This window comes from Heterodontus francisci, unplaced genomic scaffold (assembly GCF_036365525.1).
Source record: "Heterodontus francisci isolate sHetFra1 unplaced genomic scaffold, sHetFra1.hap1 HAP1_SCAFFOLD_148, whole genome shotgun sequence".
NCBI classification, from domain to species: Eukaryota; Metazoa; Chordata; class Chondrichthyes; order Heterodontiformes; family Heterodontidae; genus Heterodontus; species Heterodontus francisci.
Window position 1 is genome coordinate 2,529,241 of NW_027142345.1, and position 72,089 is coordinate 2,601,329.

Sequence of the window (72,089 nt, forward strand, 5' to 3'; positions counted from 1 at the left end):
AGTGTAAGGAATGAAGGTCAGAGGAACAGACCAGGCTGGAAACACAGAAAGAGCGAGGAGAAGCTGGTGTGAAAAACAGAGATTAAACAACAGGCTTGTTCAGTTGGTTTGGGTCTGGTGTTCAGAATACCCGGAATCTGGGTTCACTTCCCTTCCAACTCAGCGAATTGTATCAACATTATGTTCATAAAACCATAGAATGATATCCAAAGAAGGAGACCATTTGGTCCATTGTGTCAATGCTGTCTCTTTGGTTGTGCTATCCAATTAGTTCTGATGCTCAGCTTTTTCCTGTAATCTGTACATTTTCCATCCAGTATTTATCCCTATTGCTTTTCAAAGTTACTACTGAATCTGCTTTCAAGTCCTGATCAGACAGTGCATTCCAGATCACAACACATCACTGTATAAAAAATCATTCCTCATTTCGCCTCTGGTTCTTTTCTCAATCACCTGATAAATGCATCCTCTGGTTACTGACCCTTTTGCCACTGGAAACAATTTCTCCTTATTTAACTTATTGAAAACCTTCTTGATGATGTCACATACTGGACTGCCAGTAAAACTGAAGCCCATGGAATAAAAAGGACAATGACAGCATGGATATGAAGTTTACAGACTGATAGGAACATAGGAGCAGGAGTAGGCCTTTCAGCCCATTGAGCCGACCCCGCCATTCAATATGATGATGACTGATCGTCCACTTCAATGCCTTTTTCCCACACTATCTCCATATCCCCTATGTCATTTGTATTTAGAAATCTGTCAATCTCTGCTTTAAACATACTCAATGACTGAGCTTCCACAGCCCTCTGGGGTAGAGAATTCCAAAGATTCACAACCCTCTGAGTAAAGAAATTTCTCCTCATCTTTGTCCTAAGTGACTTTCCCCTTATGTTGAAATTGTGTCCCCTGGTTCTAGATTCCTCAACCGGAGGAAATAGCTTCATCTACCCTGTCTATCCCTTTAAATACATGGTCAGTTTCAATGAGATCACCTCTCATTCTTCGAAACTCTAGAGAATACAGGCCCAGTTTCCCCAAAATCTCTTCATAGGACAGTCCCGCCACCCCGGGAACAAGTCTGGTGAACCTTCGTTGTACTCCCTCGATGGCAATGATATTCTTCCTAAGGTAAGGGGACCAAAACTGCACACAGTATTCCAAAGTGCAGTCCAACCAAGGTTATATACAATTGAAGCAAGACTTCACTACTCCTGTACTCAAATCCTCTTGCGATAGAGTCTAACATGTCATTCGCCTTCCTAATTGCTTGCTGCACCTGCATGTTAGCTTTCAGTCACTTACTGACAAGGACACCCAGGCCCCTTTGTCCATCTACACTTTCTAATCTCTTACCATTTAAGAAATAATCTGCACATCTGTTTCTCCTACCAAAGTGGACAACCTCACATCTTTTCACATGATATTCCATGTGCCACTTTCTTGTCCACTCACTAAGTCTGTCCAAATCCCATTGAAGCCGCTTTGCATCTTCCTCACAACACACATTCCCACCTAGTTTTGTGTCATCTGCAAACTTGGAAATACTACATTTGGTCCCCACATCCAAATCATGTGAACAGATGGGTCACAGTTTGGTGGTGAACAGTTGTATTTCTGTCTGGAGGAAGGTTTACAGTGGGTTCCCCATGGTTCCTCATAACCTCAGTTATGTGCAGAGACTGGAAAAGCTGGGGATGTTCTCCTTGGAGCAGAGCAAGTTCAGAACAACTTTGACAGAGTTAGAATCAAGGAATCAAATGGTTACAGTACAGAAGGAGACCATTCAGTCCATCATGTCCATGACAGCTCTTTGCAAGAGCAAATCAGCTAATTCCACTCCTCTGCCCTTTCATTGTAACCCTGCAAATGTTCTCTATTCAGGTGTTTATTCAATTCCCTTTTGAAAGCCACGATTGAATCTGCCTCCAGCACTCTCAGGCAGTGTATTCCAGATCCGAACCACTCACTCTGTCCCACACCCCTGGTACCATTGCAGAAAATCTCTTCTGTTCATTTCATCCCTCATAAATAATTGAAATGAAATGTTTATTAGGAAATGCACAACATAAAAAGGAGAGAGAAATAAATGCTGAGCAAAATAGAAGTTAATGTTTGGAAGGTAAAAAGAGCAAAAGATGTAACTTTTATTCTGGTTGAGTGAGAGGAATATATCACACTTTGGGGCTTTTGTAAGAGGATTTATTGATAAACCTGGGATTTGAGAGGAAGCTGGTTCATGGTTTACAGAAAAAATTCAGCCCCTGGGATGGAGCCAACAGCTGCACTGTCCAATAACAGACAGGACAGGGACACTGTCTCAGGCATGGTGAGCTCAGTCAATGAAAGCATGAATCTCTGAATCTCAAGTTTTTGGGTTTGAGCCCCACGGTGGGTGTCTTTTATTTCCTTTGTAGGCTGATTTTACAGGCATTCTCCATCTCTGAATTCCTCGGCAGAGAGTTCAGGGAGTGTTTGAAATGAGATTCAACAGCAGGATGAGAAAGTCTCTCCTTGATTCAGGACTCTTACCTCTCTGCAGCATCTCGCTGCTGAAGTCTGAACTTTGTCTCATTTCATTCTCAGCTCAGGGTCAGTGTGGACCAATGGGACTTCTGGCTGTCTCCCACTTCACAATCCATCAGTGCTGAGAAAGCAATGGGGAATATTACTCACATGTTGTAATGTTTTATAAATACTTGAATGTATTTCACACCGTGTCTAACAGTGTGAATCTCCCCTGGTATATCAGCTCACCAATACTTCAACAGAACATTCACATAATGTGAGCTCTGAGATCTGTTCGGATCCCATTCCCAAGACCTGGAAAGTGGGATTGGGCTGGATCACTCTTTTTCAGCTGGCACAGACACGGTTGCTAAATGGTCTCAGTCTGTGCCATAAATTTTCTCCATTTTCTTTGTTCTGTGAAGTGAGGTGTGATTGGGAGGGGCAATTCCACCAGGGTTATATTTTCTACCAAAACAATGACACAAGGGATACTTCACTTTTTTATTCATTCATTCATGCGATGTGGGCGTTGCTGGCTAGGCCAGCATTGACCGCCCATTCTTAATTGCCCTTGAAAAGGTGGTGGTGAGCTGCCTTCTTGAACCACTGCGGTCCATGTGGGGTAGGTACACCCACAGTGCTGTGAGGAAGGGAGTTCCAGGATTTTGACCCAGCGACTGTGAAGGAACGGCGATATAGTTCCAAGTCAGGATGATGTGTGGCTTGGAGGGGTACTTGAAGGTGGTGGTATCCCCTGCATTTTCTGCCTTTGCCCTTCCAGGTGGTAAAGGTCGCTGGTTTGGAAGGTGCTGTCGAAGGAGTCTTGGTGCATTGCTGCAGTGCATCTTGGAGACGGTACACACTACTGCCACTGTGCGTCGATGGTGGAGGGAGTGAATGTTTGTAGATGGGGTGCCAATCATGCGGGCTGCTTTGTCCTGGATCATGTTGAGATTCTTGAGTTGGAATTGCACCCATCCAGGCAAGTGGAGAGTATTCCATCACACTCTTGACTTGTGAATTGCAGATGGTGGACAGCCTTTGGGGAGTCAGGAGTCATGGATGAGTGAGAGGAATATATCACACTTTGGGGCTTTTGTAAGAGGATTTAATCATAAACCTGGGATTTGAGAGAAGCTGCTTCATAGTTTACAGAACAAATTCAGCCCCTGGGGTGGAGCCAACAGCTGCACTGTAATTACTCACCTCAGGATTCCAAGCCTCTGACCTGCTCTTCTAGTCACGTTATTTGTATGGCTTCCCATTGTAACCCCCATGATGTTGATAGTGGGGGATTCAGTGATTGTAATGTTATTGAATGTCAAGGGGAGATGGTTAGATTCTCTCTTGTTGGAGATGGTCATTGCCTGGCACTTGTGTGGTGCGAATGTTACTTGCCACTTATCATCCCAAGTCTGTGTGACTGAAATAGCTCAGTTGGGAGAGTGTTCGACTGAAGATCCCTGGTTCAATCTGGGGTTTTGGCAGTTCTCCTTTATTCTGCATCGCCATTTAGTTTTGACTCTCGAAGTGCACAATTTACACTGAAATTATTTACCCAACTCTGAAGGTTGGATTGGAATAGAGAGATATCAAGGATGGGAGATATTTACATTGTCTGCTTTAGCTTATTCTCTATCTCCTTGTGTCCTTTTCCCCAGTTTTTGACTCTCTCGGGGCAGGGTGAACATTTGATTTGCTGCATTTGTCCCAAACTGAAGCCTTTTCCACATCTCTGGGGGGTCAGACTCACTCTGTCTGTTTTTGCTGCTCGTGACCATGAACGAGAACAGGCCACGAGTTCAACGTTTATCAGCAAACGGAAGATAATTGGAAAGAATTCTGTGTTATTCCAGACCAGTGACAAAGATACAATGGATGTTATTCAAAATAAATTCCCTTTGACATTTTATGTAAACTTGTTTGCATCTAAAAGTTGGATTTTAAGTGTTACAAAAATGTGTCAGATTAATGACTGACCATGTGACAGCGCACATGGGGATCAAATCCACAGCCTTGTTGTTATCAACACTGCGTCCTAACCAACTGAACTAAGCGGCCTATAGACAGAGCCAGGTATGGGTTTGAGCCGCACGCTGGGCGGTTTGTGTTTTATTTCTCACACTGGGTGACAGAGCGATTGCACAAACAATGGACACATCACATCCCTGAAACATTGTTCTGATATAAAACAGTGTGAAATAAGAACTGAGCATGGAAATGGAACGGAACCAGAAATCAGGACTTTAATCTATTAAAGTTGATCTTGAAATTCAAACATTCACTGAACATTCCAATAGAACGAACTTTCTTCTGAGATAAAATCCAGGAACTTGAGATGCTGTAAAACATAACTGAGCCTGATGTGATTTGAACACACAATCTTTTGATCTGGAGTCAGACGCGCTACCGTTGCGCCACAAGCTCACAGATAAAGCAAAGGTTTCCATTCCTGACAGATTTACTTCTTGTTTACGATTCAGTGATTGAAATTAATTCAATCCTCATCTGACCTCCGCTCTGGAAAGGCCTGCGACCCGACCTGAACCCGACGGGACCCGACGACCTGTGTCGGGTTCGGGTCGTGTCGGGTCGCTCTTCCGGGCTTTCAGGTTCAGGTCAGGCTGGGTCCAGGTTAGGCTAGGTCCGGGTGTGACACACACAGTAAGTATTAAATTTTGCTCTGCTGGGAAGTTGAGTTTAATAAGTGTAAAAAGTTGAAAAGCCAACCTCAGCTGGGAGTCTGGGACGTCAAGGAGGGAAACTCTGAGTCTGCTCAGTGAGCAAGTGAGCATCTCTATGATGTCATTGCGCTCATGCTGCAGCTTCCTGTAGATTCGGAATCGGGAGGTAGGTAAAGTGAACATTCCGGTGGTCGGGTAAGGCTCGGGTTAGTTTGGGCGTGGGAATAAATGGAGATACTCGGGCCGGGTCGGGCTCGGGTCCAATGTGGTTCTGTCAGGTTCGTGTCGGGTTTTTTTCCTGACCTGAGCAGGCCTTTACCGCTCTGTCAGTTCAGTGCCTTATTTAAACTATTACTTGGAGTTCTGTTTTACAGGGTCTCGGCTGTTTAAGTGTTTCCCAGACCCACTACTCTGATTAATCAGACATTTTGCTGCTAATTGCTGCTGCTACAATTGAAATGTAAAAAAGAATTTCCAGTGACCTGCAACCAAAGGGCAAATACATTTCAGAAAGATAAAGCTCATTCACCAATCCACAAATGTGTCTTTCTGCTTCTATTTATAAACAACTCCTTCTCTCCACTATGAGAACTATACAATCACTACAGTTATTTGAAAGTTAGTATAAGATGTTCCAGTTCATCAATTTTAAAACTGCAGCAGGCATTTTCCAGAAAACTTCTCTGTTGGAACCTCAGTCCCATTTAGATTGAAAGTGGACAATTAATGTATTCACTTGTTCATTGTGGACAGGTGTCTGACTTCGAATAAATCTCATTAACTTTCAATGAGGTGGCAGGATTTCTGTGCTCCCATTTTACACAGTCTGTCCTGTTCAAGCACCATGTTTTTATTCTCCTCTCCCATTCGCCACAGGATACAGATTACAAGCATCATCAATCTAGCTGTTGAAAAGCATTGGAAGAATCTGGTCACACAGGTATTGAAACATTCATTATCTGCCATTTTACAAGTTGGTTGCTTTAAACACAATACAATGTGCAATCATCTTGAAAAGAGATTCTCTTCAATATCCAATACAAATTGAATTAAAAACCTGACAGACAAACACAGGAGAACAAGTGACGAGTGAACACAAACCTCATGGTGCTCATTTTCAGATTTATTGCAGTCATCTCACAAAACAAGTGAAAGAATATTCCTGTGAAATGATTTGGAACGTAGGTGTGACATTTGTTGGTGCCTTTCTTTGCTCTGTTGGTGAAACTTTCTTGCACCTGACTCCTGTTCATGTCTCTGTTTCCTCTATTGAATGAGGAAGGAGATATTTGATCAGAAATCAACTGGATTGTGTACCTTTGAGAGGGGATTTCTGCACCATCAGGGCTGGAAACAGGAGTGAGTGAAAGACACTGTGTGGAGTTTGATTTTGTACAGAGGCAGAGCAAATCTAACAGGGCTGTGAGATATTGGCCTGGATTTTACAGCCCCATTGGCGGCGAACACTGAGACTTTCACTGCTATTGAGGGTCTGAACAGCACTGCAACTGCCGGTGCATGCACATAGTAACACCAGCATCTGGAAGTTGTGGTGGTGCGAAATGTGCTCAGAAGGAGCCTCTGATCATAATCGCACCAGCCCACTCTTTAAAGTGACAGGGACCTGTAGTTCAGCAATTTGGGCTCATTGCCCACAATGTATCCTGATTTTTACCTTGGTTGGATTGGAGCCGGTGCCAACTGGCTCAGGGCTGCTCGGGAAGGACGTTTCTGTTGACACAACAGCTCCACTATTCCAGGAAGACACCGGCAGCAGCAGGGGTCAACTTTCAGAGGGAGTTCAGACATTTTAAATGTTGTATTTTGTTTCTTAGTTGTTTGTAACTTTTTAGCATAGCCTTATCAGAGTTCTTAAATTTATATCTGACTTTTTATTAACAAGATTGAAGTGCTTTTAAAAGATCTCTAAATGTATATGAGTTTTCATCAAAGATTTACCTGGCTTCTTTGTAAAGACTCGAGTAAGATTGAAGTGACTTTTAAAAACTACATCTTATCCTTTAAAATCCCGCTTCCATGTAGATGACATTGGAAGATGGCTTCAGAATAACTTCGACTATCTTTCTAACAGGTACTGCAACAGCTTAAGTCCTACTTTCTGCAAAAGCTGGTGAATTACGAAGAAACAATGGATTGAACATTTTATAAACTGTTGATGCAGATGGGATTCAAACTCATACATGTAAAACAGAAGGAATTAATAATCCATCATCTTAACCTCTCAAACACCTCATCACCCAGCTTTGTGCCAGTAACCCATCACATGTCTTTTTTGCCTCTATGGAAATTTGGGCAGGACGGTCACCTTCAGCTCAGATCCTGACTGTGCAGCCAGATGTGCAATGATGGAAATGTAGCTTCTGTAAGTAAATGGAATTTCCATCACATCAGGTGATGGCCTGTTGGGAATGGAGCGGTGTGAAACATTTCCAGACCATGTCCAACACGTTTCAACTCAGTGTGAAAACCCACCACTGAAAGACTGGAACATACAATCAATTCATCACATCATGATTAACATCACTCAGACACCTGAACCATGAGGTCACTGACGAAGTCATGATAACTTCTAATTTCTCATGAAATGACAGCTGAACTAACTGACTGGAAGAATTGCTTTAACTCCACGTGATCAGAGAGGCACAGCCTCAGACCGACTTGGGAGATGAATATTGATTGAATAATTTCAGTGTGAGGAATGTTCCAGCATCATAAACCAGGGGAACGTGCTGACTGAGCTGTGTCTTCATCTCTTCTGGGCAGTCGGACAGTTCACCCTTCATTCTGCTCTGATTCACTTTCCCAAAGTGGATCTACAGATTCTCAAATCTGGAGACTGGGTTTTCTTATTTTGTTCCTTTTGATTTTTCTTGCTCCTGAATGATAATATATTCTAAACCTCGGATCAACCCACCCCTTTGCGTCGTGTTATAGTCTTGGTTAAAAGAGACACAAAACGAGACAAACACTCTGAAACATACAACACGGTCACACTTTCCTTCAGTGAGATTAATGTTGAGCTGTTTTCCAGGTTAAATGCAACTGCAAACACATTGCTCTCAAAGAAATTGTAGCGGATTGAGTTGCCGTTGAAATATTAGCACCGAACATCTGTACGAGCAGGAACAGCCATTTCAAACGCACATCCTTCACAAAGGCAACCACTGAGCTGTTTTCTTTTGTGAATAAAATTCATAAGAAAAGTTAAAGTTCACAAGAAAACATATGTAAACGATTGACAGCTAAACTTTTGAAGCAAGGATATGAATCCAAGATTTTCTGATTATTAGACAAACACTCGAACCAATTAAGCTACAGAGCCAGATCACAAATGCTGTGACAACTAAGGGCAGAGGAGGGCACTCTTTATTCTCATCCCACTTCTCCACAGGTCACAACATCTATTTTAACTTTTCCCACTTACTGATACAGTCAGTCATGTACTCTATTTTTCCCAGAATAGAAGACACTGACCAGGTTTCTTTAATGAACAACAAAATTATACATTTATTGTCGAATAAGTTTTAACTCGTCATGAAGTAAAGCATAAACACACAGGTGGAAATTTTAAAAGTTCCTTTTTCACCTTGAACAACTTTTAAAGCCCTTTTTTCTGTCTTCGAGCCACACACACACACACACACACACACACACACACACACACACACACACACACACACACACACACACACACACACACACACACACACACACACACACACACACCGGATAGCTGAAAAAATAAAAGGGATTTTTTTTTAAATTCAGCACTCTGTTGCAGACAAAAACAACCTCTTGGGCTGTTTATTTGCTCATTTTTGAAGAAATCATCAGATGAGATATGTTGCTCCAAAACTGGAATACAGTCTAACTTCCGAATATACGTAGACAGGTCACTCGGGTATTTTCGAACAGTTCTTTTCAGAAGGCATTGAGAATTAATTTTAGCAGGCCTTCTGCAAAGACATGCGACAAGATGAATTAACTCAGTGGACTTCTCAGGGTCTTTTAAAGATTTTCTGGAAAACAAACTGGGTTGTGGTCTTCTCTCCTTCCTTGACGATTCTTCAGGCTAACTTTATCAGCTGCTCACTCCGGCAGGTAAAACACACTGACTGCTACAACCAAAGGTTGTGAGTTTTCTGCTGTCTTCGGTTTGCGCTGCTGCTGCCAAGGTTGTCCATTCAAGGGGCATGACTGACTTCACTAACCAAATTTCTCCCGGTTACCAGGGTTTCTGTTCTATATTTAACTTGCATCATGTGACAACCAGTAAACATAGTTGCCAAATTGGTCCTTTTGGTGCCCTCTTGAAAAAGAACTGGTCCTACATTTATTCAGTTTGATTATGACTTCTTCAAAAAATATTTTAACAAAAGAAATAGAATCCCTTCCATAACATCATGTACTTTCCCTGAGCTACAGGTTATCGCAAGTCTCTCTGGCTGTTTTTATTTTAGCTGATTTTGTACTCAGGTTCTTTCTGAATCCATGTGTTTGCAGATCTTTGTGAGTGAGAGATGTGGTAATATGTTTAAAAGATTTCCCTGTAAATTATTCGTATCTCCATCTTTCCCCGAACTTTGTACAAACACATTAATATGGGAATCACACACATCAGGGCGTCAAACCTGTCTGCTAAACATTGAAAGGTGACAGTGTTTATTGTGACGGGGTTCCATTTCTGAAGACATATCTTGATGATTCACACATGTAAAAATTTGTATATTATGTTTATGACATAATGACATAAATAAACATTTCCTTGCACTTGCCATGCTTGGTGAACATTTTCTCTGCTGATGCCCCCTGAATATATTAGAGAACATGGTGACGAGGTTGAGATAAAAGCCTGTAAATATAGGCAGCAAACAGCAGCAGGGACTGCAGTGAACAAGATTTACGTGACATATTTGTGCTTATATTGGTGGGTGAAATAAGATACTAAACACACAAAATCCTACATTTGAGCTCGCGTAAAAGATTGCTCTGTCTATGGAGATAGCATCAAAGAATGCTCAGGAATTTTGTCCCATGCCAGTGATAGTAACACACTTCAGGGGAACTTAAAAAAAACTGGTAAAATGGGCTTTCACATAACAGATGAAATTTTACACAGAGAAGTGTGAAGTGATACAATTTGGAAGGAAGAATGCCATATAAATGAAACGTTACAGTTCTAAACTGGGTGCAGGAGTAGAGAGACAATGTACACCAATGTGAGAAGGATTGAAAAGGTAGCTAAGAGCAAACAGGACACTTGGCTTTACTAATAGAGGCATAGAGTAAAAACATATAAGTTATGCTAAACCTCTTTAAAATACTGGGAATGAATGGCCTCCACCTGTACCTCCACAGAAAGCTTCCATTCCAGGTTTACACACACTCGTCAGGATCACTCTCCACAGATTCTGCCCTCCATGCTTGGACACCCACTTCAGGATCACTCTCCACAGATCCCGCCATTCCAGGTTCGGACACCCACTTCAGGATCACTTTCCATACATCCCAGCACTATGGGCTCGGAGACCCTCTTCAGAGATCCTAAATCTCCAGACACGGACATCCTTTGAGGACTACTCACCACAGATTCTTCCCTCCAGGCTCAGACACCCTCTTCAGAATCACTCTCCATACATCCCGCCACTCCACGCACGGATATCTCCCTCAGGATCAGATCAAAGAATGTTGCTTGTCACTTATCAGCTCAAGCCTGAATGTTGTTCAGGTCTTGCTGCTTGCAGGCACAGACTGCTTCAGTATCTGAGGAGTTGTGAATCATCAGCGAGCATTCCCACTTCTGACTTATGTTGAAGAGAAAGCCATCAATGAAACAGCTGAGGATGGTTGGGCCTAGGGCACTGCCCTGAGAAACTAGGTATCCAGTCATGAATGGTGGTGGACAATTAAATAACGAACCAGATGAGGAGGGTCTAAAAACATCCCTATCCTCAATTTTGGTGGAGCCGAGCACGTCAGTGCAAAAGATGAAGCTGGAGCATTTGAAACCATCTTCAGTCAGAAATTGCTCAGTGGATGATTCATCTCGGCCTCTTGAGGTCCCCAGCATCACAGCTTCCAGTTTTCAGCCAATTTGCTTCACTCCACATGATAGCAAGTAACAGCTGAAGGCACTCGATACAGCAAAGACTATGGGCCCTAACAACATCCCGGCTCTAGTACTGAAGACTTGTGCTCCAGAACTAGCTGCGCTCTCAGCCAAGCTGTTCCAGTCGAGCTACAACACAGGCGTCTACTCAACAATGTGGAAAATTGCCCAGGTGTGCCCTGTCTGTAAAAAAGCAGGACAAATGCAATCTGACCAATTGCCGCCCCATCAGTCTACTATTAATGCCCTAACAACATTCCGGCTCTAGTGCAATTCTGAGTTATTTTTGCCTTCAGTCTGGTTCAGTGAATATACTGAGTCGGATGTGTAGGTAAAATCAATTACTTTATTTGCGCATTTAGCCGGCTGACTTACTCTAATGCAACGACACTGACTCCACCCAGAGTCTGTCTAGTCCACTAGAGTAAGTGAAGTTTTTTGATACGGGTACTACTGTTTATACATTAAGATTCATGCTGCACCCCCTTGTTTAACCAATCAGTGCGATACAATTCGACTTCACCCACGTGGTGACATGCAGTACATCTGTTACTGAGGTTACAATACACTCCATTCTCAATACATACTTGTTACTAATAAAATATTGTTTTGTACCAGCAAGATAAAACAAAGCAGACAAGCAAGCTAATTAGCAAGAGCATAGGAATCATTTATAATCATTCGAGTCTCACTCCCTACATGGATCATGAGTCTGTCTCTACCTTGTGACAAGTAATTGCGGCGCATCCTGCTATCTCTATTCGGTGTACATTCCTGAGTGTTTCGTGCAGTCTGCAGCTACATCAAGTAGCGGCAGTTCACGAAGATAAGAGGGGCCTAGCACTCCTTATCACTCACACAGGGATGGAGATCATTTGATTCACAGGAGTCCATTTGTTCCAAACCACAGGGAGTCACACAATCAGGCCATAAAGAACAGATGTCTTTGCAATTACCAGTGTCGGCTAGTCTTTACAGTCTCACACGCTCTGCCTTTACTTTTAACTATTTCATTGTGGTTTCTGCCACTTAAAATCAAAGCTCAGCAAAGCTACTATTCCTAACTTGGCTATATTTCCCATTAAGCATAGTGCCATGCCTTTCTGCTCACTTCCACACTCGTACTGAAGACTTGTGCTCCAGAACTAGCTGCGCTCTCAGCCAAGCTGTTCCAGTAGAGCTGCAGCACAGGTATCTACTTGACAATGTGGAAAATTACCCAAGTGTGCCCTCTCCATAAAAAAAATGCAGGACAAATCCTATCTGACCAATTGCCGCCCCATCAGTCTACTATCAATCATCAGCAAAGTGATGGAAGATGTCACCAACAGTGCTATCAAGCACCACACACTAAGCATTAATCTGCTCATCGATGCTCAATTTAGGTTCTGCCAGGGTCTCTCAGCTCCAGGAAATAATTTGGCAGATAGAGTAGAATGTGGGAAAATGTGAGGTTATCCACTTTGGTAGGAAGAATAGAAAAGGAAAATATTATTTAAATTGTGAGAGATTACAGAATGCTGCGGTGCAGAAGGATCTGGGTGTCCTCGTACATGAATCACAAAAAGTTACCATGCAGGTACAGCAAATAATTAGGAAGGCAAATGGAATGTTACCCTTTATTGCAAGGGGGATGGAGTATAAAAGTAGAGAAGTCTTGCGACAAGTGTACATGGTGCTGGTGAAACCACACCGAGAGTACTGTGTACAGTTTTGGTCTCCTTATTTAAGGAGGGATATACTTGCATTGGAGGCAGTTCAGAGAAGGTTCATTGGATTAATTCCTGTGATGAAGGTGTTGTCTCATGAGGAAAGTTGAGCAGGTTGGACCGATACTCATTGGAGTTGAGAAAAATGAAAGGTGAACGTATTGAGACATATAAGATTTTGAGGGAGCTTGACAGGGGAGATGCTGAGAGGATGTTTGCTCTCGTGGTGGAATCTAGAACTCGGGGACACAGTTTCAGATTTAGGGGTTTTTCATTTAAGAAGGAATTTCTTCTCTCAGAGAGTCATTAATCTTTGGAATTCTTTACCGCAGAGAGCAGTGGAGGCTGGGTCATTGAATGGCTTCAAGATTTTTATCTACAAGAGAGCCAAGGGTTATGTGGGCAGGCAAGAAAGTGGGGTTGAGGTCATGATCAGGTCAGCCATGATCCTATTGAATGGCGGAGCAAGCTCGAGGGGCCAAATGGCCTACTCCTGCTACTAGTTCTTCTGATCTTATGTTCGTATGACCTCATTGCAGCTTGGTCCAAACAGAGATGAAAGACTGGAATTCCAGAGGAGAGGTGAGAGTGAGTGCCCTTGAGTGAGTGTGGCATCAAGGATCCCCAGCAAAATTGAAGTCAATGGGAATCAGGGGGAAAACTCTCCACTTGTTGAAGTCATACCTCGCACAAAACAAGATGTTGTGGTTAGTGGAGGCCAATCATCTCAGCCCAGGACATTGCCTCAGGAGTTTCTCAGGGTAGTGTCGCAGACCCAAACATCCCAGCTGTTTCATTGACGAACTTTCTCTTCAACATCAGTCAGAAGTGGGAATTTTAGATGATGACTCACAACTCTTCAGATACTGAAGCAGTCTGTGCCTGCAAGCAGCAAGACCTGAACAACATTCAGGCTTGAGCTGATAAGTGACAAGCAACCTTCTGGTCACACAAGTGCCAAGCAGTGAACATCTCCAATGAGAGAGAAAAAAATCTACCTTTTGATATTCAGAAGCATTATCATCGTTAAATCCCCCACCATCAACATCTTGAACAGAAACGTAACTGGACCAGTCACATCAATGCTGTGGCTATAAGCGCAGGTCAGAGATTACGAATTCTGCAGCAAGTATCTCACCTCCTGACACCCCAAATCCTGTCCACCATCTACAAGGCACAAGTCAGGAGTGGGATGGAATACATCCCACTCAACAACACTCAAGAAGTTCAACACCATCCAGGACAAAGCAGCACACTTGATCGGCACCTAACCCACCACCTTAAACATTCAATCCCTCCACAACCAGTAAACAGTGGCTGCAGTGTGTACCATCTCCATATGCACTGCAGCAACTCGCCAAGTATCCTTCAACAGCACCTTCCAAACTCGTGACCACTACCACCTCGAAGGACAAGGGCAGCAGATGCATGGGAACTCACTACCTGCAGGTTCCCCTCCAAGTCACTCACCATCCTGACTTGGAACGATATCGCCATTTCTTCACTGTTGTTTGGTTACAATCCTGGAACTCCCTCCCCAGTAGCACTGTGGGTGTTCCTGCACCATATGGACTGCATCAGTTCAAGAAGGCAGCTCTCCACCACCTTCTCAACGGCAATAGGAATGGGGAATAAATGCTCGCCTTATCAGAGATACTCACACCCAAGAATGAATAAAAACCAAATCACTCTCCACAGATTCCCCACAATCTGGGCTTGGACATTTACTTCAGGAGCACAGAGCTTTATATCACTACAACATGAGTTCCAATCTTCATATTCTGTTCACTTTTCACATTATTTTCGACCAGTCCACGAGCTTTTATTAATTCAGTATTCGGGTCTCTGCTCCTCCGCAGTTTCTAACATCTCACCTCTTCCAAAAAAACGCTCTGATCTATCGTAGGTAGTAGATGACCCCTCATTTTAAACTCCATCTGCCAAAGCATTGCTCACTCAATTAATCTATCAAGAAGATTTGAAAATAAATTTCTTGCCAAAGGATAATTTTCTGCATCTGCTCCCTCGCCATTTGCTTTTCCCATTTGTCTTTCACTTGGTGCAAAGCCAGAGAAAGTAAAGATGGAAGGAAGGAGGGGAAGAAAAATCCAGCCCCGTTTCGTGATCCCTATTTGATCTTCATTCCAGTGCAGTTTGGGTGAAGAATTCCAAATGTCTGTCTCAATTTTAATAAAGTTTAACCAATTTTGGAATCACTATCTGGACACAGACAAAAACAGGTTTTGAGGCTGACTTGACACAGAAACTCCCCCAACATAAACAGTTCATAAACAAGCGACAAAGATGGGATTCGAACTCAAACATGCAGAGCACAATGGATTAGCAGTCCATCGCCTTAACCCCTCTGCCACCTTGTCAGTTGCATAAGCCTAGCTGTCACCTTCAGCACAACTTCTAGCTGTGCAGCGAGCTGTGTCATGATGGAAATATATCTTCTGCAAGTAAATGAAGTTGGGAATGGAGCGGTGTGAAACATTTTCAGAGCATGTCCAACACATTTCTACTCAGTGTGAAAACCCACCACGGAAAGACTGGAACATACAATCATTTCATCACATCATGATTAACATCACTCAGACACCGGAACCATGAGGTCACTGACGAAGTCATGATGACCGAATTTCTCATGAAATGACAACTGAACTAACTGACTGGAAGAATTGCTTTAACTCCACATGATCAGAGAGACACAGCCTCAGACCAACTTGTCGGGTGGTGTAAACAGATATCACTGCTTCTGATCTTCACCAGAACAGAGAGTGAGATGTGACATTGATCATCAAACAGACTGTGAGAGAACACAACAGAATAAAACACATGGAGAGACACTGTGGAATAACAAATAGATTTGATTGGAATGTTGAAATTTTGATTGGAATGGATAAAACACCAGAAACAGCAGATTAAATTGGGATTCTCATCATTATATTGATCTGGGACAGAAAAGAGAAACTGATGGAAAGAAGAGAAGAAGGAAGAAAAGAAAGGATGGAACTGTTCCATTTTTTCAGTTTTTTCACTCACCCATCAAAGCTGATAAAAAAAGTTGCAAATAACAGAGAATTTCACCAAAAAGGTAGATTAAATGTTGCTGAAACCTTGGATCGAAGGATGCCCCAATAGATCACCTGTTTAACTGTCTCCTCACTGGGGGATTTCAATCATTGAGCAATATTATTCTCTACTTTTTTTGTTAATTGGTCCCAGAACTGTCACTTGGAATTAATATCAGTGTTCTGACTCCTGAATAATAAAATTGTGAGTTTCTCGATATTTTCTGGACACATTTCCTGCTGAAAGAACTAAGAACTCTTTTCTAATTTACACAATACTATATACACACTCATCAAGCCTGCTAAGCTAGCATCCTTGGTGCTGCTCTCTCTTCTCCCAAACTTCATCTCATGTGACTGTTACATTATCACTCTGACAGTGGGAGGGGTTGATCCCACCATCTTCAACATTAACCCTTTACATCCTTATACCACACTGTCTGTCCAAAAAAAATGGGTGGAGGGAACTTCCTTCATTCATCAAAGCACCAACAGCAGCATAGTGGCGCAATGGCTAGCACCACAGCCTCACAGCTCCAGTGACCAGGTTTCAGTTCTGGGTACTGCCTGTGTGGGGTTTGCAAGTTTTCCCTGTGTCTGTGTGGGTTTCCGCCGGGTGCTCTGGTTTCCTCCCACCTCCAAAAGACTTGCAGGTTGATAGGTAAATTTGCCATTGTAAATTGTCCAAAATGTAGGTACGTGGTTGGAGAATGGTGGGGATGTGGTAGAGAATATGGGATTTATGTAGGATTAGTATAAATGGCTGGTTGCTGGTTGGCACAGACTCGGTTGGCCGAAGGGCCTGTTTCAGTGCTGTTTCTCTAAATAAGAAAAGTAAAATAAAAGCTACCAGTCGTAAATCAACTCAAACCCATTAGAGAGATAGAGGGAGACTGTCAGAGAACTTCCTGCATCCAGTCCTGACCCTGTCACACTCAGCAGCTTCTCACCCAGACCCCACTCTCATCAAAACTGAACATTGTTACCGAGACCCTTCAAATACTGTTTATAAAAGGTCGAAAAATTCAAACTTCATCACAGCTAGATTGAATAGAACAAAGTTTAATATCTTCTCGTCGTCACTCGGTAACCGCATGAAACAGTCCTTAAATCAGTAGCATAAATTATCAGCTGTAAGAATGTTTGTCATTGGGTTGAATCATTTCTGTGTGATGAATGTTCCAGCATCATAAACCAGGGGAACGTGTTGACTGAGCTGTGTCTTCATCTCTTCTGGACAGTTCACCCTTCATTCTGCTCTGATTCACTTTCCCAAAGCGGATCTGCAGATTCTCAAATCTGGAGACTGGGTTTTCTTATTTTGTTCCTTTTGATTTTTCTTGCTCCTGAATGATAATATATTCCAACCTCGGATCAAACTTGCCCTGTCTCCCAGTCTCGGTTAAAAGCGACAAATAACGGCAACAACATTCTGAAACAAACAACACGGTCACATTCTGCTTCAGTGAGATTAATGCTGAGGCAGTTTCCGTGTCGAATGCGATTGTGAACAAATTTCTCTCAAGGAAATTGTGAGTGATCAAGTATTTGCACTGAATTTCTGTGCAAGAAGGGACAGTTTCAAACAGTCATTCCCAAATCACTTCCTTCACAAAGAAAAAGACTGTGCTGTCTTAACGTGTGACTCAACTTCACAAACAAATTTGAACTCGAAGTTCAGGAGAAGACAGAGATGTGAATGATTGACAGTGTAATCTTTAAATCATAATTTTCCGTTTCTTCGTTGAAGTGAGGCTCAACCCTAAGCCACTAGAGATCGCGGAAAGCTACAAACTTGGATCCAGAAATCAGAAAAGTAGTGAAATAGTTGGTGAGTACATTGTGACACTGAAGAATTTATCACCACCTTGCAACATTGGCACATTCTTAGACCGTACATTATGAGACAGATTTGTGCTTATATTGGTGGATGAGGAAAGATGCTAAACACACAAAATCCCAATTTGAGCTAGTGTGTAATATTGCTTTTTCCAAGGAGATAGCATCAAAGAATGCTCGTGAATTTCGTCCTATGCCAGTGACAGTAACACACTTCAGAGGAACTTAAACACACTGGTAAAATGGGCTTTCACACAACAGATAACATTTTACACAGAGACTTGTGAAGTGATACAGTTTGGGAGGAAGAATGAGACAATGTACACCAATCTTTTTTGATCAAGGTTTGAAAAGGTTGCTAAGAGCAAACAGGACACTTGGCTTTATTAATAGAGGCATAGAGTAAAAGCAAATAAGTTATGCTAAACCTTTATAAAACAGTGGGGCTGAATGGCCTACTCCTGTACCTCCACAGAAAGCTTCCACTCCAGGCTCAGACACCCTCTTCAGGATCACTCTCCATACATCCCGCCACTCCACGCACGGATATCTCCCTCAGGATCAGATCACAGCTCCACAGTCCTGCCACATCCAGTCGTGAATGGTGGTGGATAATTAAATAACTAACAAGATGAGGAGGCTCCAAAAACATTCACATCCTCAATGATGGTGGTGCTGAGCAAGTCAGTGCAAAAGGCAAAACTGAAGCATTTGCAACCATCTTCAGTCAGAAGTATTAAGTGGATTTGATCTGTGCTAATTTCAGCTCCTCATGCTCGCTGGTGCCTTGGTTTTATGGTGCTAATTTCAGAGTAAATCAAACAGCTTGACAATTGGAGCCAAAGAAAAAGACACAGGAGAGTTTGAAAGTGCCAAAACCTGGTATTGAACCAAGAACTGTTTAACTGTTAGTACAGCACGAACTCAACAAAGCTATTTCAACAACACACGAAAGCCACCATTCTGTCACTGCTTTGGAAGACAATATATACATTAAAGTGTTTGTAAAAAGTTACAGAACACAACATGTGAGTAATATTCCCCATTGTTTTCTCAGTACTGATGGGCTGTGAAGTGGGAGACAACCAGAAGTCCCACTGTGCCACACTGACCCTGAGCTGTGAGTGAAATGAGATAAAGTTCAATCTTTAGCAGAGAGATTCTGGAGAGAGGTCAGAGTACTGAATCAAGGAAAGACTTTCTGACACAATAAAAGCAAAATACTGCAGATGCTGGAAATCTGAAATAAAAACAAAAAGTGCTGGAAATACTCAATAGCTCTGGCAGCATCTGTGGTGAGAGAAACAGAGTTAACATTTCTGGTCTGTGACCTTTCATCAGAACTGACACAGGTTAGAAAAGAATTAGGTTTTAAACAAGTGAAGGGGAGGGGCATGTGGGAGAGAACAAAGGGGCGGGTGTTTGATCGGGCAGAGGGCAGGAGAGATTAAATAACAAAGCTGTCCTGGGAAAAAGTGTGTTAATGCTTGTGGTTGCCTGACACCAGTCATGCTCTGATGTTATTGAACACAATGTTCAATCCACAAGGCTGTAGAGTGCCGAATCAAAAGGTCGGGTGCTGCACCTCGAGCTTGGGTCGATTTTCACTGGAACACTGGAGCAGGCCAAAGACAGAAATGTTGACATGAGAGCAGGGGGGAGTGTTGAAATGGCAAGCAACCAGAAGCTCAGGATCATGCTTTCGGCCTGAGCAGAGGTGTTCCACCTAACCTGCTTTTGGTCTCCCCAGTTTAGAGGAGCCCGCATTGTGAGTAGTGAATACAGTATACATAATTGAAAGAAGTACAAGTAAATCGCTGCTTCACCTAAAAGGAGTGTTTGGGGCTTTAGATAATGAGCAGAGAGGAGGGAAAAGGGCAGGTATTATATCTCCTGCGATTGCATGGGAAGGTGCCTTGGGAAGGGGAAGAGGTGTTGGGGTAATGGAGGAGTGGTCCAGGGTGTTGTGGAAGGAACAATCCCTTCGGAATGCTGACAAGGGAGGGGAAGTTGTGTTTGGTGGTGGCATCACGCTGGAGGTGGTGGAAATGGTGGAGGATGATCCTTTGGATGTGTTTATGTTTAGAGATACAGCACTGAAACAGGCCCTTCGGCCCACATGGTCTGTGCCGACGATCAACCACCCATTTATACTAATTCTATACTCCTACCACATCCCCACCTGTCCCTATATTTCCCGACGACCTTCCTATACTAGGGGCAATTTGTAATGGCCAATTTACCTACCAACCTGCAAGTCTTTTGGCTTGTGAGAGGAAACTGGAGCACCCAGAAGAAACCCACACAGACACAGGGAGAACTTACAAACTTCACACAGACAGTACCCAGAATTGAACCCGGGTTGCTGGAACTGTGAGGCTGCAGTGCTAACCACTGCGCCACTGTGCTGCTGTGGAGGCAGGTGGGGTGGAAAGTGAGGACAAGGGGATCCCGGTTGCAGTTCTGGGAGGGAGGGGAAGGGGGAGGGCAGAGGTTGAAGGTCCATTCAACTACACTGGGAGGGGGGGAGTTGAAATCTGGTGATGTTGTTGAATTTAATTTCAAACACCCCTTGAACTCTCTGCCGATGAAGTCTGGAAAAGGGAAGAACAACCACACAACATGGGTCTCAAATCCAAGACCCTGAGATTAAAAGTCTCATGCTCCACCAACTGAGCTAACAAGGCCTGATACAGTACTTCTACTCTGTCTGTTATTGGACGGATGCAGCTGTTGGCTCCACCCCAAGGGCGGGAGTTTGTTCCACCAACCATGAAGCATCTTCCTATCAATTCCCAAAATTATCAGTAAATCCACTTACAGAAGCCCCAAAGTGTGATATATTCCTCTCACTCATCGATAATAAAACTTATAAATCTTTTTACCTTGCAAATGCTGCCATCTATTTTGTCAGTATTTATTTCTCTCTCCTTTTTGTTTAGTACATGCATTCCTTTGGAATTGTTTTCCAATTATATCTGAGGGAAGAAATGAACAGTTCTGGCAACTCAAAACTGGGCATCCATGAGGCACTGTGGGCCATCTGCAGCAGCAGAATTGTATTTAAACACAATATGTTACCTCATAGCCTGACATATCCCTCACTCGACCATTACCATCAAGCCAAGGGAGCAATAGTGGTTCAATGAAGTGTGCAGGAGGGCATGTCAGGAGCAGCACCAAGCAGACCTAAAAATGAGTGAAGCTACAACACAGGATTACTTGCATGTCAAACAGTGGAAGCAGCATGCAATAGACAGAGCTGAGTGATCTCACAACCAACAGATCAGATCAAAGCTCTGCAGTCCTGCCACATCCAGTCCTGAATGGTGGTGGATAATTAAACAATCAACAGGAGGTTCCACAAATATCCCCATCCTTAATGATAGGGGAGACCAGCATATCAGTGCAAAATACAAGGTTGAATAATTTGCAACCATCTTCAGCCACAAGTATCAAATAAATGATGCATCTCGACCTCCTCCTGATGTCCCCAGCATCGCAGATGCCAATCTTCAGCAAATCCACTTCACTCCACATGATATCAAGAAATGGCTGATGGCACTGGATACTGACAACATCCCGGCTGCAGTGCTGATGACTGATGCTCCAGAACTAGCCGCGCCACTAGCCACGCTGTTCCAGTACAGCTCCAACACTGGCATCTACCCAGCAACATGGAAAATTGCCCAGGTATGTCCTGCAAACAAAAAGCAGGACAAATCCAACCCTGCCAATTACTGCCCCATCAGACTCCTCTTGATCATCAGTAAAGTGATGGAAGGTGTCATTGACAGTGCTATCAAGCAGCACTTACACTGCAATAACCTGCTCATCAATGCTCATTTTGGGTTCTGCCAGAGCCACTTGGTTCCTGACCTCGTTGCAGCCTTGACCCAAATTTGGACAAAAGAGCTGAACTCAAGAGGTGAGGTGAGGAGACAGTGACTGCTCTTGCCAAGGGCATCAAGGAGCCCTTGCAAAATTGAAGTCAATGGCCACCAGGGAGAAAACTCTCCACTAGAATTCTTTGAGGAAGTGACAAAGTTGATTGATGAGGGAAGGGCTGCAGATGTCATATACATGGACTTCAGTAAGGCGTTTGATAAGGTTCCCCATGGTAGGCTGATGGAGAAAGTGAAGTCGCATTGGGTCCAGGGTGTACGAGCTAGATGGATAAAGAACTGGCTGTGCAACAGGAGACAGAGAGTAGCAGTGGAAGGGAGTTTCTCAAAATGGAGACGTGTTCCACAGGGATCCGTGCTGGGACCACTGTTGTTTGTGATATACATAAATGATTTGGAGGGAAGTATAGGTGGTCTGATTAGCAAGTTTGCAGACGACACTAAGATTGGTGGAGTAGCAGATAGTGAAGGGGACTGTCAGATAATACAGCAGAATATAAATAGATTGGAGAGTTGGGCAGAGAAATGGCAGATGGAGTTCAATCAGGGTAAATGCGAGGTGATGCATTTTGGAAGATCCAATTCAAGAGTGAACTATACAGTAAATGGAAAAGTCCTGGGGAAAATTGATGTACAGAGAGATTTGGGTGTTCAGGTCCATTGTTCCCTGAAGGTGGCAACGCAGGTCAATAGAGTGGTCAAGAAGGCATACGGCATGCTTTCCTTCATCGGACGGGGTATTGAGTACAAGAGTTGGCAGGTCATGTTACAGTTGTATGGGACTTTGGTTCGGCCACATTTGGAATACTGCATACAGTTCTGGTCGCCACATTACCAAAAGGATGTGGATGCTTTGGAGAGGGTGCAGAGGAGGTTCACCAGGATGTTGCCTGGTATGGAGGGTGCCAGCTATGAAGAGAGGTTGAGTAGATTAGGATTATTTTCATTAGAAAGCCGACGGTTGAGGGGGGACCTGATTGAAGTGTACAAAATCATGAGAGGTATAGACAGGGTGGATAGCAAGAAGCTTTTTCCCAGAGTGGGGGATTCAAATACTAGGGGTCACGAGTTCAAAGTGAGAGGGGAAAAGTTTAGGGGGGATATGCGTGGAAAGTTCTTTACGCAGAGGGTGGTGGGTGCCTGGAACGCGTTGCCAGCGGAGGTGGTAGACGCGGGCACGATAGCGTCTTTTAAGATGTATCTAGACAGAGACAGGAATGGGCAGGAAGCAAAGAGATACAGATCCTTAGAAAATAGGCGACATGTTTAGGTAGAGGATCTGGATCGGCGCAGGCTTGGAGGGCCGAAGTGCCTGTTCCTGTGCTGTAATTTTCCTTGTTCTTTGTTCTTTAGTTGGAGTCATACCTAGCGCAAAGGAATATGGTGATAGTTGTGGGTGGCCAATCATCTCAGTCCCAGAACAGCACTCAGGAGTTCCTCAGGGTAGTGTCCTAGGCCCCAACCATCTTCCGTTGCTTCATCAATGACCTTCCCTCTATCATAAGGTCAGAAGTGGGGATGTTCGCTGATGATTGCAAAATGTTCAGTAGCATTAGCAACTCCTCAGCTACTGAAGCAGTCCGTGTCCACCTGTAGAGAGACCTGGAAAACATTGGGCTTGGGCTGATAAGTGACAAGGAACATTCAACCCACAAAAGTGCCAGACAATGAACATCTCCAACAAGAGAGAATCTAACCATCTCCCCTTGACATTCAATGGCATTACCATTGCTGAATCCCTCACTATCAACATTCTGGGGGTTACCGTTGAGCAGGAACTGAATTGGATCAGCCACATAAATACCGTAGCTACAAGAGCAGGTCAGAGGCTGGGAATTCTGCTGTGAATCACTCACCTCCTGTCCACCATCTACAAGCACAAGTCAGGAGCGTGATGGAATACTCCCCATTTGCCTGGATGAGTGCAGCTCCAACAACAATCAAGAAGCTCAACATCATCCAGGACAAAGCAGCTCGCTTGATCAGCACCCCATCCACCACCTTAAATATTCACTCCCTCCACCACCAGTGAACAGTGGTAGCAGTGCGTACCATCTACAAGATGCACTGCAATAACTCACCAAGCCTCCTTCGACAGCACCTTACAAACCCATGACCTCGACCACCTAGAAGGACATTGGATGCATAGGAACACCACCATCTGCCAGTTCCCGTCCAAGCTACACACCATCCTGACTGGGAAAGATATCACCGTTCCTTCACTGTCACTGGATCAAAATCCTGGAACTCCCTTCCGAACAGCACTGTGGATTTACCTACACCACATGGACTGCAACAGCTCAAAAAGGCGGCTCACCACCACCTTCTCAAGGGAAGTTAGGAATGGGCAATAAATGCTGCCGTTGCCAGCGATGCCCACATTCCGTGAAAGAATAAAAAAGAGATTTGCCACAATGGTAGCAGGGTGAGGGACTTCAGTGATGTGGAGAGATTGGAGAAGCTGGGGTTGTTCTCCTTGCAGCAGAGAAAGTTCCGAAAAGATTTGACACATTTGTTCAAAATCATGGAGGTTTTCAATAGTTTAAATCAGGAGAAACTGTTTCCAGTGGTAAAAGGGTCAGTAAGCAGAGGACACAGATATCAGGTGATTGGCAGAAGAACCAGAGGTGACATGAAGAACCATTTTTTACACAGTAATGTGTTGTGATAAAGAAAGAAAAGACTTGCATTTATATAGCACCTTTCAAGACCACTGGACATATCAAAGCACTTTGTAGACAATGAAATACTTTTGAAGTGTAATCACTGATGTAATGTCAGAAATGCAGCAGCTAATACCCACAAACAGCAATGTGATAATGACCAACTGATCTGATTGAGGGTCAAATATTGATCACAACACCAGGGAGAATTGCTCTTCACTTGTTTGAAATTGCAGCATGGGATCTTTTACATTCACCCAAACATGCAGACCAGGTCTTGGCTTAACATCACACCTGAAAGGCAGCACCTTCAACACCCTCAGTGCTGTACTGGAGTGTCAGCTGTGAACTCTGAATCCAGAAGCTTGTGATTTCGAGGTGAGTGTGACCAACTGAGCCACAGCTTTTACCTGAGTCTCAATCCTTCTACCAACAGTTTCTCTCTATCGGGTCTGTCACGACCCCTCATGATTGTGAACACCTCTATCAAATCTCCTCTCGAAGGAGAACAACCCCAGCTTCTCCAATCTATCCACATAACTGAAATCCTAACCATACGTTGCAGAAAGGAATTTTTCCTCAAGTTCTTTCCAGTTTTGTGAGTCACATTAAATCTGTAACCTTCGGTTATTGACGGTTCAGCAGTTAGAAACAGTTCCTCAGTATTTACTCTACCTCAAACCTTCAAGGAAGCTCTGCAAAGTAACTGAAAATCAAGTTGTCAGAAGTGGGATTTAAACACATGCCTCCAGTGAAAGCTGCAATCTGAACAGAGAAGCTGAAACCGCTCAGTCACCTCAACTGTTCAGACATATTGCGAGAGTGGTTAGCAAAGCATGTGGGATCTTGGGCTTTATAAATAGAGACATTGAGAACAAAAGCAGGGTTGTTATGCTGAACTCTGGTTCGGCCCCAATACGAGTGTTGCATCCAGATCTGCTCACCAATCTTTAGAAAGGATGTGCGGATTCTTGAGAGGATGCAGAGGAGATTTACCAGAATAGTTCCAGGGATGGAGGGTTTTAGTTTCAAGGTTAGGTTAGAAAAACAGGGTTTTTTCTGCCTGTATCAAAGGAGATTGAGGGGAGAATTGATGGAGGTGTCGAAGGCTATGACAGTTTTAGATAAGTTGGCAAGGAAAAATTGTTCCCATTAACTATTGGTACAAGGACTAGGGGATTCAGATTGAAGGTTTTGGACAAGAGATGCAGGGGGAATGTGCGGAAGAACTTTTTTACACAGTGATTGGTAATGATCTGCAACTCGCTGCCCCCGAGGGCGGAGGAAGTGGAGACAATCATTGGTTACAAAAGGAATTTCGATGGGCATTGGAAGGAAATAAATTTACAGGGCTCGGGGGATCGAGCAGACGAGCGGGACTGACTGGATCGCTCCATGGAGAGCTGGCCTGTACTCGATGGGGCGAATGACCTCCTTCTATACCACAAATGACCCAATGACTCGATGAGTCTATGTCACTCTCAGAATCAAGACAACAGAGTGACAGATTTAACACAACATTATAACATATGTTTGGTTTGACAAATTCAATAATAACTCGTCTCCACTCCTAGTATTCCTAAATCCCACACATTCACTATAATGTGAACAATTATTTCCTGTTGTGTCTCTCTCAGATTTGTAAACTTCACTATATTGGAGTGAGGTGACATCTACTGGCGGGAAGCAAGAACTGCAATCAAGCAGCAGAAACTCCACAGTCTGTCAGGGTGAAAGAAACATTGCAATATGAGGAAATAGTGAAGGGGTTTGATCAGGTTGATGGAAACATGATTCCACTTGTGGTATCGTGTGAAGCAAGGGCCGGAAATATAAAATTGTCGTTAATAAAAGAAATGAGGAATTCATGAAAAATGCATTTGCTTCGAGAATGGTTATAGAGATATACAGCACTGATATAGGCCCTTTGGCCCACTGAGTCTGCACTGACCATCAACCACCCATTTATACTAATCCTATGTTAACCCAGAATTCCCTACCACATCCCCACATTTCTCCTATCACCTACCCTAGGGCCAATTTACAACAGTCAATTCATCTATCAACCCACAAGTCTTTCGTTGTGGGAGGAAACCAGAGTACCTTGTGGAAGCCCACATAAACAACTTGCAAACTCCACACAGGCTGTATACAGAACTGAATCAGGGTCACTGAAGTTGTGAAGCTACAGTGCTCACCACTGCACCACCCTTAGAATGTGGATAGAGTAAAAAGTGAGATTGGATGGACAGAAGCAGTCTGAAAAGATGGCTCAAACAAAAGGTGAAAACCCTGAAATGTTAACTCTGTTTCTCTCTCCACAGATGCTGTCAGAGGTGCTGAGTATTTCCAGCACTTTCTGTTTTTATTTCAGCTTTGTAGGATATTGTTTTGATCTGAAAAAAATGCATGATCGGCTGTGGGTGCCAGTGACATTCCACAGGAGCGAATAAAAACTATGCCAACGGTGGCTCGTTGGTCTCGGGGTATGATTCTCGCTTTGGGTATGTAAGTGATTAATATGTGAGAGATCCTGGGTTCAAATCCTGGACGAGCCTTTCTCTGTTGCCATTTTTAGTTTCAGGTCATCGATTGCTTTCAGCCTTCCAGAAAGCGGAATCGATTTCCAAACTGAGCCTGCTTGAGGACAGGGGAACTGGATTCAAAGAGCTTGTCGACAAAATTGAAATGAACAAAATATACAGATTGTCAAGTGGGAATATAAGGTTGCAACAGTAACTAAAGGCCTGTACGGGTCAGCAAATGAAACCAGACCCAAGCCTGACAGCACCGCATCCGACCTGGTCCGAGTCCTTTCATTTTTTTCCCGTGCCCGAACTGACCACCAGAATGTTCAGTTAAACTTGCTTCCGTTTTTCACTTTTTAAGCTTGTGCAGGTAAGGCAACAAAAACTGTAACTGGACTTGAAAGGTTGTTTAAATGTACATTAAGATTAGAGCTACGTACCGGAGGTGATGAGCTGAAGATTGTTACCATAGAAGTTAGTGATTGTGAGGTCACTAGTTCAAGAGAAACTCGTGGAGTTGTGCCCAGACAGGTTGTCCCACACTGTATTGATTAAAATATTGCCCGAAGGCTAGAAAATATCATTATACATTCCCTAGACTCCTGCTTTACAGGTTGAAATACTTTCTGCAAGTTTATCCAGAGAGCAGCTGAGATGCAGAGACCAGGAAGGTCTTGAGTGATTAATTATTATAAAATATACATTCTTATATTAAAGAGATTGTGCTCTACCTTCGATGGAATCGCTCACTGCAGACTAGTGCGGAGTGTTTCCCGCCTTGACGTCCTGGCTGTCACTGGATCTTGAGTCCAGGCCTCTGGATTACTGGTCCAGTAATCTTTGAAATTTCTCCCTTGATCTAATATTTTAATCTGGTAAATCAGATTTTACAAAAAAAAATTAAATGATTTAAGACTGCTTCATGTTCAGCAGTGCCAAATGAATAAAGAAATTCAAATATATTCAAAATTATATATCAACTATTAAATACTAATGCCCAGCTTTGAATACAAAAAATGCCTCTAATTATGTTCTGGTCTGGAATGGAATTCTTCAGTGTTTCTGTTTAGCTTGGATTGACTCATCGATTTTCTTGTTTTTCACTTTGTCGATGCCTTTGAATAATTGTGGATCCTTCTTCAGGGTGTCTTCTTTCACCAGGTAGTTCTGACCTCTGATGATGTTGATTGTAATCAGCTTCAATTTGTTGATAGTTTTGGAAGTGAGCAGATTTCCTTTGCTTGAGTTTACAACATGGAACTTAGTCTGACGTGTGGACCCATGGGAGGATTTGAAAGCTGCCCTTGCATTGGAGCATACAGTTGCATCCATCCAAACAGAGTTACAGTAGAAGTGACATATTCAGTTCAGTCTGTCGATCATGGGGCTTTCAATCTCAGGGTTGTGAGTTTGAGCGCCATTTAGTTTTTCCACTTTTTAGGCTTCATTAGCAGAGAGTACAAGGAGTGTTTGAAATGAATTTCAACAACAGTATGAGAAACGCTCTCTTTCATTCGGGACTCTTAACTCTCTGCAGCATCTCGCTGTGAAAGATTGAACTTTACCTCATTTCTTTTTCAGCTGGGAGTCAGTGCGGCTCAGTGGGACTTCTGGCTGTCTCCCACCTCACAATTCATCAGTGCTGAGAAAGCAATGGGAAATATTACTCATGGCTGAGTAAGCAGAGGACACCGATTTAAGGTGAATGGGAAAAGAACCAAAGGCAACATGAGGAAAAACCTTTTTTATGCAGCAAATGGTTAAGATCTGATATGTACTGCCTGAGAGTGTGACGGAGGAAGATTCAACCATAGCTTTCAAAAGGATATATGATAATTATCTGAAGGGAAAAAAAAATCAGCTTTTCATGGAATACATGAGGATGTGGCATGAGCTGAGTTGCTTGTGCAGAGAGGCAGCACAAGCACGATGAGCTGAATCCCTCCTTTTGTGCTGTAATTATTCTGTGATCTATGATTCTATACAAAGTGAAACCAACACTCACATATGAGAAACTGACAGGTACAGTGTAAACCCCACACTAACAAACCAGCAAATGCCAGGGACAGAGTAAAACCAACAGTCCTAGACAAGAAACTGACAGATACTGTGTGAAACCCAAAAATCACTTATCAGGATTTGGCAGTTAATGTGTAAAAACCTCTCTTCAATATCCATCCTGCAAGGTACAAAGAAAATTAGGTACAAACCCAGGCTCATACTTCGAAGACTGAGAGATAAAGAGCAAAACACAGACTCACCTACAAGAGGCTGACAAGTACAGAGAATAAAATAGAGGGGGTTCAGATTAAAAACACATGCATGTAACGGATACTGATAGGGATAGAATCAAACCCTTTCTCACACATGACACGAAAATTGGTGGTGTCGTAAATAGTGAGGAGGAAAGCCTTAGATTACAGGCCAATATAGATAGTCCGAGGCAGAGAATATAAGAGCAGGGAGGTTATGACGGAGCTGTATAAAATGCTAGTTAGGCCACAGCTGGAGTGCTGGGCACCACACTATAGGAAGGATGTGATTGCACTGGAGAGGGTGCAGAAGATAGTCACCAGGATGTTGCCTGGGCTGGAGCATTTCAGCTATGAAGAGAGACTGAAAAGGCTAGCGTTGTTTTCCTTAGAGCAGAGAAGGCTGAGGGGAGATAAGATTGAGGTTTACAAAATTATGAGGGGCATTGATGGGTTAGATAGGAAGAAACATTTTACCTTAGCGGAGGGGTCAATAACCAGGTGGCATAGATTTAAGGTAAGGGACAGGAGGTTGAGATGGGATTTGAGGAAAAAAATTTACCCAGAGGGTGGTTGGAATCTGGAACGCACTCCCTGAAGAGGTGGTAGAGGCCGGAACCCTCACAACATTTAAGAAGTAACTGATTCGGATTTGGAATGAATTGTCTGACAGGGTGGTGGAAACAGATTCAATTATAACTTTCATAAAGGAATTGTACAAATATTTCAAAGTGAATTTCTCCAGGACTATGGGGAAATAGGCAGTGGGTTGGACTAATTGCATCATTTTTTTCACAGATTCAGCACAGGCACAAAAGACCGATTGGCCTCCTTCTGTGCTGTTTGATTCTATGAAATAGTGACACTCAGGGCAAGTCTGTATAGGAAGGAGAAATGGAGACAGGTCAGGGAGAGCACATCACCAAAACTGGAGATACTACATTGGACAGGGAGGGTCGGACGGGGAGAGAGCATGTACATACAGTCAGAATCAGCACCTTCAGGGGAGGAGAGAGAGAGGAACCAGTGAGTGTAGAACTGAACCCAGCCAGAGTCAACCTGCTGAAACACCAGTGAGTTCACACTGGGGAGAGATAATTTACCTGCTCCGTGTGTGGGAAGGGGTTCACTCAGTCATCCAACCTCACTGAACATCAACTTGTTCACATTGATCAGAGACCTTTTCAATGTCCTGACTGTGAGAAGAGCTTGAAAAGCAGTAATGATCTGCTGAAACACCAACACATTCACTCTGGGGAGAGGCCGTTCCCCTGCCATGTGTGTGGGAAGGGATTCACTCAGTCATTCAATCTGCTGCAACATCAGCAAGTTCACATGTAACTGCAGGGGTTGGATTCTGCTGTTGTTGCTGCTATTCATCACTTTCAGAGACAAAGTTGGGTCTTACTTTATAACCAGTGTAGTCCAGAGCAAAAGCGTCTTCTTAATGTTGAGATAAACGGGAGAAGAAACCGGGAAGTGGCGGCGAGGATGGGGGAGGAGCTGAACCATCACTTTAATGGTGCACCCTCCCTCCCCCGGGGTCCTCGCTGCACGTCCGCCAGGCCTGGTGGCTCTGATTGGGGTCCTGAGAGCCCCTGAGACTCGGTGCAGCTGAGGCTGCGCTCACCCCCGCTCAGCTCTGTTGTGATATTTAAAATACGAAAGGCCTGTTGGACTGAGAGCTGATCTGGAATTTAGAAAGCAGCATTACTGGAGGCTCATTGCTGCTCAGCACAATCTCACCCCCGATCCTGGGAATTGTTGATTCTGCACCCTGTAGTTCAGTTTTGCAATTAACTCGAGGGGGAGATGTGTGAGCAGAAAAACAGAGCGAAATGAAAACACAGCTGGACAGATGTGCAACAGGTCAATCCACTGTTACAATAACTCCATCTCTGACTCATTCCTGACAGTAACCAGCCCTTTCACAGAGACTGTGGGTGGCTCTGAAAAGAGCCTTTGGTTTATTAGATGTCATTTTGGCCGCTTTACTTTTTCTGGGAGCTCTGAGCGTTGGTTTTCTTGCGCAGCAGCACGGCCTGGATATTAGGCAGCACCCCGCCCTGAGCGATGGTCACCCCTCCCAGCAGCTTGTTGAGCTCCTCGTTGTTGCGGACGGCCAGCTGCAGGTGTCTGGGGATGATGCGGGTCTTCTTGTTGTCCCGGGCCGCGTTACCGGCCAGCTCGAGGATTTCAGCGGTCAGGTACTCGAGCACAGCAGCAAGATAGACCGGGGCTGCAGCACCCACACGCTCAGCATAGTTACCCTTTCCCAGGAGCCTGTGAACGCGGCCCATCGGGAACTGCAGTCCAGCCCGGGAGGAGCGAGACTTGGCCTTGGACCGAGCTTTCCTGCCGGTCTTTCCTCTTCCAGTCATTTCCACAATCTCACAAATACTTTCACAAAGAATGGATAATTTCTCAGCTTTTGTTGCAAGCTTGAAACAGTCAGGATGGCCGAGTGGTCTAAGGGGCTGTGTTCAGGTCGTAGTGTTTTCTGGAGGCGTGTGTTCAAATCCCAAATCTACCAAGTTGTGTTTTGACTGAACTGGAGGGATTTGGGAGCAGCGGTGAAGGGAAAGCATGGAAGAATATTGACAAGGAAAATGAAAATGGACCCAAAGATGTTTCTTCTATACATTAAGGTAAGAGGCAACTAAAGAAAGAGGAGTGCACTGAAAAGACCAAAAAATCACAGTGATTTTTGACATCTTGCCAGGATTGAGTGGCGCGTGCACGGGATGATGTCATTTTGCAGCGCCAACATCATCACATTTCCGCAACAAATCCATCTTCGTGCATGCGTGATAAAGCGTCATTGGGTATCTAGCCACCCCATCCCCCCACCACTTGGCTGGAGGAAGTGGCTGAATGGGAGATTTTGAAGCTGTAGCTCTCCCCCCTCGGCAACTCACTCCAGGCCTCGACGATTCCCCCCCTCAGCCGCTCGCTCCAGACCTCGCTGCTCCCCCACCCCCCCCACTCCCCTGGCCAGTTGTTCCTCGCTTCGCACTACCCCACTCTCTGACCACTCGCTCCAGGCCGCGCCGCTTCCCTCCTCTCAGCTACTCACTCCTCCGTCGCCCTGTCACTCCTTGCGGCCCTCCTGCTTCTACAGGTGGCGCCTGGTGAAGAAATGTGGGAGCGAGTGTCACGGCCAGAACTAGCAGCTGTGGGCAGGGCTGGGACAGGGTGGGGGGTGGGGGTGCGGGGAGCGAACAGCCAGAGTGTGGAATTTCGCCAGCAGGGAGGAGGGGGAGAAAGCGAGTTGCAGAGTGGGGAGAGCGGTCAGTGAGGTGGGAGCTAGTAGCTGCGTTCGGGTGAAGTCAATCCTGGTCAGTTATATAAACAAATCACAATAACGAATTGGCAGCACATTTTATCCTCTGCCCGATTTTCCTTTCCATCGATCGGGGTGCTAATTCACTATCTTCCAATGGAAATTCAATCATAAAATTCCTTTTGTATTTAATAGGATTACTGAAATGTTAAATGGATCTGAGGATTACAGTTAGTATTAGCAAACGCACCCGAGTGAATTAGCACCCCAATCGATGGAAAGGAAAATCGGGGAAAGTATAAAATGTGCCGCCAATTTCGTTATTGAGATTCATTGAGTAATTCGATTCTGCCCAACACTGAAATTGGCGGCTTTTTTGAATCCAACCTTTCTGCCAGGAGGACAATTTAAGCCAATGATTTGCTGTATTTTCTAATTCGAGGCTCGGCAATTGGTTAAGACATGCGAATGGGAAGAGGGTGACCAATCAGAAGTGGGCTCTGGATAGCGCGGGCTCAAACTGCGGGAATTCCAGGTCCCTGAATGAATGAGCTGAAACTGATCAGTTTCACAAACCCTGTCAGTTTCAGTGCAGGAAACACCGTCTCGGGGGAAATAACATCACAAGTGGGTCTGGTTCCAGCGACCGATTCAACGGCTGCTGCAAAACTCCCGGATTCCCTCATTGCAGCGAAATCATTTTGAAATTCTATGAAAACAATGAGTGATTCTGGAGGAGTGATGTGGCTTTTCACTGAGGGCATGTGTCGACTGGAGAAATAACTAACTGAAGAGCCTCAGGCGCTGTTTACACAGCCCGTTCAGAAAATCAAATCCACTGCATATCCTTGCTACAAATGAAATGTCAAATTTGGGGATTCCAGTTTTGTATCCCGAACACAGCACAGATTTATTCCAGACAGTTCTAAACAGCCTATCCCAGCTCCCGTTTCCAGGTCACTGCTCTCTCTGTGAGGCGGTGGGTGGCTCTTAGAAGAGCCTTTGTTGTGTTTGCTGGAAAGGGTCGAGTTGTTCAGCCGCTGAATTCGTAGAGAGTGCGGCCCTGCCGTTTCAGAGCGTACACCACATCCATGACAGTGACCGTCTTGCGCTTGGCGTGTTCAGTGTAGGTGACCGCATCACTGATCACATTCTCCAGGAAAACCTTCAACACCCCGCGAGTCTCCTCATAGATCAAACCCGAGATCCGCTTGCCCGGCCACGGCGAGTCAGGCGGCGGATTGCTGGTTTGGTGATGCCCTGGATATTATCACGAAGCACTTTGCGGTGCCGCTTTGCTCCGCCTTTGCCCAGTCCTTTCCCTCCTTTACCTCTGCCAGACTTTCTTTTATTAATTTCCAAAATATACTTTATTCATTAAAATCTGTAAAAAAAATACATTACAAAACAGTTCCAAAAAGCACCAAGTCAAACAATACAAAGAGTGCAAAGGAGATCAGTTTCCTTCAATACAGGAGTGAGTTGCCTCACAACCCTTCCATTTCATTGTCATGCCATGTACATTTTACAGCAAACAAATATTTTCTGGCTACAGTTCGAGTGGTTTCCCATGGATTCGGCCCCTCAGTTCAGCTTGGTGAGGGGACCTTACACAGTGGTCTTTCCACATTGAGCCTTTGCTGCGGCTGCCCCAAGTTTTAGTGCGTCCCTCAGCACATAGTCCTGGACCTTGGAATGTGTCAGTCTGCAACATTCGGTCGTGGTCAACTCTTTGCACTGGAAGACCAGCAAGTTTCGGGCAGACCAAAGGGCATCTTTCACCGAATTGATAGTCCTCCAGCAACAGTTGATTTTTATCCTGGTGTGCGTCCCTGGGAACAGCCCACAGAGCACAGACTCCTGTGCTACAGAGCTGCTTGGGATGAACCTCGACAAAAACCACTGCATCTCTTCCACACCTGCTTTGCAAAGACACATTCCAGAAAGAGGTGGGCAACGTCTCTTTTCCACCACAGCCACCTCGAGGGCCGCGTGTGGATGGGGTGAGACTTCGGGTGTGCAGGAAGGATCTGACAGGGAGGGCTCTTCTCATCATCAGCCAGGCTACATTTTGGTGCTTGTTTGAAAGTTCTGGTGATGAGGCATTCTGCCAAATGACTTTGGACTTCTGCTCAGGGGACCATCCGACAGGATCCACCATCTTCTTTTCCCGTAGGGCCTTGAGGATATTCCGTGCAGACCACTGCCTGATGGATTGGTGGTCAAAGGTGTTTTTCCACAGAAACTTTTCCATGAAGGATAGGCAGTACGGCACAGTCCAACTGGATGGAGCATTCCGCGGCAATATGACCAGGCCCATCCTTTGCAACACCGGGGACAGATAGAACCTCAGCACGTAGTGACACTTGAAGTTTGCAAACTGGGGATCGACACACAGCTTGATGCAGCCGCACACAAAGGTAGCCATAAGGATGAGGGCGACGTTGGGTACATTTTTCCCGCCCTTATCCAGAGGTTTGAACATCGTGTCCCTCCGGACTCGGACCATTTTGGATCCCCAGATGAAGCGGAAAATGGCTCAGGTGATCGCCACAGCGCAGGAATGCGGTATGGGCCAGACCTGCACCACGTACAGCAATGTGAGCGCCTCGCCCTTGATGACTAGGTTCTTACCCATAATGGAGAGAGATCGCTGCTCCCACATGCTCAGCTTATGTTGTACCCTGGCTACTCGCTCCTTCCAGGTTTTGGTGCACGTCCCAGCCCTTCCAAACCATATCCCCAGCACCTTCAGGTAGTCTGACCTAACGGTGAAGGGGACAAAGGATCGGTCAGCCGAGTTCCCAAAGAACATGGCCTCGCTCTTGCCGTGTTTAACATTGGCTCCCAAGGCCAGTTCGAGCTGGTCGCAGATGCTCATCAGTCTGCGCACAGACAGTGGATCCGAGCATAAAACGGCGACGTCATCCATGTACAGGGAGGTTTTAACCTGAGTGCCTCCGCTGCCTGGGATTGTCACCCCTCTGATGCTCGCATTCTTCCTAATAGACTCAGCAAAGGGTTCAATACTGCAAACAAACAAGACAGGGGAGAGAGGACAGCCCTGTCTGACTCCAGATTGGATCGGGAAACTTTCTGATTCCCACCCATTGATTGAGACTGCACTACTGATGTTTGTGTAGAGTAGTTTGACCCAATTGCAGATTCCCTCCCCAAACCCCATTTTGGAATGCACATCCATCATGTAAGTGTGCGATATCCTGTCAAAAGCCTTCTCCTGGTCCAGGCTGATGAGGCAGGTGTCCACCCTCCTGTCCCGTACATAGGTGATCATATCCCTGAGTAGCGCAATGCTATCAGAGATTGTCCTGCCTGGTATAGTATAGGTCTGATCAGGGTGAATCACCAACTCCAGAGCAGACTTGAATCGACTGGCTATGACTTTTGACAGAATCTTGTTGTCAGCATTAAGCAGTGAAATGGGCCGCCAATTTCTTATTTCTGTCCTCTCCCCCTTCCGCTTGTCCATGAGGGTGATGATGCCTTTCCTCATGGATTCTAACATACTGCCAGCCTGGAGCATACTCTTGTTTACTGCCAGACAAGTTGATTCTTGCCTCAAATCAGTGCACAATAAAAGAGACTGATTCCGTCATTCTCCTTTTTATACAGGCCACCCGGACCTGGCTGAGAATGGCAGAGAGAGAGCAGGAAGGGGAGGAGACAGAGTGAAGATTGAACAGAGAGCAGATGGGGAGGAGACACCCAGAGTGACAGACGGAGAGAGAACGGCCCCTCATCTTTCAGCTCCACCTCCAGTTTCCTCCGGGCTGCCAATTTCAAACCCTTGATTAACAGTGGAACCGAAACCCAGCTCTCCACACAAAGCCTTCCAGACTCGGTCTTCATAGTCAAGGCTTTCCAGAAAGCCGGAGCTTTTAAATATGGTCCCGATGCAATTAACGCTCAGTAATATTCCCACCTAAATACAGTCCATTCTATAACAAGAAACCTCCTCAGTAACATCACCATTTCCACACACATCCGCTTCCAGCAGTTTACAGCACCTTGCTGCAGCTGCTTGGGGAATCTCCTGTGTTAAGATTGGAGTTGGAAAGCGGCCTTTACCCGGCAGTGTTATTGTCTCACACTGAATCTGCTGGACATCCTGTTCTCTTTATTGCGAGAGAGAAAGCACGGATTTAGGAAATGTTCATTTGAAATGATCTCTATTGAGAACGAGCCCGGCCGTGGGACAGGTATTCCAGTGCAAAGAGCTGTCCATGACCGAGTGTTGCAGACTGGCACATTGCAACGTCCAAGACTATGTGCTGTGGGACGGCATTAAAGCTTGGGGAAGCCACCATGGAGACTCAATGGGGAAAGGCTGCAGTCGAGGGCCCTAGTAGGCCATAGTACAGTGAGGGGCTGGAACCCGTGTAAAACCCCTCGGGCTGTTTGCACCAGAGAATGTTTGATGTGTAATGTAAATACTGTAAATATAACCTGTGCAGGCAAGGATAGTGAGATACATCATGTACATTATTGAAGGAAACTGATCTGTATTGTTCCTGATGTAATATTAAATTTGAACTGCTTTGCAATGTAATTGCACAAATTATACGAATAAAATACATATTGTGCAAAAGAAAGCAGCTTTCCTGTCAACACACACCTTGTCTCAGGGCACAACTTTCCTGTGATCTTGTCATACCCAACTTCGCTCTATATCTTCTGACACACACACTTTACAGTCTGTCATTTCCAAAAACAAGCATTCTAAAATCAAAAGACCTTTTTTTAATTTCTCCTTTCTTTTCATTTCTCCTCTATTCTTCTCAATCACTCCCTTCAACAGTCCTATTCAGATCAAGGTGGAATGTGAATAGTGTCACAACTCACCTGACACTATTATTACCCTTCTTTTCTCTTGTCTCATTCAATGGGAAAGTTTTATTCACCAGTCTGTTGCTATTTTACACTCTTGCCATACCATCTGGTATTGCATCCATCTGAATTCTGTGCTTTCATGGCCTTACATATCTTTTCCTCTTCTGGATGATTTGTTTGCTTCAGTTCCATTCAACCAGGCTGGACCACAGGGAAGCTTAGAACCTTTGCCTTGGATGGGTCCACGTTGATCCATTACATTCAGAATCACCTCCTTGAAATAACTCCATAGTACAACTACAGTAACCACACAGAATCTGCTTCAAACAGTCCTCCACATTTTATCTGTTCTGACTGTCAACACCTCCAGCTCTTTTGTTTAAGTGGAACCCATCAGGTTTGTATAGGCTCCTTCTATTCTGAAAGCTGTAGCACTGGTTCAGGGAATTCAGCCCTGTTTCTCTACACAAAAGGATCAGCCATGCTTGATCTGCCTCGTATTTTGCTTTTATTGCAACGTTACAAGACCTCCAATCCTCTGGCACCACACCTGTATCCAGTGAGGGATTGGAAAATGATGGTCAGACCTTTCACTATTTCTTAAAAGCAAAATACTGCGGATGCTGGAAATCTGAAACAAAAACAAGAAATGCCGGATTCACTCAGCAGGTCTGGCAGCATCTGTGGAAAGAGAAGCAGAGTTAACGTTTCGGGTCAGTGACCCTTCTTCGGAACTTCGGAGTTCCGAAGAAGGGTCACTGACCCGAAACGTTAACTCTGCTTCTCTTTCCACAGATGCTGCCAGACCTGCTGAGTGAATCCGGCATTTCTTGTTTTTGTTCCACTATTTCTTCCCTGGCTTCTTTCAACAGCCTGGGGTATATTTCATCTGGTCCTGATGATTTATCCACATTCAAGGATGCTCATCCCATTAAGACTTCCTCTCTCCTGAAGTTATCTCGTCCAATACGTCACACTCCTCCTCCTTAATAACAATATCTGCATCACCCTCTCATTCGGCAAAACAGCAAAGTATTCATTAAGGATATTGGCAACATCTTCCACCCCGAGACAAAGGTTACATTTTTGATCTTTTATGTGCCCTGCTGTTTGTTTAGTTGCCTCTTACTCTCATGTTTGAATGCAACATCTTTGGGTCCACTGTTATTTTGTTTGTCCATGTTCTTTCATGCTTTTTCTTTGCTTTTTGCCGCTGCTCCCAAACGCCTCCAGTTCAGTCAAAACACAACTAGTCAGAAGTGGGATTCGAACTCACGCCTCCAGTGGAGACTGTGACCTGAATGCAGCGCTTTAGACCGCTCAGCCATCCTGACTGCCTGCGATGTATTACCACTGCTAAGGAAATTATTCATTCTTTGTGAAAGTATTTGTGAGATTGTGGAAATGTCTGGAAGAGGAAAGACCGGCGGGAAAGCTCGGGCCAAGGCCAAGTCTCACTGCTCCCGGGCTGGACTGCAGTTCCCGGTGGGCCGTGTTCACAGGCTCCTGAGAAAGGGTAACTATGCTGAGCGTGTGGGTGCCGGAGCCCCGGTCGATCTGGCTGCTGTGCTCGAGTATCTGACCGCTGAAATCCTCGAGCTGGCCGGTTACGCGGCCCGGGACAACAAGAAGACCCGCATCATCCCCAGACAACTGCAGCTGGCCGTCCGCAACGACGAGGAGCTCAACAAGCTGCTGGGAGGGGAGACCATCGCTCAGGGCGGGGTTCTGCCTAATATCCAGGCCGTGCTGCTGCCTAAGAAAACCAGCACTCAAGAGCTCCCAGAAAAAGTAAAGCGGCCAAAATGTCATCTAATAAACCAAAGGCTCTTTTCAGAGCCACTCACAGTCTCTGTGAAAGGGCTGGTTACTGTCAGGAGGAAGTCAGAGATGGAGTTATTGGAACAGTGGATTGACCTGTTTCACATCTGTCCAGGTGTGTTTTCAGTTCCCTCTCTGGATTTCGCTCTGTTTCTCTGCTCACACATCTCCCCCTCTAGTTAAGTGAAGAACAGGGTGTCAGAATCAACAATTTAATAAATCCCACTGCCTTCGATTTGATAAATCCCGAGATTATCCCGGTACATTAACGGGAACTGGTTCGGAGCTGATGAATTAATTTAATAATGGAAGTGTCCGGGTTAATTCTCTGTTTTTCATTTGGACAGTTTGAATTGTGTTTTTTTTTTCTCTCCGGTGATCTGAGCGCCGCTTCTCAATGAGAATCTGCTTCCGGAACAGAGTAAATGCAGGAAGGAAGAGGCCATTCTCGGGCTGTGTGTTTCTCTCCTAACCTGATCTGTTTTGACCGCACTTTTCCCAGAGGACGGAATCAGTGAGAGTTGTGCACACACAGGAGCTGAGTCCATTGCAGCGCTTTAATATGTGCCTTCCCCCCGGCCCTCCCTATTCTCAGGACACAGAGCTGTCTGTTTCCCCCGGCGGCGGGATAGAGTCGGGGATTCTCTCCCCGCAGTGTCAGGGTCTGCAACCCCGGGGAACTGGCGGTTTCAGTCAGAGTGACCGAGCTGCCTTACATCGCCTGTGTACTAATCTCCAATGGATTCAAATATTAGTGAACTCATTGGGTAATGTTAGTAAATAACCCTCATGTGAACGGACCCGGCTCCATTAATGCCTTCCAAATAAAACTGGGATCCATTTCTTTTCCCCAAATGACAGCTAACGGATCCCAGGAGCGGGGTTGAGATTGTGCTGAGCAGCAATTAGTCTCCGGTAATGCTGCTTTCTAAATTCCAGATCAGCTCTCAGTCCGACAGGCCTTTCGGGAAAGTGATGTGACAAAACAGAAACCATGTGGCCGCCCCTCCAATCTAATGGGTTTGATGATGAACAGAGATGGCAGCTCTTTCCTTTGCTGATTTGGTGGCTCTGAAAAGAGCCCTTGTTACACTTGTTACTGAAGCTGGGTTTTAGGTGCGTTCCCCGCGGATGCGGCGGGCCAGCTGGATGTCTTTGGCCATGATGGACCGGGATCATTCTGGTGAATCTGCTCATTTTCCGGCAGAAGCATCAGTCGCTGTTTGAACTGTTTAAAGTCAGGGGTGTATTAGCAGCCAGAAAGTGAAGGGCAGTTCATTGCTCCCTGCAGCATTATCCGCCTCTTTCAGGAGAAAAGATCAGAAACCGCTCGTTTCTGTCAGTCCCCGAGAAGCCTGTGAGAGGCGGTTAGTCGCTAATTTGTTCCTTTTACAGAGTGGAAGCTGATATTTGTCCCGTTTTAAATTGCTGAACCGGACCTTCCTCCCGCCGCTTACAGTTAACAGATTGACAAATGAAAACGATTCCTAAAATCGCGTCAGGATTTTGTGACGGTAAATACAGTAACACAGAACATAAAATGAGAGGTTTTAAAATTGTTGCCTGAAAATTGAAATTTTCCATCACTTCAATTCCTTCCTGCTCTGGAATTGCCAGGATTTTTCCAATTGGAAAATCTAAGCCAATGAGAACTTCTATTTACTTATATGTGATTCTCCTATTGGTTAAGAATTGGATTGAGAAGCGGGTGACCAATCAGAGACAGAGTCAAACTGCGGGGATTCCAGGCCCCCAGTAACTGAGCTGAAACTGTGCAGATTGACAAACCCTGGCAGCAGCTTCACACATTGGACACTTCACACTGAGTCATTCAAGGGCTGGTGTGAGAGAAGCTTCAGATCCTGTCATTACTCTCTGACTCATTATTCATCTCGAACCAAACAATTAGTAAATGTGAAGCAGTGAAGAGACTTTTCATTCTCACTGCAGAATGTGTCATCTGGGGAAATAAGGAACTATTATTTTCGGAGATTCCAGGTACATTCCTCCCTGAACAAATCCATTCCTAACATTCCCGATCACAGCCTATCCCAGCTCCTGTTGTCACCCGACTCCAGCTGAATTGGAGAAACTCATGTGTTGGGGTTTGAGTTGTGAGGTGGGGTTTCTCCGCCAGTGTTACTGTCTTACAAACTCTCCCCCTGAATTTGTGAACTGAGACTGCACCGAACACATCCCCAGTTAGAGTGAGGGCCGGACACCCCTCTGTTTTATGACAGAGAGTGGGGAAAGGGCTGGGTGGAGGAGAGTCACCAGGGATCCTGGATTTACTCCAAATCATTTCCATGTGGAATCTGCAGGCGGGGCCTGGACAGGGATCATTTGATCAGGGGATCAGCTCTTTCCTGAGAGATGTGGGTGGCTCTGAGAAGAGCCTTTGTGTTCAGATGTTTACAAGTTTCCCGCGCTTTCACTTCTTTCCAGACCCTGCTTTCTGAGACTTCGCTGCTTTCGGCTTGACCTTGCTCTTCCATGTCTGCACTTTCTTCAGCGCCTTTCCGCCCGCCGCACTCTTGCCTTTTTTGACATTCTTCGCAGGAGACTTTTTCTGAAGCGTTGCTTTCTTCACCGCCTTATTTGGCGTTGCCGCCACCTTGCTGCTCGTTTTCTTGGCTGTTACTTTCTTTGTTGTCACTTTCTTGTCTGCTGGTTTCTTCACTAAAGATTTCTTGTCTGCTGGTTTCTTCACTGAAGATTTCTTGTCTGCTGGTTTCCTCACTAAAGATTTCTTGGCTGCTGGTTTCTTCACCTTCTTTCCCACTTTTCCCTGGGTTTTCCTTCTTGCTGATTTTGAAGGAGCCGGAGGCGCCCTGTCCCTTGCTCTGCACCAGGGAGCCTTTGTTCACATTCCTCTTGATACTTTGCTTGATCTGGGTCTTGAGCTTCTCCTGAGCGGTGGCAGACCTGCAAGGAATCAACTACCAGCTAGCGTACAAAGCGAGACCAAGGCTCAGGGCCTTCAGTTACCTGGAGGGGAGTCGGAGAGGCAGCGGATCCTGTGAGGAACCACAATCCAGGAAGGATGAGAAGGTCATTGTCAGGGTACAGAGGAGATTAAGTTAAAGATTTACCAGTTTATAAGCAAGCGCAGAGCCAAGGAACGGTGCTGGGGCAGATCAAATAATAGGAAGCTGTGATCAGTTGGAAGGCAAGAGTGATTAAATGACAGAAGAGATGATGGTGCAAGGCAAAAGTCAGGGAAAGAATAAATAACATTTTGTAAGCACAGATACCAGGAGTGGGGTTTGAACCCACGCAGACACGTGTCTATTGGATCTTAAGTCCAACGCCTTAACCACTCGGCCATCCTAGTACATTGGGGCACCACTGAAAATGAAATTTAATGTGATCCGGGTGCCATCTGGCCTTTTCCAATATAAAGTTTTGACTCCTCTCCCATGCTAAATTGGACCCTTCATTATTTATGAACCTCAATCGGATCACCCCTCAGTCTAGGTTTCTCTAAGGTGTAGGGTCCCAACTCTTTTAGTCTAACTTGATAACCAAGATGTCTTATACTGGGAATTCGTCGAATGTCTCTCCTCTGTACCCTTTCCAAAGCCTCAATATCACCCATCATATGAGGAGACCAAGACTGGATACAATATTCCAAGTGAGTCCTGACCAAGGTTTCATAAAAGGACAAATTCAGGACATCTCAGATACTGAAGGAGTCCGTGTCCAGAAGCAGCAAGACCTGGACAACATTCAGACTTGGGCTGCTAAGTGGCAAGTAACATTCACACCACATAAGTACCAGGCAATGACCATCTCCAACAAGAGAGAATGTAACCATCTCCCTTTGACGATCAACAGCATTGCCATCGCTGAATCCCCCCACCATCAACATCCTGGGGGTTACCATTGACAAAAGTTTAACTGGACCATTCATATACATACTCTGGCTACAAGAGTAAATCAGATAGTGGGAATTCTGTGATGAGTAACTCAGCTCAAGGCACGTGGTGAAATGCTCATTAGGAGAGCTGGAGAAATGGACTGGTCAGGTGGGCAGAAAAGTGGCAAATGGAACTCAACTTGGAGAAGTGTGAGGTGATGCCTTTATTGAGGTCAAACACAGCAAAGGAATGCACAATTAATGGGTGAATGCTGAGAGGTGTAGAGGAAGTGAGGGACCTTGAAGTGAATGTCCACAAATCCCTGAAAGTAGCAGGACAGGTTGATAAGTTGGTTGAGAAGGCTTATGGAATCCTTTCCTTTATTAGCCGATGTATGGAATATAAGAGCAGGGAGGTTATGCTGGAACAGTGTCAATCATTAGTTAGGCCACAACTTGAGTTCTGTGTGCAGTTCTGGTCACCTCATTCCAGAAAGGATGTAATTGCACTAGAGAGGTTAAAGAGGAGATTTACGAGGATGTTGCCAGCTCTGGAAAAATGCAGCGATGAGGAAAGATTGGATCAGCTGGGGTTGAATAGAGGAGGTTGAGGGGAGATTTGATTGAAATGTACAAAATTGTGAGGGGTCTGGATAGAATGGATGGGAAGGGTCTATTTACCTTAGTAGGGAGGTCAGTGACTAGGGGGCATAGATTTAAAGTGATGTGTTGAACAATTAGAGGGGAGATGAGGAAAGGTTTTTTCACCCAGAGGGCTGTGGGAGTCTGGAATTCACTGCCTGTAAGGGTAGCTGAGGCAGAAACCCTCAACTCATTTAAAAGGTGTCTGGATGTGCACCTCAAGTACCTGAACCTGCAGGGCTACGGTCCAAATGCTGGGCAATGGGATTCAGCTGGGTGGCTCGTTTTTTGGCCTGCCTGTGCTGTAAATTTTCTATGTTCTATCATTCTATGCAGACACAATGGGCCGAATGGCCTCCTTCTGCACTGCAATAATTTTGTGATTTTTGACTCTCCAAAACTTGTCAACCATCTACAAGGCACAAACCAGGATGAGTGCAGCACCAACAATACTCTAGAAACTCGACACTGTCCAGGACAAAGCAGCCGCCTTGATTGTCACCCCATTCACCACCTGAAACATTCACTCCCTTCATCACTGACGCACAGTGGCAATAGTGTGTACCATCTACCAGATGCACTGCTGCAACTCACCAAGGCTCCGCAGACAGCACCTTCCAAACCGAAGACCTCCACCACTTTGAAGGACAAGGACTGCAGATGCATGGAAACACCACCATGTGCAAGCTCCCCTCCAAGTCACACACCATCTGATCTGCAAATATATCGCTGTTCATGCACTGATGCTGGGTCAAAATCCTGGATCTCCCTTCCAAACAGAACTGTGGGTATACCTACACCACATGGAGTGCAGCAACTCAAGAAGGGAGCTCACCGCCACCTTGTGAAGGACAATTAGGGATGGGTAACAAATTCTGGCCTTGCCAGTGTCGCTCACATCCCATGAAAGAATATGCCTCATTTTATACTCAATTGTCCTCTGAATGCAGCCCAACCCTCTATTTGCTCCAACTATCACTTCACAGCATTGCTGCTGTAACTTTAGAGATCTGTGCACTAGAACATCCAGATCTCTGCTCAAAATTATTTTCTTTCTCCACCTGCTTTAATGTTTTTCCCTGAAGGGTGTATGAATGTTGAGCATTCGCCCTGTCCACATGAATAACACTGCACTTACCCAAATTAAACATAATTTACCAGTCATGAACCCAATCTCCCAACACATTAAGATCAGCCTGAAATAGTCGAGTTTCGTCTACAGTCTGAACACTCGCACAGATCTTCAAATCATCTGTAAATTTACAGATGGTGCCCCCTACACCTACATCCAGATCATTAATAAAAATAGTAAAGAGCAACAGTCCCAACACCGATCCCTGTGAGATACCATTGGTAACTGGTCTCCAAACAGATCCAGATCCATCTGTAACTACTTTCTGCCTACGTCTGCCAGTCAGTTCCCAATCCAGATCAATATATTACCACTGATACCAGGGACTTTAATCTTATAGAGAAGCCTCTTGTGTGGAACCTTATCAAAATCTTTTGACTGAGATCTGCTAATTGAACACAGGCCGGGGATGAGGCCTAGGCCTGTCCTGCTTTGTGTGTGGGTCTCAGGACCACACAAGGTGAGATCAGCTCACTGAGCACAGGCTGATCCTGCTCTATATGGTGCTCAGTACCTCACCAAATGAGAATAACTAACACACCACAGGCCATGGAGCCTCGGCCCATCCTTCCCTGATTGCGGTTCAGTGCCAACCAGGTCAGATCAGCTAATTCAGCACAGGCCGGAGATGGAAGCTGGATCTTTCCTGCTCTGGGGACTCCGTACCATACCAGGTGCGATGAAGTAAAATACCACAGGCCGGGGATGGAGCCTAAGATTTCCCTGTTCTGTGTGGGGCTCTGGACAACAACGTGTGAGAAGAACTATCATCCCTCAGGCTGAGGAAGGAGCCTGGGCCCATTCTGTTCTGTGTGGCTCCTACCACACTGAGTGGGATCAGTTAACACAACACAGGCCATGAATACAACCAGGCCCTTTCCTGCTCCGTGTGGCTCAGTATCACACCAGGTGGCATCAGCTAACACAGCACAGGCTGGGGATGGGGCTGGAGCCTGGGCCCGCCCTGCTCTGTGGGCTCAGTAACAACCCGTAAGATGAACTTTTTTCAAAAGACTTCAGTGTATTTATCTCTGTCCAACACTCTGAGGCAGCTTTCTGTGTTTATAAAGAGTGTAATTTATTGACTGGTCTCTTGGATCAAACAGGGTAACAGACAGAGGTCTGTGTGCAGAGGGTTTGGGGGTGAGCTCTGATTCCTAACCCTTTCTGGATTGTGAGGAATAAAGAATGAATGAGAGAGAGAGAATGTGGGAGAAGGGATGATGGAAGAATTTGTCCGTGAACCTGATTCAAAGTGGCTCAAACGCAAGATAATATTAAGATATCAAGAGCAGAACATTAACATAATCTGAGTTCCGCGATCTGGTCGGGTCCCATTCCCCTGAAGTGAGGAATGAACGGGTGGGGAAATTCCACCTGGAGTTATATTTGTCTCCAATGAAGATGAGTTCACAGTGAGGCTGGAATAGCTCAGTTGGGAGAACACTAGATTGAAGAACCAGGATACAATCCCTGGTTTCATCAGTTTTAATTTGGTGTCTCCTTCATTCTAAGTAGAGAGAATCAGAGGGGAGATTTTCCACTCTTGACCCCATGGGCTGAATTTTAAACTAACGGTGTGGCTCTCGGCAGAGGCACCGGAAGTGGGTGTCGTCACCACACGAGTGAAATGTGGCCGACCGACCCCGATCACGGCGCAGCCGACCAATTAATGAAGGGGAGGCGTGGGGCCCATGTAAACAAGGACCAGAGGTAGGGAACGAGGCACCGATGGCACCGACATCTGATACAACGGCAGGTGCTGGCACCATATTGAAAGGGCTGCCAGACTTGCATTCACTGCTGCCTGGTTTAAAGGAGTGTCTTCCTGAGAGCCCTCTGCTGCCCCAGAACCCGTTCTGCTGCCTCTGCTGCCCCAGGACCCATTCTGCTGCCTCTGCTGTCCCAGAACCCGTTCTGCTGCATCTGCTGCCCCAGGATCCGTTCTGCTGCCCCAAGACCCGTTCTGCTGCCTCTGATGCCCCAGGACCCGTTCTGCTGCCCCAGGACCCATTCTGCTGCCTCTGCTGCTCCAGGACCCGTTCTGCTGCCCCAGGACCTGTTCTGCTGCCTGTGATGCCCCAGGACCCGTTCTGCTGCCCCAGGACCCGTTCTGCTGCCTCTGCTGCTCCAGGACCCGTTCTGCTGCCCCAGGACCCGTTCTGCTGGCTCTGCTGCCCCAGGACCCGTTCTGCTGCCCCAGGACCCGTTCTGCTGCCTCTGCTGCTCCAGGACCCGTTCTGCTGCCTCTGATGCCCCAGGACCCGTTCTGCTGCATCTGCTGCCCCAGGACCTGTTCTGCTGCCTCCGCTGCCCCAGGACCAGTTCTGCTGCATCTGATGCCCCAGGACCTGTTCTGCTGCCTCCGCTGCCCCAGGACCTGTTCTGCTGCCTCCGCTGCCCCAGGACCAGTTCTGCTGCATCTGCTGCCCCAGGAACTGTTCTGCTGCATCTGCTGCCCCAGGAACAGTTCTGCTGCCTCTGCTGCCCCAGGACCAGTTCTGCTGCATCTGCTGCCCCAGGACCTGATCTGCTGCATCTGCTGCCCCAGGACCAGTTCTGCTGCATCTGCTGCCCCAGGACCAGTTCTGCTGCCTCCGCTGCCCCAGGACCTGTTCTGCTGCCTCTGCTGCCCCAGGACCAGTTCTGCTGCATCTGCTGCCCCAGGACCTGTTCTGCTGCATCTGCCGCCCCAGGACCTGTTCTGCTGCCTCCGCTGCCCCAGGGCCTGTTCTGCTGCCTCTGCTGCCCCAGGACCTGTTCTGGTGCATCTGCTGCCCCAGGACCTGTTCTGCTGCCTCTGCTGCCCAGGACCCTTTCTGCTGTCACTGATGCCCCAGGACCCGTTCTGCTGTCTCTGCTGCCTGATAGGTAAGGAGCTGAATGCGAGCCTGCAGTGACCATGGTCCAATGGTTTGGCGATGCCTTCCTGCAGGTTCGCCTCCAGGTGACAACAGATAGGTGGAAGATCCTCTTCCCCAGGGATGGGAGGTGGAGACCTGTCCACCTGACCAAGCAAAGCTGCTTTGAGATAGTAGGTGAAGTCAGCAGCCGTGGGGTCACCCCCAAGACATGGATCCAGTGCACGAAGTGGGTCAATGACCGGATCCGGGCTGCTCAGGCGCAAACTCAAAACACTTTGGACCCTTTGGACATTGCGCATGGCAGAGTGAGAGGGAGTGTTTGATGGAAAGGGAGTGACCACCCAGTCATGTGTATTGGGGAAGGGCAGCAGGACATGCTGCCTGAGGCTTGGCTGCATCTCGGTGGGAGGTGCACATCAGTCATTGTATAAACTCACACAGTCCCTCGAGAGGGGCCACATGCAGGAGGAATATGTGTGTCCACATCATGGACTGCTGGACTATCACCATCAGAGATATTGGGTTTGTCCCCGCTGGGAGACTAACTTTGTTGATCATAGTGGCTGCAGGAGAAGACAGCCCACAATCGGAAAGAGCATGTCAAGACTGGCAGTGGATGCCTTATCTCCATGTTCTCATTCCGATGGAGGTGGAGGCCATGGAACAGGCAGGGCAGCAAAGCAGCTGCTCCATAGCTGATGGAGAGACAGGGACACCGACCTAAGAGAGTGAGTGAACATCTCCTGGGGCACAAGGGAGCATCCGCAGCAAAGGAGCCATACTGCTCATCTGTTCACCACTGCATCAATGGAGCTGCACAGTAGGGGTGGTTGGAATGTCACGATGGGCAGACCCTAACCCTTCAATGTCCATGTTTTCACATGCAGGCGAGGATGAACGACAAGAGCGAAGAGCTGGAGAGACTGGGGGACAGCCAGACACCTCTGAGGAGGAGGAGGGAGCCTCAGATGGTGCACCATCACCTCATTCCCCTGCACCCTCCACCAGCACAGAAACCCTCACTCGGTGGGTATCCACTTGCTGTTAGATTTGGGCACACAAGCAGGTGAGCACGTCACAGACAGGCCCGGGCAGCTGACGGAGGCTGTGATAGCCGAGGCCACTGGCAGTTGGAAGTCTGTGGGAGGCCAGGCCCATACTGAGTCGAGGCTGATGACGTGCCTCTGGTGTCACCAGCAACACGGGAAATACTGCAGCTGCAGCAAGAGGTCAGGCAACATCTGGCAGAGTTGCCAGAGGTTATGTGTACCCAAGTTCGGATGATGGAGGAGTCCATCCAGGCCTTGCATGCTGTACTGTCTCTGATGGGGGTGTGTCTGGCTTCCTTCCTTGAGAGATTGGTGACTCTGATGGAGAGCCAGATCCAGCCGACCAATCAGTGGCTGCCGGAGATGTGCGCAGACCTGCACTCCATCGCTTTGTCCATGAGCTCCATCCAGCGGTGACAAGGTGAGAGGGGGGACGTGGCACCTGAACTCTTCACCAGGTTCACGTCCCTCTCAGGTCAGCAGCGAGGTACAAGTGTGTCTTATAAGGGGGAGGAGCAGCTGGCTGCTACATCTGGGGTCCCCTCTCAGGGTGTTCCTGGTGTGGACAGTAGCTCCAAAGCCCCTCTGCGAGTGACACAAGTGATGCCAGTGCCTGCCTCCATCATCCTCGATGACAGAGTGGGGTCCCTGTACCTGTGCAGGAGGCCCTCAGTGTGCCGGGGCCCTCCAGGCCTCAGGCAGCAAGAGGACGGCCACCAATGTCATCCCAAGCCATGGGGCAGCAAGGTCAGCAGCCTGTCTCCATCTCAGTTGACAGAGCAGGGGGAGCACCACGTAGGAGCACCCGGAAAAGATTTAAGAAGAGCACCTAAATTCACTGAGGGATTCACGGGTGAATGTACGTTCCAGATGGATAGGGTTGTGTTTGGTGTCACACGGAATATAGAAATGATGTTCTCTCACTATGTCTCCTTCTTATTGTTGATACCCTTTGGGACTTCATTTAAACCCTTCCTCCCAAGGGGCTGGAAGTGAGGGACCAAGCCCTGAGTTTACAAAGCTTCGGCCTTGTCACTGTGCGATGTGTACCTGGAAGCTGCAGAACAGAAGGAAAGAGGTGACAACAGGGCTGCTTAAAGCTAAGACTTTATTGCTGTGGTTCCAGAAGGTGGTAAGGCTCAAAGGAAACTTGAATGTATAAGGGTGTCTCATGTCTCCCTTGTGTGTATCTCATGGCCCCTTTCCTGCTGTTCCTGAGGTTCTTCATCTGGCACTGCTTGGGCAGCATCCTCCTCCACATCCTCATCATCAGAGGAGACACCACACTCCACGATATCCTCACTAGTCAACACCTCACCCCTCTGTAATGCCAGATTGTGCTGTGCACAGCAAACCACCACGATATGCGAGACCCTCGCCGGGACATACTGAAGGGCTCCACTGGATCGATCTAGGCACCTGAATCTCATCTTCAGGAGACCAATGGCCTCCTTGATGGTCGCTCGGGTTGACCCGCAGCAGGTGTTGTACCTCTCCTCTGCATCCGTGCGTGGGTTCCTCACAGACGTCAGTAGTCATGTCCTCAGTGGGTAGCCCTTGTCTCCAAGGATCCATCTCTGAAAGCGGATGGGGCCGCGGAAAGGTTCTGGCACCTGGGAGTGCCTTGGTATGCAGGCGTTGTGGCTGCTTCCCGGGATTTGTGCAAACACCTATAGGATCCATTTGCAGTGGTCGCAGACCAATTGCACACTGAGCAAGTGGAAGCCCTTCCTGTTGAAGGCTGCTGGCTGGTCTGCAGGAGCCTTGATGGTCACATGGGTGCAGTCAATGACACCCTACACCTGGTGGAATCCAGCGATGGCCCCGAATCCTATAGCTCTCTCAGCTTGACTGTTTGGATCAATGTGCACATAGTCACCGGCCCTCCTGAACAGGACATTGGTGACCTCCTTGATGCACTGATTCACTACAGACTGTGAGATTCCACACATATCTCCAGTGGATCCCCGCAATGATCTGGTGGTGAAGAAGTTCAGTGGCACGGTGACCTTCAGTGACACTGGCATCAGGTGCCCACCAAGTCGCATGGGGCACAGCTGCATCATGGCAGAGAGATCAGTGACGACCTCCGTGGAGAGGTGCAGTCTGCGGAGACACTGTCACTCGGACATCTGCAGGTAGTTGAACCTCGGCTGACGTGTTCCTCTGCCTCCTTCTCCAGCCTCATGTTCGAGGCTGGCCTTCCTGTGGGCCCCCAAGCTGCTGTGGTGCCCCTGCTGGTGCCTGTGCCTCCCTCCCTTCCTCTCTACCCCTCCTCCTCCTCCTCAATGGGAGCCTCGAATCCAATGAGAGCTTCGAATGAGGCCCATGACAGGTTGCCCCTCCCTGAGTGCAAGGCCTTCACAGTAAACAACACCCAGCCACATTTACCTCACTTGTCATCCTCAATGATGTGGCACTGCCCCAATGACACCCTGGTGTGGCTCACCCTGCAGAGCTGGCACATTGGCCCCCACTCCTGACAGTGTTTCCCGATGCCCTTTCCCCCTCCACCCTTGCTGCCAAGTTATGCTGCCTCACCCGATAGCTTCCCAGTGAAGACAACACTCAGCTCCCACCTCCCAGTCACCTCCTTTAACCAGGCGAGGCTCTGAAGCCCCGTGGTTCCCGTGTGCTATTAGTTCAATTGGATCCAGTGAATAAAATTGCTGACAATTGGCCTCATAAATACTTTAAATGCCTTCTTGCCGTGTGGATGTGCGAAGTCTGCCCTCCATGTCAGCCGCCGACAGAAAAATCCGGTCCAACGTCTTCCATCCCTATTTTATACACCCCCCTCCCCCTCTGCGGCCTCCATTCCCGTCTTCAACGGTCCCTTAAAATTCTGGCCCATGTCTCTAAGACTAATGGGAGTGAAACTACAGCTGCTCCTTAGACTGAACAGGGAGAGCTGCTCTATCTGTGTTTAAAGTGAATGAATCTGCTCTTTACCTTGTCTTACTGGAACGTTCACTGTCTGGAGATGTCTGTTTGAAAATGTTTTCCTGTTATATTAATGGAGCAGAGGAGCAGATGTGAGGTACTGTTGAACAGAGAGGTTTGGAAGTGGGTGAAGGGGTGGAGTGACGGTGTGAGTGAGAGGTGCAGTGAGTTGGCCATTCTCAATAGAGTGTCAGGAATGAAGGTCAGAGGAACAGACCAGGCTGGAAACACAAAAAGAGCGAGGAGAAGCTGGTGTGAAAAACAGAGATTAAACAACGGGCTTGTTCATTTGGTTTGGGTCTGGTGTTTAGAATACCCGGAATCTGGGTTCACTTCCCTTCCAACTCAGCGAATTGTATCAACATTATGTTCATAAAACCATAGAATGATACCCAAAGAAGGAGACCATTTGGTCCATTGTGTCAGTGCTGTCTCCTGTAATCTGTACATTTTTCCTTCCAGTATTTATCCCTATCGCTTTTCAAAGTTACGACTGAATCTGCTTTCAAGTCCTGATCAGACAGTGCATTCCAGATCACAACACATCACTGTATAAAAAATCATTCCTCATTTCGCCTCTGGTTCTTTTCTCAATCACCTGATAAATACATCCTCTGGTTACTGACCCTTTTGCCACTGGAAACAATTTCTCCTTATTTAACTTATTGAAAACCTTCTTGATGATGTCACATACTAGACTGCCAGTAAAACTGAAGCCCATGGAATAAAACGGACAATGACAGCATGCATATGAAGTTTGCAGACTGATAGGAACATAGGAGCAGGAGTAGGCCATTCAGCCCGTCGAGCCCACCCTGCCATTCAATATGATGATGACTGATCGTCCACTTCAATGCCTTTTTCCCACACTATCTCCATTTCCCCGATGTCATTTGTGTTTAGAAATCTGTCAATCTCTGCTTTAAACATACTCAATGACTGAGCTTCCACAGCCCTCTGAGGTAGAGAATTCCAAAGATTCACAACCCACTGAGTAAAGAAATTTCTCCTCATCTCTGTCCTAAGTGGCTTTCCCCTTACGTTGAAATTGTGTCCCCTGGTTCTAGACTCCTCAACCGGGGGAAACATCTTAGCTTCATCTACCTGTCTATCCCTTTAAATATTTTGTAAGTTTCAATGAGATCACCTCTCATTCTTCAAAACTCTAGAGAATACAGGCCCAGTTTCCCCAATCTCTCTTCATTTGACAGTCCCGCCATCCCGGGAACAAGTCTGGTGAACCTTCGTTGCACTCCCTCTATGGCAATGATATCCCTCCGAAGGTAAGGGGAACAAAACTTCACACAGTATTCCAAAGTGCAATCCAACCAAGGTTATACACAAATGAAGCAAGACTTCACTACTCCTGTACTCAAATCCTCTTGCGATAGAGGCTAACATATCATTAGCCTTCCTAATTGCTTGCTGCACCTGCATGTTAGCTTTCAGTCACTTATTGACAAGGACACCCAGGCCCCTTTGTACATTCACACTCTTACCATTTAACAAATAATCTGCACATCTGTTTCTCCTACCAAAGTGGATAACCTCACATTTTTACACATTATATTTCATGTGCCACTTTCTTGTCCACTCACTAAGTCTGTCCAAATTCCCTTGAAGCCACTTTGCAACTTCCTCACAACACACATTCCCACCTAGTTTTGTGTCATCTGCAAACTTGGAAATACTACATTTGGTCCCCGCATCCAAATCATGTGAACAGCTGGGTCACAGTGCGGTGGCGAACAGTTGTATTTCTGTCTGGAGGAAGGTTTACAGTGGGTTCCCCATGGTTCTTCATAACTTCAGTTATGTGCAGAGACTGGAAAAGCTGGGGTTGTTCTCCTTGGAGCAGAGCAAGTTCATAACAACTTTGACAGAGTTAGAATCAAGGAATCAAATGGTTACAGTACAGAAGGAGACCATTCAGTCCATCATGTCCATGACAGCTCTTTGCAAGAGCAGATCAGCTAATTCCACTCCTCTGCCCTTTCATTGTAGCCCTGCAAATTTTCTCTATTCAGGTGTTTATCCAATTCCCTTCTGAAAGCCACGATTGAATCTGCCTCCAGCACACTCTCAGGCAGTGTATTCCAGATCCGAACCACTCACTCTGTCCCACACCCCGGTACCATTGCAGAAAATCTTTTCTGTTCATTTCATCCCTCATAAATAATTGAAATGAAATGTTTATTAGGAAATGCACAACATAAAAAGGAGAGAGCAATAAACGCTGAGTAAAATAGAAGTCAATGTTTGGAAGGTAAAAAGAGCAAAAGATGTAACTTTTATTCTGGATGAGTGAGAGGAATATATCACACTTTGGGGCTTTTGTAAGAGGATTTACTGATAAACCTGGGATTTGAGAGGAAGCTGGTTCATGGTTTACAGAACAAATTCAGCCCCTGGGGTGGAGCCAACAGCTGCACCGTCCAATAACAGACAGGACGGGGACACTGTCTCAGGCGTGGTGAGCTCAGTCGATGAAAGCATGAAACTCTGAATCTCAAGTTTTTGAGTTTGAGCCCACGGTGGGTGTTTTCTATTTCCTTTTTAGTCTGATTTTACAGGCATTCTCCAGCTCTGAATTCCTCTGCAGAGAGTTCAAGGAGTGTTTGAAATGAGATTCAACAGCAGTATGAGAAAGTCTGTCCTTGATTCAGGACTCTTACCTCTCTGCAGCATCTCGCTGCTGAAGATTGAACTTTTTCTCATTTCATTCTCAGCTCAGGGCCAGTGTGGATCACTGGGACTTCTGGCTGTCTCCCACTTCACAATCCATCAGTGCTGAGAAATCAATGGGGAATATTACTCACATGTTGTAATGTTTTATAAATACTTGAATGTATTTCACACTGTGTCCAACAGTGTGAATCTCCCCTGGTATATCAGCTCACCAACACTTCAACAGAACATTCACATAATGTGAGCTCTGAGATCTGTTCAGATCCCATTCCCAAGACCTGGAAAGTGGGATTGGGCTGGATCACTCTTTTTCAGCTGGCACAGACACGATTGCTAAATGGTCTCATTCTGTGCCATAAATTTTCTCCATTTTCTATGTTCTATGAAGTGAGGTGTGATTGGGAGGGGCAATTCCACCAGGGTTATATTTTCTACCAAAGGAATGACACAAGGGATACTTCACATTTTTATTCATTCATTCATGCGATGTGGGCATCGCTGGCTAGGCCAGCATTTATTGCCCATCCCTAATTGCCCATGAGAAGGTGGTGGTGAACTGCCTTCTTGAACCGCTGCAGTCCATGTGGGGTAGGTACACCCACAGTGCTGTGAGAAAGGGAGTTCCAGGATTTTGACCCAGCGACAGTGAAGGAACGGCGAAATATTCCAAGTCAGGATGGTGTGTGGCTTGGAGGGGAACTTGCAGGTGGTGGTATCCCGTGCATTTGCTGCCCTTGTCCTTCTCGGTGGTAAAGGTCGCTGGTTTGGAAGGTGCTCTATCTCCTTGTGTCCTTTTCCCCAGTTTTTGAATCTTTCGGGGCCGGGTGAACATTTGATTTGCTGCATATGTCCCAAACTGAAGCCTTTTCCACATCTCTGGGCGGTCAGACTTGCTCTGTCTGTTTTTGCTGCTCGTGACCATTAACGAGAACAGGCCACGAGTTCAATGTTTATCAGCAAATGGAAGATAATTGGAAATAATTCTGTGTTACTCCAGACCAGTGACAAAGATGCAATGGATGTTATTCAAAATAAATTCCCTTTGACATTTGATGTAAACTTGTTTGCATCTAAAAGTTGGATTTTAAGTGTGACAAAAATGTGTCAAATTAATGACTGACCATGTGACAGCGCACATGGGGATCAAATCCACAGCCTTGTTGTTATCAACACTGCGTCCTAACCAACTGAACTAAGCGGCCTATAGACAGAGCCAGGTATGGGTTTGCGCCGCACGCTGTGCGGTTTGTGTTTTGTTTCTCACGCTGGGTGACAGAGCGATTGTCCAAACAATGGACACATCACATCCCTGAAACATTGTTCTGATGTAAAACAGTGTGAAATAAGAATTGAGCATGGAAATGGAAAGGAACCAGAAATCAGGACTTTAATCTATTAAAGTTGATCTTGAAATTATACCATGCACGAACATTCCAAGAGAACGAACTCTCTTCTGATATAAAATCCAGGAACTTGAGCTGCTGTAAAATATAGGTGAGCCTGACATGATTTGAACACACAACTTTCTGATCTGGAGTCAGACGCACTACCGTTGCGCCACAAGCTCACAAATAAAGCAAAGTCTTCCATTCCTGGCAGATTTACTTCTTGTTTAGATTCAGTGATTGAAATTAATTCAATCCTCATCTGACCTCCGCTCTGAAAAGGCCTGCCACCCGACCTGAACCCAACGGGACCCGACGACCTGTGTCGGGTCCGGGTCGTGTTGGGTCGCTCTTCCGGGTCTGGCTTTCGGGCTCGGGTCAGGTCGGGCTAGGTTCGGGTCGGGCTGGGTCCAGGTCGGGCTGAGTCCGTGTCGGACACACACAGTAAGTATTACATTTAACTCTGCTGGGAAGTTGAGTTTAATAAGTGTCAAAAGTTGAAAAGCCAACCTAAGCTGGGAGTCCGGGTCATCAAGGAGGGAAACTCTGAGACTGCTCAGTGAGCAAGTGAGCATCTCTATGACGTCATTGCGCTCATGCTGCAGCTTCCTGTAGATTCGGAATCGGGAGGTCGGTAAAGTGAACATTCCGGTGGTCGGGTAAGGATCGGGTCGGTTCGGGCGCGGGAATAAATGGAGATACTCGGGCCGGGTAGGGCTCGGGTCCAATGTGGTTCTGTCAGGTTCGTGTCGGGTTTTTTTTCCTGACAGTTCAGTGCCTTATTTGAACTATTACTTGGAGTTCTGTTTTACAGGGTCTCGGCTGTTTAAGTGTTTCCCAGACCCACTACTCTAATTAATCAGACATTTTGCTGCTAACTGCTGCTGCTACAATTGAAATGTAAAAAAGAATTTCCAGTGACCTGCAACCAATGGACAAATACATTTCAGAAAGATAAAGCTCATTCACCAATCCACAAATGTGTCTTTCTGCTTATATTTATAAACAACTCCTTCTCTCCACTGTGAGAACTATACAATCACTACAGTTATTTGAAAGTTAGTATAAGATGTTCCAGTTCATCAATTTTAAAACTGCAGCAGGTATTTTCCAGAAAACTTCTCTGTTGGAACCTCAGTCCCATTTAGATTGAAAGTGGACAATTAATGTATTCACTTGTTCATTGTGGACAGGTTCTGACTTAGAATAAATCTCATTAACTTTCAATGAGGTGGCAGTATTTCTGTGCTCCCATTTTACACAGTCTGTCCTGTTCATGCACCATGTTTTTGTTCTCCTCTCCCATTCTCCACAGGATACAGATTGCAAGCATCATCAATCTAGCTGTTGAAAAGCATTGGAAGAATCTGGTCACACAGGTATTGAAACATTCATTTTCTGCCATTTTACAAGTTGGTTGCTTTAAACACAGTACGATGTGCAATCATCTTGAAAAGAGATTCTCTTCAATATCCAATACAAACTGAATTACAAACCTGACAGACAAACACAGGAGAACAAGTGACCAGTGAACACAAACCTCATGGTGCTCATTTTCAGATTTATTGCAGTCATCCGAGAAAACAAGTGAAAGAATATTCCAATGAAATGATTTGGAAAGTAGGTGTGACTTTTGTTGGTGTTTTCTTTGCTCTGTTGGTGAAACTTTCTTGCACCTGACTCCTGTTCATGTCTCTGTTTCCTCTATTGAATGAGGAAGGAGGTATTTGATCAGAAATCAACTGGATTGTGTACCTTTGAGAGGGGATTTCTGCACCATCAGGGCTGGAAACAGGAGTGAGTGAAAGACAATGTGTGGAGTTTGATTTTGTACAGAGGGAGAGCAAATCTAACAGGACTGTGAGATATTGGCCTGGATTTTACAGCCCCAAAAGCGGTGAATTCTGAGACTTTCACTGCTATTGAGGGTCTGAACAGCACTGCAACTGCTGGTACATGCACACACTAACACCAGCATCTGGAAGTTGTGGTGGTGAGAAATGTGCTTAGAAGGAGCCTCTGATCATAATCGCACCAGCCCACTCTTTAAAGTGACAGGGACCTGTAGTTCAGCAATTTGGGCTCATTGCCCACAATGTACCCTGATTTTTACCTGGGTTGGATTAAAGCCGGTACCAACAGGCTGCTCGGGAAAGACCTTTCTGTTGACACAACAGCTCCACTATTCCAGGAAGACACCGGCAGCAGCAGTGGTCAACTTTCAGAGGGAATTCAGACATTTTAAATGTTGTATTTTATTTCTTAATTAGATGTAACTTTTTAGCATCGCCTGATCAGAGTTCTTAAATTTACATCTTACTTTTTATTAACAAGATTGAAGTGCTTTTAAAAGATCTCTAAATGTATATGACTTTTTATCAAGATTTACTTGGCTTCTTTGTAAAGACTCTTGAGGAAGATTGAAGTGACTTTTAAAAACTACATCTTATCCTTTAAAATCCTGCTTCCATGTAGATAACATTGGAAGATGTCTTCAGAATAGCTTAGACTATCTTTCTGACAGGTACTGCAACAGCTTAAGACCTACTTTTCTGCAAAAGCTGGTGAATTACCTTCCGGGAGCGGAGAGGAGTGGAGCGGAGCAGACCTATATGGACCGATATGAGGAGAACGTTGAGAGCGGAGCCTATAAATCCAATCCGAGGATCGAGGCCCAGTCTCTTCCCTTCCAGGAGTGGAGTGGAGCTCTTCCAGTGTGCTGGAGTTTTGAAAAAAAAGAAGCCAACTGTGATGTCAGAGGAGAGCTGCAAGGTGATTGGTTGGTGAGTCACTGCTGTTAGTGTATTTAAATAACTTAAAGAAAAGGGCAAAGTTTTTTTACTTGAAAAAAAAAACCTCTGCTGAGAAGATGAGTACTACTAAAGTGTTTTTTTAATTCAGTGTCGCTTATGAAGGACTTGAGATAGTAGTGGGTAGAACAAGGCCCCTAGTGTCATTAGTATTTTTTAATTAAGGGAGTAACTAATTAATCTAAGGGTAAGTCATGGCAGGAGAGCTCAGCCCCGTGATATGCTCCTCCTGCGCTATGTGGGGATTCAGGAACCCTCCCAGTCTCCATGACGACCATGTGTGTAGGAAGTGTATCCAGCTGCAGCTACTGGCTACTCGCATTATGGAGCTGGACCTGCGGGTGTTTTCACTGTGGAGCGTCCACGAAGCTGAGGGCATCATGGATAGCATGTTTAGTGAGGTGGTCGCACCGCAGGTAATGGATGCACAGGCAGAAAAGGGATGGGTGACCACCAGATGGAATAGTAGGAGCAGGCAGGTAGTGCAGGAGTCCCCTGTGGCCATCCCTCTCTCAAACAGAGATACTGCTTTGGTTACTGTTGGGGGGATGACCTCCCAGGGGAAAAGAGCAACACCGCGGTCCGTGCCACCACGGAGGGCTCTGCTGCACAGCAGGGGAGGAAAAGGGGTGGAAGAGCTATTGTGATAGGGGATTCTATCATAAGGGGTGCAGATAGGCGTTTCTGTGGCCGCAAACGAGACTCCAGGATGGTATGTTGCCTCCCTAATACTAGGGTCAAGGATGTTTCGGAGCAGCTGCCGGAAATTTTGAAAGGGGAGGGTGTGCAGCCAGAGATCGTGGTCCATATTGATACGAACGACATAGGCAGGAAGAGAGATGAGGTTCTGCAAAGTGACTATAGGGAGTTAGGCAGAAGGTTAAAGAGCAGGACCTCTAGGGTTGTAATCTCAGGATTACTCCCTGTGACACGTGCTAGTGCGGGTAGGAATAGGAGGATTAGGCAAATGAATGCTTTGCTGAAGACTGGCGAAGGCGGGAGGGCTTCAGGTACTTGGATCATTGGGATCTCTTCTGGTGCAGAGGTGACCTGTACAAGAGGGACGGGTTGCATCTGAACTGGAAGGGGACCAATATCCTTGCAGGGAGATTTTATAGTAATACACTGGAGGGTTTAAACTAGTCTTGCAGCGGGGGTGGGACCCAAAGTAGTAGTCTCTCCGATGAGATAGTTGAGGCAAATGGAGAGGTTAAAGCAAGCAAGTCCAGTAGGAAGGCCAGGAAGGGGCAGGACAGGGAGCGTGGAAGGTCTGGTGAGCTAAACTGCATTTACTTTAATGCAAGTATCCTTACAGGTAAGGCAGATGAACTCAGAGCATGGATCGGTACATGGGATTGTGGTATTGTAGCTATTACGGAAACGTGGTTGAGGGATGGGCAGGACTGGCAGCTCAATGTTCCGCGGTACCGATCCTTCCGGCGTGACAGAGGTGGAGGTAAGAGAGGAGGGGGAGTTGCACTATTGATTAGGGAGGACATCACGGCAGTACTTAGAGAGGATATCCCGGGGTGAATGTCCAGTGAGACCATACTGGTAGAACTTAGAAATAATAAAAGGGTGATCCCTTTGATGGGATTATACTATAGGCCCCCCAATAGTCAGAGGGAAGTGGAGGAGCATATATGGAGGGAAATCACAGATAGGTATAGGAATTATAGGGTTGTAATAGTAGGTGATTTTAACTTCCCTAATATTGACTGGGACTGCCTTAGTGCTGAGGGATCAGATGGGGAAGAATTTGTTAAGTGAGTCCAGGATAGTTTTCTGAAGCAGTACGTGGATGGTCCGACTAGAGAAGGGGCTACACTCGATCTCCTCTCAGGAAATGAGGATGGGCAGGTGGTTGATATGGCAGTGGGGGAGCACTTTGGGACCAGTGACCATAACTCTATTAGCTTCAAGATAGTTATGAAAAAGAATAGGACTGGTCCTCAGGTTGAAGTCCTAACTTGGGGGAAGGCTAATTTCCATGGCATCAGACAGGAACTCTCAAAAGTTGAATGGGAGAGGCTGTTTACAGGTAAAGGGACGTCTGGCAAGTGGGAGGCTTTTAAAAGTGAGATAGGAAGAGTTCAGGGCCAGCATGTTCCTGATAGATGGAAGGGCAAGGCTGGCAAGTTTAGGGAACCTTGGTTGACGAGGGATATTGAGGGTCTGGTCAGGACAAAGAAGGAGGCATACGTCAGGTATAGGCAGCTGGGATCGAGCGAGTCCCTCGAGAAGTATAGGGGATATAGGAGTATACTTAAGAAGGAAATTAGGAGGGCGAAAAGGGGCCATGAGATTTCCCTGGCAGATAAGATAAAGGAGAATCCTAAAATATTCTATAAGTGTATTAAGAATAAAAGGGTAGCTAGGGAGAGAGTAGGTCCCCTTAAGGATCAGTGTGGCAATCTATGTGTGAAGCCACGCGAAATGGACGAGGTCTTAAATGAATATTTCTCGTCTGTATTTACCGTGGAGAAGGTCATGGAAGCTAGTGAGTTCAAGGGAGGGAACAGCGATATCCTGCAGCATATCAACATTACAAAGGAGGAGGTGTTGGAGGTTTTGAAGCGCATTAAGGTGGATAAATCCCCAGGGCCTCATCAGATGTATCCTAGGATGCTATGGGAAGCAAGGGAGGAGATTGCTGGGGCGCTGGCAGAGATTTTTGTATCATCGTTAGCCACGGGTGAGGTACCGGAAGACTGGAGGATAGCTAATTTGTTAATTAATAAATTAAATAACAAATCATGTCGCCTCTTTCTCTTCTAAACTCTGGCGGAGACAAGCCTAGCTTGTCCAATCTTTCCTCGTAAGACAGCCCACCCATTCCATGTATTAGTCTCGTAAACTTTCTCTGTACTACCTCCAATGCATTTACATCCTTCCGCAAATAAGGAGACCAGTACAGTACTCAGTACTGCAGAAGAGGTCTCACCAATGTCCTGTAATGCTGAAGCATAACCTCCCTACTATTGTATTCAATTCCCATGGTGATAAATGATAACATTCTATTAGCTTTCGTAATGACGTGCTGGACCTGCATACTAACCTTTTGCAATTCATGCCCTCGGTCACCCAGATCCCTCTGCATCTCAGAGCTCTGCAATCTCTCACCATTTAGATAATATGCTTTTTTATTCTTCCTGCCATAGTGGACAATTTCCGACTTTCCCACATTATACTCCATTTGCCAAGTCTTTGCCCAATCACTTAACCTATCTATATCCCTTTGTAGCCCCCTTATGTCCTCTTCACAACCTACTTTCCTACCTATCTTTGTGATCAGCAAATTTAGCAACAATACCTTCGGTCCCTTCATCTAAGTCATTTATATAAATTGTAAAAAGTTGAGGCCCCAGCACAGATCCCTGTGGCACACCACTCGTTACTACTTGCCAACCAGACAATGACCCATTTATGCTGACTCTCTGTTTCCTGTCAGCTAGCCAATCTTCTATCCATGCCAATATGTTACCCCCGACACCATGAGCTTCTATTTTCTGCAATAACCTTTGATATGGCACCTTATCCTTCTGGAAATCGAAATACAATACATTCACTGGTTCCCCTTTATCCACAGCACATGTAACTCCCTCAAAGAACTCCAATAAATTGGTTAAACATGATTTCCCTTTCAAAAAACCATGTTGACTCTGCCTGATTACCTTAATTTTTTCTAAATGCCCTGCTATAACATCCTCTGTAATAGCTCCAAACATTTTCCCTAAGACAAATGTTAAGCTAACTGGCCTGTCGTTTCCTGCTTTCTGTCTCCCTCCCTTTTGGAATAAATGAGTTACATTCACTCTTTTCCAATCTAACGGAACCTTCTCGAATCTAGGGAATTCTGGAATATTAAAACAGGCGCATCAACTATCTCACTAGCCAATTCAGGACCTGGCGACTTGTCAACCCGCAGCTCCAACAATTTGTTTCGTACCACTTCCCTGGTGATTGTAATTTTCTTGAGTTCCTCCATCCCTTCCATTTCCTGACTTACAGCTAATACTGGGATGTTATTTGTATACTCAATAGTGAAGACCGATGCAAAGTATCTGTTCAATTCATCTGCCATCTCTTAATTATCCATTATTAATTCCCCAGACACACTTTCTATTGGACCAACAGTCGCTTTGTTAACTCTTTTCTTTTTAAAATATCTATCGAAACTCTTACTAGTTGTCTTGAAATTCCTTGCGAGCTTTCTCTCATACTCTAATTTGACCTTCCTTATCAATCTTTTAGTAATTCTTTGCTGTTTTTTTTATATTCTGTCCAATCTTCTGACCTGCCTCCCACCTTTGCACAATTATAGGCTTTTTCTTTAAGTTTGATAGTATCTTTAACTGTTTTCGTGAACCATGGATGGTGAGTCCCACCTTTGGAACTTTTCTTTCTCGTTGAAATGTATCTATTCTGTGTATTCTGAAATATCCCCTTAAATGTCTGCCACTGCATCTCTATTGACTTATCCCTTAACCTAATTTGCCAGTTCACTTTAGCTAGCTCTGCTTTCATGACCTTATAATTGCCCTTATTTAAATTTAAAATACTAGTCTGGGACCCACTCTCCTCTCCCTCAAACTGAATGTAAAATTCAATCATATTATAATCGCTACTACCTAGGGGCACCTTAACTATGAGGTCATTAATTAATCCTATCTCGTTGCACAATGCCAGGTCTAGTATAGCCTGCTCTCTGGTTGGCTCCAGAATGTATTGTTCCAAGAAATTATCCCCAAAACATTCTATGTACTCCTCATCTAGGCTACCTCTGCCCATCTGAATTTTCCAATCTATATGTAGATTAAAATCCCCCATAATTATCACAGTACCTTTCTGACAAGCTGCCATTATTTCTTCCTTTATATCCCATCCGACAGTGTGGTTAATGTTAGGTGGCCTGTACACCACTCCCACAAGTGACTTCTTGCCTTCATGATTTCTCATTTGTACCCAAACTGCTTCTGCATCCTGATCTCCAGAACTCAGGTCATCCCTCTCTATTACGCTAATACCATCATTAATTAACAGAGATACCCCGCCACCTTTTCCTAGCTTCCTGTCCTTCCAAAATGCCATGTCACCTCCAATATTCACATCCCAATCTATGTCGCCCTGCAGCCATGTCTCTGTAATGACTATCAGATCGTACTTATTTATTCTATTTGTGCTCCCAGTTCATCTGTTTTGTTTCAAATGCTCCATGCATTCAGAATCAGAGCATTTAGTTTTGTCCTTTTATTATTTTTGTCACCTCTAGCCTTATCTGTCGATTTACTCTTAGATTCGTACATTCTGTCCCTTCCTGACACAGTCTGTTTATCATTTCCCATATTTATACCTTTCTCTCTTGCCTTGTCTCTCCTCCTTGATTCACCATATCTTCCCAAATTTGATCCCTTGCCCCCACTATTCGGTTTAAAACCGTCTCTACTTCCCTCGTTATGTGGCTCGCTAGAACACCGGCACCAGCACGGTTCAGGTGTAGACCGTCCCAACGGTACAGCCACCTCTTTCCACAGTACTGGTGCCAATGCCCCACGAACCAGAACCCACTACTACCACACCAGTCTTTCAGCCGCACATTACTTTCTCTAATCTTATTTATCCTATGCCAATTTGCACATGGCTCAGGTAATAATCCAGAGATGATTAACTTTGAGGTTCTGCTTCTTAATTTGGTGCCTGGTTCCTCATACTGACTTTGCAGAACCTCTATCCTTGTCCTGCCTATGTCGCTGGTACCGACATGGACCACGACGACTTGATCCTCCCCCTCCCATTGTATGTTTCGCTCCAGCCCTGAGCAGATGTCCTGAATCCTGGCACCGGTAGGCAACACAGCCGTCTGGACTCTTGCTTTTGCTGCAGAGAACAGAGTCAATCCACCTTACTACACTGTCCCCTACTACCACTACATTCCTTTTTTCTCCCTCTTTGAGCCGCAAACACTTACTGCAGACGTGTTTGCCCTGGATCACACTGGCATCCAGGAACTCCCACATGCTGCAGCTGTGACACATCACCTGTCCTGTCAACCTTAACGTGTTTCAATTAACTACTTAAATATTTTATTCAATTATTAATTTTATTGCATATTTTATTAAACTTACCACTAGTTTGTTTACTATTTTAAACGTTAGGACTAAAATGGATCTTAATCACTTACCAGATGCGCATCAAGCAGGTCGGTTCTTCCAAACCAATCAACTACCTGCTTGCCTGTGATGTCACAGCTTACCAGATCCTCACCAAACAGCTCCTTCCACTGCACCGAAGAAAGAACCAAATCCTGTGTCCTCACCCCAGCGGCTCTCTGTTTCCCTGCTCTCACTCTCCATTATGACGTCACTCCTCGATTTTTTTTTCCCCTGCTCTTCTCCTGCCGTGCTCCTCTCTCTCTCGGTCTCCGAGTCTGTGCTTTTGGCGCATTTCTTCATTTGTTGTTCCGTTGTGCTCCTCTGTTTCTGGTCCAAAATCTGACTCTGGTGGGACTTGAACCCACAATCTTTGAACATCGTCGTAATCATTATTTAGAAGTTCAACACGCTATCCATTGCGCCACTGAGCCTCACACATTTTTGTTGACATCACTAAGGCCTTTGATCTTGTTAGCAGAGACGGCCTCTTCAAACTGCAATGGAACAGAGGCTGCCCTCCTGACCTCTTGGGCATCATCTCTTCTTTCCACGAGAAGATGCACAGTTCCATCAGTTACAATGGAGCAACATCAGACGCTTTCAAGATCAGCAGTGGGGTAAAGCAGGGCTGCGCGCTGGCGCCAACTCTCTTAGGAATAGAGGAACATAGGAGTAAGCTATTCAGCACGTCGAGCCTGCTCTGTCATTCAATTCGATCATGGCTGATCACCTACCTCAAAGCCCCTTTCCCATGCTATCCCCATATCCCTGGATGTCATGAGTATCAAGATTTCTATCAATTTCTGTCTTGAACATGCTCAATGATTGAGCTGCCACAGCCCTCTGGGGCACAGTATTCCAATGATTCACCACCGTCTGAGTGAAGAAATTCCACCCATCTCAGTTTTAAATGGCCTACTCCTTATTCTGAGACGATGTCCTTTGGTTTTAGACTCACCAACCAGGGCAAACATCCTGTCTACATCCACACTGTCACGCCCTGTAAGAATTTTGTCAGTTTCAATCAGATCACCTCTCATTCTTCGAAACTTTAAGGAATACAGGCCCAGTTTCCTCATAAGACAATCCCACCATCCCAGGGATTAGTCTGGTGACATAAAAACAAGAAATGCTGGAACCACTCAGCAGGTCTGGCAGCATCTGTGAAAAGAGAAGCAGAGTTAACGTTTCAGGTCAGTGACCCATCTTCGGAACTGACATATATTAGAAAAGTCACAGGTTATAAGCAAGTGGGGTGGGGGTGGGGCAAGAGATAACAAAGGAGAAGGTGTAGATTGGACAAGGCCACATAGCTGACCAAAAGGTCATGCAGCAAAGGCAAACAATATGTTAATGGTGTGTTGAAAGACAAAGCATTAGTACAGATTAGTTGTTAATGGACTGAATATTGAACAGCAGGAAGTACAAACCTAAAAAAAAACAGTAGGTAAGCAAACTGAACAAACTGAGATGAAATGAAATAAATGCAAAAAAAAGATTAGTTTGTTGACCCTCTGTTTCACCCCCTCTATGGCAAGTGTATCCTTCATAAGATGAGGAGACTAAACTGTACACAATACTCCAGTGCGGATTCACCAAGGCTCTATACAATTGCAGCAAGACATCTTTACTCCTGTACTCATGACCCCTCGTGTGGGTACAACATACCATTTGCCTTCCTAATTGATTGCTGCACCTGCACAAGAGCTTTTAGTGTCTCAGGAACAAGGACACCCAGGTCCCTTTGGACATCGACACTTCCCAACCTCTCACCATTTAAGAAATACTCTGTCTTTCTGTTTATTCTACCAAAGTGAATAACTTCACACTTATTCACATTATATTCCATGTTCTTGCCCATTCACCTAGCCTCTCCAGGTCCCCTGGAAGCCTCTCTGCATCCTCCTCACAATTCACACTTCACCGAGTTTTGTGTCATCTGCAAACTTGGAAATATTACATTTAATCCCCACATCCAAATCATTTATATAGGTTGTTAACAGCTGTGGCTCCAACACTGATCCTTGCAGTACCCCAATAGTAACAGCCTGCCATCCTGAGAAGGACCGTTATTCCTGCTCTCTGTTTTCGGTCTGTTCACCAATTCTCAATCCATATCAGTATATTATCCCCAAGCCTATGTGCTCTAATTTTGTTTACTCACCTCCTGTGTCGGACCTTACCAAAGGAAAATACAAATACCACACATCCACTGGTTCTCCTTTATCTGTTCTATAGGTAACATCCTCAAAAATCTCAACAGGTTTTTCAAACCTGTTTTCCTTTTCATAAATCTATGTTGACTCTGCCCAATCATGTCATCATTTTCGAACTGTCTAGTTATCACATCCTTTATCATTGGCATATTCTTCTCCATGCTGCTATTGTACACTTTCAATTACTCAGATATAGGTGTTCACCTGCACATCAGAGCTGACGACAAGCTGTTCAACTTGGCAAGACTGTGCGCCAAGACCAAAGTGGGTAAATTCCTAGTCTGTGAGTTGCTATTTGCTGATGATGCTGTGCTGACATCCCATAATGAAGTTCAGTCACAGCAGCTTGTAGATCGGTTCTCCCTGGCCTGCAAAGAGTTTGGACTGACAATCAGCATCAGGAAGATCAAAGTTATGGGCCAGGACGTAGAGACTCCACTTTCCATCAACATCGACAACCTCACTTTGGAGGTTGTCAACAGCTTCACATACCTTCAATCAACAATCACCAGAAATCTGTCCCTTGATGCTGAAATCAGCACCAGGATTGTCAATGCTGCAGCTGTCATGTCAAAGTTGAGAAGACAAGTGTGAACCGACAGCAAACTGACCGAAAATACAAAGCTCCACGTGTACCAGGCTTGTGTTCTCAGCACCCTCCTTTATAGTAGAGAAGCATCAACAACTTATACAAGCCAAAAAAAGCGGCTGAACAGCTTCCACCTCCACTGCCTCAGATGGATACTGGGCATCTCCTGGCAGGACAGAGTGCCGAATGCGGAAGTACACCAGCGTGCAGGGATCCGCAGCATGTTTGCCCTCTTGAGTCAGCGGTGACTCTGTTGACTGGGCCAAATGGATGACGGTCACATTGCCAAAAACATGCTCTATGGTGAGCTTGCTATCAGCATGAGATCAACAGGTCAGGGAAAAAAATCAAGTCCTTTGGAGAGGTTTGAGTTAATTCAGGAGAGTGGGCATGGATTTATCAATGGGAGTTCATGCTTGACGAATCTAACTGCATTTGTTGATAAACTATCTGAGAATACTGATGAAGGGAATGCAGTGGATGTTGTTTATATGGATATTACGAAAGCATTTTATAAAGTACCACATAAAAGGGTGGTTAACAAAATTGGGGTTCATGGATTAGGAGGGTCAGTGTCCATTTGGATAGTAAATTGTTTTAAAGACTGAAAACAGCGAGTCATATTAAATGGTTCTTGGTCAGACCGGAGGATAGTCGACAGTGGTGTTCCCCAAGGGTCAGTGCCAGAACCACTGCTTTTTTTGCTAAAAGTAAGTGACTTGGATCTTGGAATACAGAGTAGAATCTCAAAATAAGCCGATGACACCAAACTTGGAGGAGTGGCAAACAGTGAGGATGATATGAACTGCCTGCAACAGGACAGTGATAGGCTAGCAGAATGGGCAGACAGATGGCAGATGGAATTTAATAGTGACAAGTGTGAGGTGATGTATTTTGGCATAAGGAATAGGGAGAGGCAATATATACTTAATGGCACAGTTGTAAAGAGTGTGCTGGAATAGAGGGACTTGGGGTTCATGTGCACCGATCTTTGAAGGTGGCAAGACATATTGCGAGAGTGGTTAGCAAAGCATATGGGATCTTGGGCTTTATAAATAGAGGCATTGAGTACAAAAGCAGGGAAGTTATGCTGAACCATTATAAAACTCTGGTTAGGCCCCAATTGGAGTGTTGCTTCCAGTTCTGCTCAGCAGACTTTAGAAAGAATGTGAGGGTCCTTGAGAGGATGCAGAGGCGATTTACCAGAATGGATCCAGGGATGGGGGATTTTAGTTACAAGGTTAGGTTGGAAAAGCTAGGATTATTCAGCCTATATCAAAGGAGATTGAGTGGAGAATTGATAGAGGTGTATAACACCTCTAGAGAACAGGCCATCCTGGACTGGGTATTGTGTAATGAGAAAGGATTAGTTAACAATCTTGTTGTGTGGGGTCCCTTGGGGAAGTGCGCCCATAATATGATAAAATTCTTCATTAAGATGGAGAGTGAGAGAGTTGATTCCGAGACTAGGGTCCTGAATCGAAACAAAGGAAACTATGAAGGTATGAGGCGGGAGTTGGCTATGATAGATTGGGGAACGTTACTTAAAGGGTTGACAGTGGATAGGCAATGGCTAGCATTTAAAGAGCGCATGGATGAATTACAACAATTGTTCATTCCTGTCTGTGCAAAAGTAAAACAGGAAGGGTGGCTCAACTGTGGCTTACAAAAGAAATTAAGGAAAGTATTAGATCCAAGGAGGAGAAATATAAAATGGCCAGAACAAGCAGCAAACCTGAAGATTGAGAGCAGTTTGGAATTTAGCAGAGGAGGACAAAAGGATTGATTAAGAAGGGGGAAATAGAGTATGAGAGTAAGCTAGCAGAGAACATAAAAACTGACTGTTAAAGCTTCTCTAGATATGTGTCGAGAAAAAGATTAGTGAAGACAAATGTGGGTCCCTTACAGTCAGAAGCGGGGGAATTTATAATGGGGAACAAAGAAATGGCAGACCAATTAAATACATACTTTGGTTCTGTCTTCACAAAGGACGAGACAAATTACCTCCCAGAAATGTTGGGGAACATAGGGTCTAATGAGAAGGAGGAAATGTATGAAATCTGTATTCGTAGGGAATGTTTGGGAAATTGATGGGATTGAAGGCCGATAAATCCCCAAGGCCTGATAATCTGCATCCCAGAGTACTTAAGGAGGTGGACCTTGAAATAGCAGATGCATTTCTGGTCTTGTTTCAAAATTCTATCGACTCTGGAACAGTTCCAATGGATTGGACGGTAGTTAATGTAACTCCACTATTTAAAAAAAGAGGCAGAAAGAAAACAGCGAATTATATACCGGTTAGCCTGACATCAGTCGTGGGGAAAATGCTGGAGTCCATTATAAAAGTTGTAATAGCAGAGTGCAATAATAACTCGTCTCCACTCCTAGTATTTCTAAATCCCACACATTCACTATGATGTGAACAATTATTTCCTGTTGTGTCTCTCTCAGATTTGTAAACTTCACTGTATTGGAGTGAGGTGACATCTACTGGCGGGAAGCAAGAACTGCAATCAAGCAGCAGAAACTCCACAGTCTGTCAGGGTTAAAGAAACATTGCAATGTGAGGACACAGCGAAGTGGTTTGATTGGGTAGATGGAGACATGATTCCACTTGTGGTGGTGTCTGAAGCAAAAGCCAGAAATACAAAATTGTCATTAATAAAAGAAATGAGGAATTCATGAAAAATGTAGTAACGTAGTGAATGGTTAGAATGTGGATAGAATAGAAAGTGAGATTGGAAGGACAGAAGCAGTCTGAAAGGATGGCTGCAACAAAAGGTGAGTGCCCAAAAACGTTAACTGTGTTTCTCACAGCACAGATGCTGCCAGAGCTGCTGAACATTTCCAGCACTTTCTGTTTTTATTTCAGCATTTGCAGGATGTTGCTTTGATCTGAAAAAAAAATGGATGATCGGCTGGGGGATTCCAGTGAAATTCCACAGCAGCTAAAGAAACCTGACTGGTCAGTGGCTCGTTGGTCTAGGGGTGTGATTCTCGCTTAGGGAATGTGATTGATTAACATATAAGAAATCCAGGATTCTAATCCCAGATGAGCCCTGGCCTGCTGGCATTTTTAGATTAAGGTTATCTATTGGTTTCAGCTTTGCAGAAGGTGGAATTGACTTCCAAACAGAGCTGGCATGAGGACCAGACAACTGGATTCAAAGAGCTTGTCGACAAAATTGCAATAAACTAAATGAACAGATAGCCAAGTGGGAATATAAAGTTGTTGCTGTAATTGTGACCTGACTCCAAAAACAACAGGACTGGGTTCTGGACTGGAATGGAATGGAATTCTTCAGTGTTTCTGTTGTTTGGCTTGCATTGAATCTTCGATTTTCTTGTTTTTCACTTTGTCCATGCCTTTGAATAATTGTGGATCCTTCTTCAGGGTGTCTTCTTTCACCAGGTAGTTCTGACCTCTGATGATGTTGATTGTAATCAGCTTCAATTCGCTGATAGTTTTGGAAGTGAGCAGATTTCCTTTGCTTGAGTCTACAACATGGAACTCAGTCTGACATGTGGACACATGGGAGGATTTGAATGCCATCCCTGCGTTGGAGTTGTATCCATCTAATAAGAGACCGAGTAGAAGTGACAGTTCTGTCAGTCGAATATGAGACTTTTAATGGCAGGGTTGTGAGTTTGAGTGCCATTCTGTTATTCCCTTTTTTAAGGCTTCATGAGCAGAGCGTACAGGGAGTGTTTGAAATGAGCAAGTCTCGCTTTGATTCAGGACTCTTACCTCTCAGCAGCATCTCACTATGAAAGATTGAATTTGATCTCATTTCATTCTCAGCTCGGGGTCTGTGCGGCTCAGTGGCACTTCTGGCTGTCTCCCGCTTCACAATCCATCAGTACTGAGAAAGCAATGGGGAATATTACTCACATGTTGTGTTCTTTAATTTTTTGGAAAACATGAATGTATGTATTTTCTTCCAAAACAAGGACCCCAAGCCGCTGTTAATGTAGTGCTGAAATAGCTCAGTTTGGAGAGCGTTAGACTGAAGATCTAGAGGTCCCTGGTTCAATCCCGGGTTTCAGCAATTTTGCTTCCTTATGCGTCCCTTGCCTTGGTTCTGATTTTCCAGTTGCACAATTTACTTTGAGATTATTTCCCAAGCACCAGTGGATTGAATTTGAGAAACAACACAGAGTCATTTACAACATAGAAGGTGGTCATTTGGCCTATCACGTCCATGCTGGCTCTCCCCGGAGCAATCTAGTCAGTTCCACTCACCAGCTCGATCCCTTTCCTCCTGCAAGTTTCTTTCCTTCAAGTATCCATCCAATTTCCTGTTCAAATCATTGATTGTCTCTGCTTCCACCACACTCGTGGGCCAAGACATTACCACCCACAACATAAAAAATTCCAACTCATCAAGGATGGGAAATATTTACATCTTCTATATTTGCTTATTCTCTATTTCTATGAGAATAGACTGGCAGTCAACATGAAAGGAAACCCAAACATCTTCGAGCAGCATGTAAATGATATGTGGGT

General features: G+C 45.4%; 4 non-coding genes across 4 annotated transcripts; 1 reads left to right on the top strand and 3 right to left on the bottom strand.

The window, feature by feature from the left end:
* Positions 1-4,869: 4,869 nt before the first annotated feature.
* Positions 4,870-4,941, bottom strand: trnaw-cca (transfer RNA tryptophan (anticodon CCA)). The gene has a single exon. It is a non-coding gene; the product is annotated as a tRNA-Trp (tRNA).
* Positions 4,942-38,683: 33,742 nt separating this feature from the next.
* On the bottom strand, positions 38,684-38,766 carry trnal-cag (transfer RNA leucine (anticodon CAG)). The gene has a single exon. It is a non-coding gene; the product is annotated as a tRNA-Leu (tRNA).
* A 3,738-nt stretch (positions 38,767-42,504) lies between these two features.
* On the bottom strand, positions 42,505-42,587 carry trnal-uaa (transfer RNA leucine (anticodon UAA)). Its single transcript has one exon. It is a non-coding gene; the product is annotated as a tRNA-Leu (tRNA).
* Positions 42,588-71,558: 28,971 nt separating this feature from the next.
* On the top strand, positions 71,559-71,631 carry trnaf-gaa (transfer RNA phenylalanine (anticodon GAA)). Its single transcript has one exon. It is a non-coding gene; the product is annotated as a tRNA-Phe (tRNA).
* The last annotated feature ends 458 nt before the right edge of the window (positions 71,632-72,089 follow it).